The sequence below is a fragment of the Protopterus annectens genome, chromosome 2.part1, assembly GCF_019279795.1.
Source record: "Protopterus annectens isolate FY-2018-M chromosome 2.part1, PAN1.0, whole genome shotgun sequence".
In the NCBI taxonomy this organism is placed as follows: domain Eukaryota; kingdom Metazoa; phylum Chordata; order Ceratodontiformes; family Protopteridae; genus Protopterus; species Protopterus annectens.
Genome location: NC_056729.1, coordinates 588,015,080 through 588,087,168, shown reverse-complemented (window position 1 = coordinate 588,087,168; position 72,089 = coordinate 588,015,080).

Sequence of the window (72,089 nt, the reverse complement as noted above, 5' to 3'; positions counted from 1 at the left end):
ATATAATGCAAGTACAAGAAGTGTGGATCTGTAATCCTTATTCTGTGTTATGCCTGTAGGTCTACAACTGTATGTGGAGACATGTGGTACTGAATCACAAGGTTACGCATGAATGCCATTAAAGGATTATTATTTTTCAAAATTACTTTCTAATGTTTTGTTTTACAAAATATGAGAGTTAAACTCAGTGAGCTGACACATGCAAATGTTATAAGGTGGATAACTGCATATTCCATGATTATTCCATAGAGTTTTGCAACACTAAAGGAGGTGTGATGCCCAATAGTTCAAATGGTTAAGCAACAGGGTAATGTAAATATTTCATGACCATATGTGGGTTTGTGACTCTGTGTAGCCCAATTTGGATGATATCTTTGGTTTATTTTCTCCAAGTCATTTGGGTTTCTAATACCATAACAGGAGTGCACTCCATTCCTAAGTCAAAGTATGATTAAAGCTCATGAAATTAGTATTTCTAGTTTGTAGTGATATTATATAGTATTGATCTTTTTGCAGCTTGGCATTTCCGATTAAACAGCAGATATGGAAGACCTATTCTTAACTGGTAAGTTATGCAGCACAGATTTTTACACTTCTAGCAAGGCCGAGGTGCATTGATGCATATAGTGCTTAGTCCATGAATGGCTATGGTCTGTGGAGGACTACAGATACCTTCATTATCCACAAGGTTTCTAGAAACATATTTCTCTTAATAATGATCCACATGTAAATGCTGGGTAATATTTACATATGTTAACTATGCAGTTTGAATTATACAACATTATAATCCATTACTTTTTGATTGACTACCCTCCTACCAAAATTACATATGCATGCATGTATTAAATTCCACACATGAACAGTGATTCCTTTAATGGCTACTTATTATGTCAAGTGCAGTTAAAAGTTTTATTGCGAACTATGACAGTTGGAACTCTGAAGTGTTGTGGTTGTGGGTTATTGCTGTGAGAAATGTGATGACATAGAGACACAACTGCATAGTTTTGTTGATCAGATCCGCACCACATAGCAACACTTTTACTTTTCTTTCACTTGTCATGTAAAACTTCACATTTTACTATGTGTAATTCTTCCCTGTGTATTCATAGATGTAAGTTGTTTAAAGAAAAACTCCACCTTAGAACTAAAAAATCTATTTTTTCACTATGTCTCTGTTTTCTGAGTTATTTCAAAACTCAAAATCACTCCTACTGCTTCTTATAGAATTTTAATATGTTTTTGCAAAATGGCTGTCAGTGGGGCCGGATGTATCAACATGATCTTATTATTTTTCGTCAAGCCTTTCTCTTTCCCATAATCCATTTCAAGTCTGCTTTATATGAGTCATGCTAGACATAAAGAAGTAGTGATATATTCCCATTCCATTGATATATTATGGGGTTAGTGTTAGTCACTGTCATCTCATATACTATCTGTAACAGGACTACTTCTTTTATTTCTTGAATGGCCCTCATTTGTGTGTGTCTCAGGGCTTATTTTATAGTATACTAAGGAATTATACAGCTGCAACCAAAACAGTTGCTAAATTGCAGGCCTTTGTTCAAAGTATATTTTTAAGATGAATTGACAGCCCCTCCCCTAGACTTTGGTAAATGTGCTGATACTTTACAAAAATTGGAAGAATAAATATTTTCTGACTTTTCTCTAAATGTCACAGACGTCTTTGATACTACAAGTCATCTTAAAATGTAAAGTAATATAAACAACAAACATTTAAAGTTTAAAGCTTAGCATTTCAATACTGTAATGGTGCTTATGTAAATTTGTCAAAAGAGGTGACAACTACCTTTGAACCACTGACTGATCTAATTGCTCGATTTTGCTATGAGAGACATGGCTATATTGGAAGCAGCTGTGAATCAGTTTAAGTTTTTTTTTTTTTGTCTGCAGTAAAGAGAATGGAAAACAGTTTCACACCTCTCTGTCTTGTTTGAGCTCCTGTCTACACATTTCTCTGTGGTATGTCATGCAGGTGTAGAGAAATTCGTCTTTCCCTTCTTTCGATACCAAACCTCTCAACTGTACAGATTTTCGCAGAATGTCCAGATTTTTGCCTTATATTTTTAGTCCATTGATAATAAAATTGTGGCTTTCTGGCAAATCATTAAAGACTGAAGTTAGAAAATAATGACAGACATTTGAGTTTCAGACTTCATACCCTTCAGAAGATTAATGCTAATGCAAAACCTGTTATTCTATCAACTTTCTAAGTCTGTAAGAGCAATATATCAAAATTGTCCCTATTTGTACCACTTTTTTTAGGGCTTTGTCCAGATTTCTTATTCTAAGAGGTTGAGAGGTATGTTCGATACCAAAGTGAGGAAATGAACATTTTATAAAGTGCAAACAGGATTCAGGTACCTACACAGCTCTGGAATCATACTGTAGGGAGAAAAGCAACTTAAGAGTTGAATTAAACTGTAGGAGAAGGTGGAGCTTTCCTTTAACTTCCATCAATACATACAAGTGCTATCTACGCTGATTTGCTAGGCTAGGTAAGTAGGATTCAGGTTTATAGTGCAAAGATACACCTGTTGGTTTGAATCTGAGTTTTTCTGGTTTGTCTACAATAATTCTTAAGTGTGTGTGCAGTACGGAGAGTGACACAGCAATGATCGAATGTGTATAATGTGATACTGTATTTTATGTCAAGGCTAGATGACATTTAATACTCAGTATTTTTTCACTGTTTTGCTGTTGTGCATAGCAGTCATTATATATTGACCTGAAGCAATCCTTCCATTACTGTAAGACATCCTGTGTTCCTGTTTGTAGGTGATGAAGACTCTGCCCTAAAATTATGACTAGTGTGTTGAGCATGTGCACAGGCTTGAAAAGCAGCAGAGGGAGAGAGGTATGGGCTATCACTGTACACCTTTATGTCTCCATAATACTCCTAACATAGTTAAAACTCCAGGTTTAAATGTGAATTCTTAGGGCCTTCAGGCCTGCTAATGTTTATGTCAGACTTCCCACAATGCATCTGCAAGGTAATAGTAATACTCATTGATTTATTGTGAATAACATTAATGTGTATATAAATTTAAGTTCAGTATTGCCTTATTAGTTATACTTCCGCGGTGGTGCAGCGGTGGGTTGGCTCACAGCAAGAGGTTCTTCCGTTCAATTCTCGGCTTGGGTTGGGAGTGCCTTCTGTGTGTAGTCTGCATGTCCTCCCCGTGGTTGAGTGGGCGTTCGAAAGACATGCGTTGAATGAGTGTGCCTTTGTTGAAGGCTGGGCGTCAGGCTGGCAACTCGACACCATAAAAACTAACTGCCAATCATTAGTGGATCGGAGTTCCGCTGTGGCGACCCCTAACCGGGAAAAGCCGAAAGACAAACAACAACATTGCCTTATTAGTTATCAACAGGATTTTGTGGCTAACTTGAGTTTATGTTTTTGTTGGCACAACCTAAGTGAAAGACATCTATGTTTAACTGTCCTATTGATGGTGTCTTGACAATTTTAATTATAGTTTGTTTATAAAATTATTGCTTTTGTCTAGTACTCAATGACAAATATGTGGTAGTGGCTCTCCGTGAATGATATGATGTGCATAGTCTGTCTCTTCTATTACTGAATGTGTTGTTTGCTATTTCAACTTTTTTAATGCTGTTAGCAAACAGTTGCAGCATATGCTTGAGTTCCACATCTTTTGCAAGGTTGTACAACTACACTGTGATGGTTTGTTAAACACCAAATTGCATTCTGTCATTGTACTGCCACAAGTCTTTTGTGTTTTTCTGGAACATTTGAAGTGTTATATAGTATATTCATGATCATCAGTTTTTGGATTACCTGTGTAGGTACATATATAAGCAGGGCCGGTGCTAGTATTTTGGGGGCCCCCAGCAAGTTTCAAGTTGGGGGCCCTACTCAGGAGAATATAAAAAGTGTGACCATATTGTCATCACACCTCCTTCCCTATCAAGCTCATGAAGCACCATTTAACAATCACCGTGTAGTATTATTACATTCAGACCATTAAAAAGACTTGAAATGTCAAGGTACACACTGGCTGGCATTTAGTACCAATGTTATATTATGACAAGCCCCTGTACCACAGTAAGGTAGCCACTCACAATGGTACACACACACACATACTCTGACTGGGACTGCGCAGTGGTGCAGCAGTTAACTTTGTTGCCCCCCCCAGCAAGAGGTTCTCTGGTTCGATTCTCAGCTGGGGTGCCTTCTGTGTGGAGCCTGCATGTCCTCCCTGCGTTTGTGTGGTTTCCTCCCACATTCCAGAGACATACTTCTGCAGCATTTCTCCCTGGGCCTCTGCTAAAAATAGGCTCTGTCCTAGTCGGACTTTCACAATCAACAAATGTTAAATAAATAACATTTAGTACCAATAAATTATGACAAGCCACTGTACCACAGCAAGGTAGCCACACACAGAGGTTCACACACTGACTGGCATTTAATACTAATATTACATTACGACAAGCCTCTGTAACACAGCAAGGTAGCCACTCACAAATACACACACACTGACTGGCATTTAGTAGTAATGTTGTTACATTATGGCAAGCCTCTATACAGCATCAAGGTAGCCAGTCCCGCAGAGATACACAAAGACACCCACACAGACTCCCTCACACAGGACAAAGACATGAGGCAGACAGTTACACATACTCACAGACAGAACATAGACACCCACACATGATGGACAGCACTACAGTAAGACTGAACATTAAGAATTTAAAATACTGGGCTTATGAACTAATAATGATGCTAGAATAAGATTTTGCAGTAGCATGCATTGTGTAACCCCACATTTTTGAAGAACAGACCAAAACTAACAAACATCTGGACATTGTGCAACATTCTCACAGCCCCTACCAACCTCCTAACCTCTCAGCATAATTCCAAAGCTGAAAATAACTGCAAAACAAAGGTGTAACATCAAGGATATTTACAAACATTGCTATGATAAACTTTGAAAGATATTAGAATAACAGGGATTGCATTAGCATTCATTACACTAATCAGTACATTCTGCAGAACTCTCATAGTCCCCCCAAAAGTCTCAGCACAATTCTAGAGGAGGTACAAACAAAACAAAAAAAAAGCAAGACAAGGAAGTAACATTGGGGGATTTAAAACATTGTGTTTATGAACTAATAAAGATGGTAGGATAGTAGAATAACAGATTTTTCCAGTAGCATGCATTGTGTGAATTCACATTTTTGATGACTAACAGACCAAAAATACACGTCAAACATCTAAACATTGTGCAACATTCTCACGGCCCCTACCCCTCTCGTCTAACCTCACAGTTTAACAATTCCAGACAAAGCACAAAAAAAAAAAAAAAAAAAAAAAAACGAAAATGCAGAACAAAGGCATAACATCAGGGATAGTTTGAAACTTTGCTATGATCAACTTCGATAGTAGAACAGGGGTTGCACTGGCATGCATTAAGACATCAGTACATTCTGCAGAATTGTCACAGCCCTTACCCCCCAGTATCTCAGCACAATAAATCTGGATTAAGTGAAAGTAAAATAAAAACACAAAGGCATAACATAAAAAACAATGTGCTTATCAGCAAATATAGATGCTGGAATAACAGATTATGAAGTAAAATGCATTGCGTACCCCACACGTTTTAATGAAAATAGATAAATACCAGGCAAACATCTGAATATTGCACAACATTCTCACAGACTGTAACCCCCGCCCCCCACCAACTTGTCAGCACAATAACTCTAAACAAAGCAAAAAATTATTATAGAACAAAGGCGTACCATCAGGGATAGTTGTAAACGCTGCCGGTGTACACAATGCTAGTATAACAGGGTTTGCATTAGTATACATTAAAACAGCAGCTGTACATTCTGCAACATTCTCACAGCCACTAACTCCCCTCCCAACCTCTCAGCACAATAATTCTGGACAGAGCAAAAAATGATCATAGAACAAAGGTCTAGCATCAGGCATAGTTGTAGACATTGCCGGTATACATAAAACAAACGAGCAGAACAGGGTTTGCATTAGCATGCATTAAAACATCTGTATATTCTGCAGCATTCTCAAAGCCACTCTCCCCCCACTACCAATATTTCAGCCCAATTGTACACAAAAAAATGCAATATTGAATATTCTTATGCAAGACTAGATAAAAAAACGACATCAAATCTGGACATTAATTACAAACAAACCTTCCTTCCTCAGTCTCTTAGCAGAAGAATTCTGGACAAAGATAAAATAAAACTGTTACAACCACAGCCCCCCACACACACACACAAATCATCTTAGTGTAACAACTCTGCAGAAAGAAAAGGTATACAATCCTCTCCCTAGGATCCCCCCCCAGCAAAAAATAAAGTTAAAAATAAACCCAGCAACTTACCTTTTCTGCAGTTGATAGAAGGCTGCTACTAATCCTCTGCTTGCTTCTACTACACACAGACCAGACCTTTTCAGCCCTTTTAAATTGCCCTCAAAAGGACAGTTTTTCAGGTCTTTTAGAAATTGCCCTTACAAGGGCAGTTAAAATAGAACTGCTTTGCTGGTCCCAATGTCGTTGCAGCAAAACCTGCATCCTCCCTCCATCCTCACAGCATACCTCTCAACATCTTAGCATGAGAAATCTGGACAAAGCCAAAAATAATAGGGATACAAAGGCTTAAAAATAGGGACACTTTTTAAATATTGCTTATATAAACTTACAAACTTGCTTTCAGACTTTGCTTTAGCATACATTTTTCTGAAGGATATAAAGTTTAAAACTTAAATGTATCTGCTATTTTTTAGTGACTTCAGTATAAGAAAACCACAAATTTTATGAAGAACAAACCAAAAATATAAAGCAAAAATCTGGATATTCTTAAAAATCAGGGCAGTTCAGATATTTGCCTAACGTCGACAATCAAAAGAACTGACCCAACAGACCACATATTAAGGTAAACCCAATCAGGAAGCTAGAACTTGCTTCTTGATTTCTACAGCCAATGAGGAGCCAGGCAACAAGGATGAAAGGTGAAGGGATATAGCCAATTTGCATCACTCTGGGGTGGGGGTCCGCACACTTGGAGAGCACATAACCATACTGTTTTCTCCAGTGGAAACTGGGGAAACTACCTGCCATGTTTTGAGGTTGGTGAGCAGGGTTGCTTGCAGGTATATGTCCCTTGCAGAATGGAGGGGCCACCCAGTGCTAACACCAATTGCATATCCCACCTTCTCTAGTGGTGTGCTGGGATATGGAGCTAAAGAAAAACTCACATCACAAAGGACGGTTACCCAAATGATGGCTTTTCCTGGCTGACTCCCCACTGGGGATGAAGGAATGAATGGGTCAGTAGGCCACGAGAGGGCTGATGGTTGTCAGGCTGTGGAGAAAAAAAACAGCCAAAAAATACAGATCTCAGCCTTCACAGCATAAATAGTTCCATCAGAGATAAACCTATCGTCATCTAAGAGGTAATGCTTAGCTAAAAATAACTGGGGCAGTTTGGTTTCTTTAATCTTCCCTTTCCGTTTTTTTTTTTTTTTTTTTATCCTTTCCTTCAAAGTCTGTGCAGCCCCCTTCTTCCTGGTCACTGGCTGATGCATGAAACACTACAGTAATTAGATGTAAATTCCATATGTCATCATAAGTTTGCAAACTCCAGAACAGCAAAACAAGATCCATTATCAAACACTAGCATTTCTAGCAAACAGTATGTGAGAAAACTTTGTAGCTAGTGATGAGAAGCAAAAATCCAAAGACCTACTTTATCCTTCCTTGCCAGACTAGTTAGTCTTTAACTATGTCTAGCTCCAGTTTTCTACCATCCAGGTCCTTCTTGTCCCACAGACCCCATTTCAATTCATCCTAAAGTTCCATGAGATAGACATCTGTTCCACATCCTAAGGACTTCACAAATCTCATTCCCTCTCCATCTCCCACTCTTCTTCTTTGACTAGCTTATGCTATTCCTTTCATGCTCCATTCTTGCATCCTTCACTTTCTTTTATATTTTATTTTTTTTTCTGTTTATTTATCCTTTTAATTCTTCTAGGCCTTTCAAGTTTTACCACGGACTTGCAAAGCAAATGCCAGAGAAGTGACAAGCTAAAAGATAGTCAAAATAAGACAGACTATTATTACTTAACTTATAATAACATTTCTTACTTGGGAATGAATAATAATTTATGCCCATAATTACATTCTGATTAAGCTGTTTCAGGAATCTTTCAAAAGCAATCACCTTTTGTAATGTTCAGATATCAGAGCAGCTCAAAAATGCACAGGTCTTTCAGAAACAAATAATCACCTTGCTGTATAGCAGTGAAACAAACTAAGAATGGTTGCTTTTCTACTTTATCTATCCACAACATTAAAATCTATGAGAGAGAGTCTTATAATACTATGCCTTATTCCAGAATGCTAACATAACTATAAATTGGAAAAAATGCATCAAATATTAACTAAAAAAACTTGCTTCTTGATTTCTACAGCCAATTAGGTCCCTTGCTTCACTGAAGCGGTCCTGATTGAGAGCAGCTAATAAGTAAAGCAAGGGACCTGATTGGCTGCAGCCATCAAGGAAGCAAGTTCTTTCGGGGGGGGCGGAATCGCGTGACAGCACTGCCGAAATGAACGAGGCACCAAGCAAGGAGTGGAAGCAATTTTGAAACCCGCGGCTGCTTCATATAGGGGCCCTCATACATGGGGAGATAATGGGGGGCTCCCCGCGGCCACGGGTTTGGCGGGTGCCTAACGCCGGCTATGTATATAAGCATAATACCAATGTAGATAGGTACAGTTATGTATGAGTGTCACTCACATAATTTCTGTCATGTGATGTCACTGTGCTTGTTACTGTGTAGTTGTTATAAGTGTTTTAATTCCATTCCAATTAGATCATTTGTGATGTCACCCACTTACCATGCTGCATTGTTCATCTCATTTGCATATACCTTTTAAGTATACCAATGATTGTAGTTCTTGCACTGCATTTTGAACAAAAATATTTTAATATTTTTCTCATGGGATGTCAACATGACACATTACTTGCATATAATGATATGTTATAGTGGAAATGTAAATGTCATATTGGCACCTCAACATAAATATGTGAGACCCACATTGTGTAACGAACAATGGTCCATGTTACTGAAGAAATTTTTTTCTCCCACCCCCCCCAAGATCGTTATTGTCACTGGTATAAGGCATGTGTAGTAGCTAGCTTATTCTGGGGGCCATGTTCCTAAAGTATACTGTCAGTATTATTGTTAGTTTGTACTGTACAAAGGCTTTTAAGACAGATCCCAGTGTTAGTGTTGTATACCAAGTTATTTTTTAAAACAGACCCAAGTCACTGTTATATTTCAGAGTTGCATGTCATAATTGTCTTGAGACGTAATAGCATATCTGAAGTTGTAAATCCTTATTTATTCTTTACAGTTAGGACCTCGGTTCCATTCTCGGAACTGATACGGCCATTTCCCAGCTCGTACAAGCCAAAAACTCTCAGCTAAGAACCTACCCACAATGCCCCTCTCCTAGATACTCCAGATCTCATTTGCCACATTCCTAGTCAGATGTGTTAGCCATCTCTCTCAAGCTAAGTAGTAATTTGTTGTTTTTATGACAGTTTTTCTTCTGAATTTCAAAATTTTTAGTCAAGTTAGTCTCTTACTGTCACCTATAACCTAGGCCTATTTCCTACCATTTTTCTTGGTAATTAAATTTTTTACCTTTTTTGACTGTCCCTCTCTCCTGTCTTTGACAGGCTCTTTTTACTAGTGGTATTCCTTAACATAACTCCACTGCTATTTCTTCCTTAATTTTTTTCTACAGGATAGTATTGTTTCATTTACCATGTCAGACAAAGTTAAGTTGGGTTTTAAACAGTGTGAGAAGTGTGTACGTAAAATGTCTAACTCAGATACACATGTTCATTGTGTCTACTGTTTGGGTGTGGATCATTTGAAAGCTGATTGTGACATTTGTGCTGGATTTTCTAACCAGACACTAGCAGAACGTAAGAATAAACTTATTTTAAAAGGTTTACTCAAGACACCTTTCTCGGAGGATCTATCTGGGTTGGAGGTCTCACCCCCTCCTAAGACCAAAAAATATAAGGAAAAATGGAGTCACTCAGTTCCTGCATCTCCATCAGTTATGGAACCAAGTTGGCTCTGTGCTTCACCGTGTCTTCTGTGTCCTCTCCCTCGGTGCCGACCATGGTATTCACTCCTATCTTGGTTCCAAACACAGCACCACTGACTTTGGTGCCATCTTTGGCTTCTACATTGGCTCCGATTACTTTTCTTCCCTGTCCATGGTGCCGACAGACTCCTTAACTCCATGGGCTCCAATGACTGTACATAACTCAGCACCATCCCTGTCCACAGTGCCATCAGTTTCCTCGGCTCCATGGGCTCCAGTGACTGTACATGCCTTGACACCATCCCAGTTCATGGTGCTGACAGCTTCTTTGGCTCCATAGGCTCTAATGACTGTACATGCCTTGGCACCATCCCCAGCCATGGTGCAGACAGTTTATTTGGCTCCATCGGCTCCAAAATCCGATTACCTGCCAAGGACAAGATATTCTCCTACTTACGACCCTTTCTTGGGGCAGAGGTTTAGTCCCTTTCTAGAAAGACCTGATTCCCCTTCTGCAGCCTCTTTTAGATCCACTAGGAGTTTTTCTGAGTTAGACCTAGTGCGGGTTGTAGACCAGCTTCTGGAAGATAGGGGATTGCCCATTCCAGCTAGACCTTCCATCCCTCCTGGCTCGGAATCTTCTATCTCATCTTCCCCCGCTTATCCTCCCCCAGCACCCGCTTTGGTACATACTGTCTCGGCTCCGACAGCAGTGCCTCCCCTGTTGGCACCCATCACTTAGCCCCCCACCCAGTACAGTTTAATATTGTCTAGTATTGTTTTATATTAAGCAGTCCCTATTAAAAGGGTACGTAAGTAGTTCATAACCTGAGTAGGTGGGGGGCTACACCCCCCTACTTTAATATTCTCACTCTGAGATTGCACTACAGTGGGGAAAAGGGCAGATACACTGTCAGTAACATTTTCGGCGAAATGGATTTTTGGCGATTTGGACCCTATGTTAGCAATTTTCTGCAAAATGGATTTTCGGCGAAATGTTCTACACCCGTATAAACATATAACAAATATCACAAGACATAACAGGCACAAATATACATAAAAGAGAGGTAAGGTATGCATATCACAAGACATGACAGACAGAAAAATACATATAGGAGAGGTAAGGTATACAGACAACCAGACCTCCCAACCGTTCCGAATTACTCGGTTTTTACCGAGTTTTGGGGTCCAAATGAAGGGGTGCCACGATTCCCGATTGGCACCCCTTCATTTCTTTTCTTTTTTTAGAATTTCGCGCTGTCGGAGCTGACGTCATCACGTGCGCGATGACGTCAGCACCGTCAGGCTACCAGCCAGTCGGAATTGAGCTCACGGAGCTCGCATCATCATTTCCGGCTGGCGGTTTTAACGGCGGGAATGCGAGCCTATGGATTTCATGGCAGCAGCAAAGGGGCCAGCGATGCGAGCCCACGGATTTAATGGCAGCAGCAGCAGCAGCAAAGGGGCCGGGGATATAGCGAGCCGGGAATGCGAGAACCGGGATTTATGGCGGCAAGTCCGGAAACAGAAGAGGCCGAGCACTACTACTCAGGGTAGGAGAGTGTGTGTGTCTGTGTGTGTGTGTGTGTGTACATGTATGTGTGTGTGTACATGTGTGTGTGTAGCCTTTTCACCTGTTATTCTAGTGGTTAATTGGGATAATTTGCAGTCACTGTATTGTTATGGACACCAGGTTTTGTTTTTTTTTTTTTGCTTGTTTTAATAAACTGGGTGTTTTCAGAGAATTAGTGATGCTTGACTTTATTGTATAATGTATTATTAAAGACTTAAAAATAAAAAGTGGGCATTCAGGACATTCAGAAGTTAATTTGTTGGAATGCTTGCCTTCTTTCAAGGAAGTTTAAGTTATTATACAGTAGACACTGGTTTGACTGTGTTATCCTGTAGAAAACAAGTAATGTTTACTCATTTTTTAATTAATAATCGTTTTGTAAGTTGCAGTGATTTCAGAGAAAGTAAAATAAATTGGTATCTGAACCTCCCACATGGGGATAAGTTGCTAACCCTGTTATTTCACTTTATGGGTTGTGTATTTCTGAGAAAGAGAAATTTTGTAGAGCAATTCTGTATAATTTTGAGCAATTAATATCATCATCTCTATTAAAGGGGAAAACTTTAAGATGACCAGTAGAAGTTATTACCTTATAAAATAATGTTTTGGCTCTGAAATGCTCTGAGGGATGGGTGGTGCAGTGTAAACCTACAGAAGGGTATAGAGTGTATGTCATGAATTTAACACCAACCTATTACTAATAAATATTTGAAGCTAGTTGCCATGAAATATGAACTATAAAACTGCAAACGTTCATAAATGTGTGATTATACAAGGAGTATGACCTTAAATTCATATCTATTTTAAAGATTTCTCAGCTGTCTGCTTGGGTAATTACAAACACTGAATTGTGTCAGTGATAAAAACAGCTCTGCTTCATAAGGCTTCTTTAACATATGGTGTCATAATAATTCAAAGTGATAAACTTTAAGGAGGTAAAGCCAGCAAAGAGGGATAATGTTTTGACATAATTTTTGTACTAATTCTCTTGAATAGTGTAACTTTTATTACTTAATGAGTTATGCATGCTCTTTGCGTGTACATTTTTTATGAGATTCACAATGGATTTCATTGTAGAAGTAAAGCAGTATGCACAGTGTTTATGGTAAATTGGGTGAAATAGCCATGTAATGGGATATTGGAATGGCTGCAGGGGGACTCTGGTGCCATATTTTGGTTGTCTGTTCTTCAGTTTGCATTTGAAAGTTGGCATCTCACAATTCCATTGGAGTGGGCGGGGTTAATTATGTATGCATATTTTATGTTAATCAGCGTACAGATTTGTACCTATTTTTCATGGGCCTTGTCCAGATTTTTGATGTTTCCAGGTTGAGAGGTATGCAGACAACACACATGTAGTCTTTACAAGAGTGAAAGAAAATTCGTAAACAGGGTAGGAATGTATACCAGCCACTGTGCAATGCAAAAATACATATGTAATAATGTGCACATTTTTGCTGAGATGTTGCAATCTGTATGACAATCATACCAGAATGAGTATGACCAATGATTGGTGTGTGTCGGAACACACTAAATGAGGAGTGCCATCACTGTAGTACACAATGGATATAAAATATAATCACCCACTAGGCTGTAAGCAGTGCAAATGTAAACCAAGCAACAGCATGGATGAGAAACTGTGGGAACAGCCTAGAACCTGCAATTCTGCATATGAAAGGCAAACAAGTACAGTGACAAACATCAGTGCCCCAGAAAAACATTAATGCAGCTGTGTAATAAACAAATAAGTGTACACAACACAAACATAGGTACAATGGGATCCATATATCAAAGACATATGCCATGCCAGAGGCAATAGAGATGGGTTGTCAGGTATAGATGTATATGTGTGACATGCAATGGAATAATATGAGACAAACAGAAAGAAGGTTGGACACACATGCTCACATCAACGACATGGAATATAAAGTAAATGGTGATACATATATGATTAATGACAATTAAGGAATGCAAGCCTGTGCATAGGCAGGAAGCATAAAAATCAATGGATAATGCACAACACACCAGCACAGCATCAGCAATGATGGCGTCAAATCAATTGCCACCACTTGCATGTGTACAATACCCAACATGTTAACACAAGCTAATATTGTACCAGTACACCTACATGACATTAATAATAATATAGAGGAAGATAAATATAGGGTCTATATTATATACTCGAAGTTTTAAAACTTCAAACCTCATATGATCAACATCATATGAGTGAAGTTTGAAACATCGAATATATAATAAAAAATAAAAATAAAAAAAAAAAGAAGAAGAACTTACCTAAATGCTCTGAGCAGGGGGGCAAGCCCCCTACACCCCCCACACCCCTGCTACTTAAATATACTAACTCCGAGATCGCACTTCAGTGCAGAAAAGGGAAATCTTCCCATTCTGTGCCATACAGAGCCATTTGTTTTAATCTTCAGACTTGTAAAAGTTTGATCATATTGTGTCGACCATGTGACATTCGAACTTTTACAAGTTCGAGCTTATAACAGGAACCCTAAATATACTCATAACATATGCCATGTACATGTGAAACATAGGCCAAAGTTATAAGGGGGAAGGAGATGGACAACACAGGCCCACATCAGTGAGGAAGTGTCAGAAAAAGAAAGCAAGTGCAGAATAAAGCAGGGCAACTCTAGCTAAGGAGATACAGTGCATGCATATGTCCACAACACAGAATGGACTGCATGTCTTCACAAGGTACATTGAAGCAAATGGCCAACATGTGACACATGGGCATAGTGGATTGGTGATGGCTATAAACATGTTTGCTTACAAAACACACAAGCACAGTAATGTGCAACAGCTAAACAGCAAATGGCAGAGGTACACAACAAAAGTAGTTCTGAGTATTACATATGGTTTCACTTCATAAACGCAAATTGCTGAAATATCGAATTTCAGCAACTCATGCCCATGAAGCCAAAACTGCTAAATAATGAAAGTGCATAATCACTAATAGGGCTATGTCGAATTCGCGCTTATCCATTTTCGTTATCGTAAGGAAGTGTTTGGCTGGGATGGTGTCTGCAATTTAAGGTGAGTGAGAATGCATGAGTGTTTTTGTAACTTGCACAAGTGGGTCAGGGTAGGGAGGTGTGTGTGTTGGCTGTGTGTGATTTTTTTATTTTTTTTACTATTTGTGCGATCTGGGAGTTAGTATATATAAGTAGGGGGTGTGGGGGGTGCAGGGGGGCTTGCCCCCCTGCATATGGGTAATGTAGTTGTGTGTTCGATATTTTAGCATTTCGGCAATATGAAGTGAAACCTTACTTACACATATATATACTGCCATGCAAACATTATATAACAGGTGCTGCAATCACCGTTCTTGATATAAATAGCACTGTACATCTGTAGGACTGATCAAAGGACAGTTGTGTGTACAACACAGAAAAATAGAATAAGTGCATGTAACCAGTCATAATTTGCAAGGGCAGTTGTATGTTGATCATAATATGGCCATCACATGTACATCCATGCAAATCAGTGCATATGTACTACAAATGCAGACACACAGATATGTGCGCAAATCTGTGTTTGCATGTCATAATATAAGCCACTATCAAAAGACCACCTATTGACATATGCAAGATACAAATAAACAAGACAGTCATGAGTAATGCTAGGGAAAGTGTGATCTTCATATATTCATTAATGAACCAGTGAATGTTAACACAGTATGCAAAGGATACATGCTCATATATACCATTGACAGTACTGTAATACAACATGGCACAATAATTACTAGTACATGTTACACACAAGCAATTGTGCCAGTGTAACAGCATGACACAACAATGTTTCATAAATCACAAAAGCAAGGACATGTCATGTTGTTGAATAGACATAAGACAGCAACAACCAATACAGAAATGGATGCAAAGCATACAAACGTATAACACATGCAGATAAACACATCAGACCCACCTTCTTGTGTTATGTGAGAACAGTGGGAATAACATATGTGAGTTGCTGTCATCCACTAAGTATATACTGTTATAATACAAGCAAAACAATTGTGTCCCACTCACATTATGCTAACTGCAACAGTCATATACTGGGACAGAATATATTGGCTATATCAATATTATGTTGCACTGCATGCAGAGGAGTACACACACACACACACACACACACACACACACACACACACACACACACACACACACACACACACGCATGCACATTTAAGGAGTAGCACCCCTCCCCATGGGGGTAATGCAAGCAGTAATAACAGCATGATCATGTAAATAATAGTGGTTACCACGTGTCATTTAGTAATGTCTGTTATACTGCAATTTATATATGTATTTTCTAGTACATATAGTTGGGGCACTTTAAATTAATGATTGATGTTAATTGTAGGTATGAAGTGATTGGCTGTGTTTTGTATATAATGTGAGTAGTTTTTATGTTGTTTACCCTGAAGACGAGTTTTACTAAAAACTTTGTGGTTTATTCTTGTTTTAATAAACTACTACTGTAGTTATCGAATGGTGGACTTTGTTTTTTTTTTTTTTTGTTCTGTTCTCATACTGCAACAACAAGATAATGCCATATATGACATGATATGTGCAGTGTGCATTATGGCATATATCAGTAAAGTATGACAGCAATATGCAATGTCTGAACAGTTGTGCCTATACCTTAAGTAGTTTGTTATGTTAGATACCATGGTGATAGCATTACAAAATTGTATCACACAGACAATACCTAATGTTCTGTGGAGCCACCCTGCTGGGGTCAAACATCATGAAAGATCTCTTTAGTGATCTCCTAAAAGGAGTGACTCATTGCCTGTACCATGTCCTGAAAGAAGTTATCTATCTGGTTCCTCATCTGTGTTTGAAAGATGTCTGTCACTACATCTCAGATCTGGCCCTGAAAATCATCTCCCTAGCAGTGTGGTACATGTCTTCTATGATGGGTAGCATGAACAATGGTACATGTAGGGCCTGGTCTCTCATCATCATTATTGTCCCTATCATGGTCATCATCCTGATACCTGGAGTCCAAGTTGGCTGGCAATGGTCTAGCACATTGTCCGTGATGGGGTACAATTGGTGGGCTGACATGAGTGCCATGCTCTGTCAAAGTCCAATACAGAAGAAATATTATATATACATAAAAGATATGAGGTGAAAATGAATGATTGAATATCGTCATACAACCTTACACAGCCTACACGTGGTAACTATTATGTATGTGATACTACAACACTGTATGATCTTATCCAGCTGTAACACTGTATGTGATGTAAGTCATGAATTCAATACATACTGATATATAAAATTGTGTGTAACATACATTGCAGTCATGTGCCAAATGTGTCTGTAATAAAACACATTCAGATGTGCACCTACATAATTGTAAAGAGAGTGTATGATATGCAATTAGCATAATCAAACATGTGAGGCAGAGCATGTTTAATGTTTAATCAAGGTATATCACAATATAGTACATTTGTCATTACATTGTAATTTGTCAGCAGATATCACCCATAAGGTTTATTTACAGACTGTGTAACTAAAGACACAAAGTTGTGATAATAAGCATACTGTCATGATTATGAAACATTCTCAGTGTCAATACTGATGATATGAATAGAAGACTGTGTATGAGCCAGTGTGCCCATCATACATTGCCATTATGTTTCTCCTGTACATTATATGGCATGCAGTACACATTTTATCAAACATGTTTCTATTATTACTTACTAGCTTAATGATGTATTAGCCATCAGTATCCATGCTAAACAAACATGTGCAACACACAAACATACATGTCATTACATTGCTAGACAAGTATGCTATGCCACTCTGGCATGTAACACTGGCATGGGGCTTTATTCTAAAATAATTGGTACAGTGTAAATTAACACAAACACTGACAACATACTTTTGTGATTGTGTGATTGTGGTCCCTGGTATAATACAGTTGTTATATATTATATTATGTTATATGTTTTCACTTTAAATATCAATTAAGAAGGTTCAATTAGTGTAATTTGTGTGTGGAGTGTTATATAAATTGATTGTTTTGTGATGGGACATTTTATCTGAAGAAGTCAGTTATTCATACTGACGAAAACGTTGTGATTTTTAAGATATAAACGTTAATATTCTACATTTACTTTCCTGTGGTTGCGGTCTCTTCCTTATCTGGTTTTGGATTTGTGCGAGTTGTTATATATTCCTTAAACTAATGTGAGTCATAAATTCTGAGAGCATCTTTTTTGAAATACGGACCACTATTAGTTACTTGATCTGTGCATCACACTTTTATGTTGAGGTTTCAATATGGCATTTACATTTCCACTATAGCATATCATTATGTACAAGTAATGTGTCATGTTGACATCCCATGAGTAAAATATGTGTGTTAAAAATATATTGTAAGAATAACAAGAAATGACACACTTAAAAGGTGTATGCAAATGAGATGAACAATGTAACATGGTTAATGAGTGACATCACAACATCATACAACTGGAACTGAATTTAAAAGCTTACTGCACAATAACAAGAACAGAAAAAAGGAGGTGATAGCTAGAAATTATGTGTATGATATACAAGCATAACTGTCTCTCAACTAATGCATCACTGTCACAACATTTGTTGGTATTATACTTGTATATGTATCTGCACAGTTAAACCAATGTAATGATGATCAATAATCTAGTATGCAACACTTCAGACATATCAGCAAAGCATGAGTGACTTGTGACAGAACAATGACAGGAAATGGTATGGAATGTTTAGCCAAATTCAATAAAATTTATATGGTCCATTTACACCATGTGAGTGTCATGCCATGGCACATGCATGGTAGTGCACTGCTTTGGATTCAGTAAACAGCTCTGCTTGGTGTGTAAAGCCACATAAACAAGGTAAATACCGTGCCATGCTAATTACAGCATAAGCTGAATTGTATGCTAATCAACCAATCCAAGATGGAGGAGCTATTCAACAAGCTATAAAGCAACCCTGTAGACTCAGTGCTGGCTTTCCCTGTGAATTTTAAAACCTATTGCAATACAGCCATAGAAAGCAGTCTACATAGAAATTATGTTATGGGCTGCTGTTGCTTTAATTTATGTATATGTGCAACAGCTGAAATCTTTGCTGCTGCTGCTAATAGACAATGGTCAAGAAGGAGAAGAGATGTCAGACCCCATATAACTTATCACAATCTGCATGACACTGAAATTGTAGAATGCTACAGGATAAATAGAGACACACTACGTGGACTCTGCAACCTCTGTCGTCCTCAACTCAGAGCTAAGGCAAACTGAGGGGAACCCATACCAGTGGAGACAAAGGTATGCGTAGCACTTATAATTTTAGCTACAGGGACCTTTTAGAGACCAACAGAGGGCATTCTGGAGGTGTCATAAGCATCAGCATCCTGGATCCTCCATCAATTCTTGAATGCTATGCTACAACATGCCATTGACCATATACATTTTCCCCATACTTCTGAGAGCAGGGCCACAAATATGCAGAGTTCTACCCTGTAGCACACTACACCCAATACTGGGTGTCATAGATTGTACATATATAGAAATTAAGGTACCACCAGGGGAACAGGGAAGGCTCAACATAAATAGAAATGGCTTCCACTCTATTAACTGCCAAGTCATGTGTAATGCTAAAGGAATCATTTTGAATGTGTGCGCTGGCAACCCAGGCAGTTACCATGACTTACATATTTGGCACACTTCCTTCTTCTGTGTTTTCCACATAAACAAGTCTCCTCACCTTTAGGTTCCTTAGCTACACAGATACCTTTTTATGGTGTAGATTCAGGGCTGTGAGCATGAAAATGGAAGTCAGGTGTGAACTAATTAGAATTGCTGAATTCTTCATATTTGGCTCCATGGATCTGATGTAAACATAGTGCAGGTACTTCCTCAGTGTTTATTGCTAATGGATTGCAACTGTAAATAATTACTGGTAGGGAGAAGGAAAACACAACAGCAATGCAGATTGCCCTACCTCCAGTGAAGTAATTTTATTAAGGTTTGAAATGTAAGTAAGTAGCACACAATTCACAGCTTCTGTTCACTAACATCCAACCTCCCCTTCCCTCATTGACAACTGTATATTATTGCCATTTAATCACACATTTTGAGGACAGTGTAATAAAATGCCTTACAAACTGCATGTCTCAGATTATTGGTTAGATAAGACAAGAATGAGCAACAGAGATAAGACATAGCTGCATTTTGCCAAGCAATAGTCATAAATGGTTGCGTGATCACTCAGTGCACTACATCCAAAATTAATATATGTACAAATAACTGTCATATGGACTGTCAGTACTGTGGATGAAGTTGCAGTTGACTGTATGCAGAATGATTTCAGTTTCTTGTTGCAAAGGTGTTTGTATGGCAAAGAGGGATAAGACACCCTTACTGTGTTCTGAAGGTTCATTGGACTGTGAGTTCAAATCCAGACATATGTAAAAATATTTTGTGTGTACTGACAAACATTTTATAGTGTTTATTTCATAGACTGCTTTTCTTCATTTCAACTACTTTTCCCTTTTTTGCCAGTGTTTGCATTTTTTACAGCTTAGTGCAAACAAGGGAAATAGAGAAACACAATGAATGTCAGGTTTAGCTAAGCTTGTCTCATTTGCTTGATGCTTAGCAGTGCACAAACCCAGACTAGTAGCCAACACAGGAATCAGGCAGAACACCTGCAGACAGGGCATCTGTAAAAGTGCAAAGTTCAAAAAGAATATACTGTTGCAATTTTTGCTTTCTATCGTGCAATGCCACTAAGCGATATTGCGCTGCAGTTAGCAAGGTTCCCCAACACCTGCAGCCATTCAACACCTGCAGACAGGAGGATACATTCAATTAATTATGTGGGGCATCTCTCAAACACACTAAACAGCATGGCATGGCAGTTAACACACAGAACTTAAGAATGAGTAATAAATTATGGAACTGTCATGTAACTACTCCTGTGGCAGCAGGTGTAAGTGTAGGGCTGGAATACAGATAGTTCTGGGTTCTAGTACAGTGTGTGCAACATATTTTCACTGGTGTGATAGTCCAGTTTATAGCAATGAACTGAAAATTATACAAATGTTATTTCAACATTCTTCTGGCAACAGGTGTAAGTGTAGGGCTGCCATACACATGGTCCTTGGTTCTAATACAGGACATTCCAGACATTTTTTCTGTTGTTCCATTTCCCATTATATTCACTTTTACTTATAATACTTTATGGAGCTGGTATGAATTATATGCATGAGGGATGAGACACCCTTCCTGTGTTTTTAGATGTATGACTGAGAGTATATTGTCTGCTATATTTCTGTAAGTATAATGCTGCTATCTGGACTTGGAAGGCCTTAACAGTTAAATAAGGCACATACACAATTATATCTATATACAAGAACATTGTCAGGTAACACACATACATGTGTAGCACCTCAAACTGTTAGCTGTATTTATGAATGATTCATGATTACATGACTATGTCTGAGCAGCAGCACTTCTTTTGTGGTAAAGATGGAAAATCACCACTAGGTCCTTACGCCTAGGTTTGAATCCCACACTTTAAAAATCTATTTTATCAGTGTATAAAGCAAAACAATGTGTCAGGTCATGCAATTTATGCCCCAGTGCATATCTGCAAACTTAACTCACATAAGAGTTACCTTCCAATTTTCAAAATATATTTCCAAGTTACAAAAGCAGACACCCCTCAAACTAATGTCAAGTGTCAGATTAACTTTCCAGTTTCAAAAATTGCTTTCTACCCTGCTTTGCACTGCTGCTCTCTGCTTAACATCAGCCAAACATGGTTGGCATTGTTGCTCAGGTTTGCGTACTACCAGTAAATGTGGTAACAGGGATTGGTGGGTAATCATTAGTCGCCATTGCTGTAGTTCTGGTATTAGACATGATTGGCATTAGAGGGGAAGGTGCCCACTTGAGGTTCCAGAGGTGGTGTGATCAGGAGTCTAGGATATTTATTGGATTCCTAGTAAAGCACCACAGCCAAAGGCTTCTGCAGGGGGACTATTCTGGCTCCCAGTGCAAGTCTGAGGCTTGGCGTAGTTTGGCTTAGACTGTTTCCAGTGTGACTGGCATCTCATACACTGGAGAACAATATAGGCACCATTATAATGACCTACAAAGGCACAAGAGGAATGCACTCAACCAGTGGTTGACTGCGTTTCAAACAGGTGACATCCCATAGCTGTGTAAGTATGCTAATAAAAGAGTATTTTTAATACATAGAAAGCTAAATATAGGCAAGACTGGTATACATAATGCTCTTCTGTATCATTTCTGTTCTTTCCACAGCTAATGCCAAAATAGAGTTTAATCACCAGGATCATGCTGATCGAATGGAGAGACTGAGGGAAACAAGTGGTATGTATGCAGCACAAGAGAAGTATTATTGTAGCTTTAAAACTTAAAGATAGATTTTTGGGTTTCTATACAGCTGTAGCAAATTGAGCATGCATATCCTAACTGTAAAGGCAAATATGCATGCATTATTCTATAGCACAAACCAACTTTAGGAGTCAATTATAAGACTATAGGCAGAGGTTTGTAAGTTCAAATTCCATGAGTAACAACTATATAATACCGCATTTCTTTAATAATATTACATAAATTAAACTTTATACAAGTGGCATAAATACCCTGCTGTTTACTATTACCTGTATAACTGGACCAAGCACATGTGCAGTATATGCAGATTTCAAGGATTACTTTCTGCAATCTGTACCTATAGTGTATAGCTGTTAGGACGTATACTTAAATGTAATATTTCCGATAATATAGTTGTATAATTGTGTTAATGCATTGTATGTCACATATAATGGTATTAATTTTCTCTTTTTTTCTCTTACCCCAGCCCTTATCTCTTTTTTTATTTTCTATTATGTGTTGTCAAAATGTCTCCATGTCATCCATCTGTAACAAATCACTAAGTGCTTCACAACACAGTGCGGTAGGCCATCCCCAGTAGATCAGCCTGCCCCTGATCCACCGGCTCCAACACTGATGCCCAGCACATCTGGGACCAAACCTGGCAGCACTGCCTCTGCTGCTACTGCACTATCTGCACCCTCATGTTGTACTGTCCTGGCAGCTGGTGCTGTGTTATCCTATGAGCAGAGTGGCAGAGGTAAGGATTTCATCACCTATCAGAAGGCGCCAGAGTTGATGCACAGGGTTGTGCACTGCACCATGGGTGTAAGCCAAGATGGAGCGGCTGCTCTTCTTCATGGTACATAGGAGGACAATACATCAGGCACTCCAGCTTCCAGTGGAGTCAGGGGACACTGGACTATAATCACTGTCCCCTGACTCCACTGTCCCCTGCCAGTGGAGTCAGGGGACAGTGAGTATAGTCCAGTGGGTGAGGACTAGATTCTGTTTCCATGCTTGATGAGCATGAGCCTGGGTTATCCCCTCCCTCACCTTAATCATGGTGTCCCCCAACCTTTTGTGGTGTCCCTCACCACCCCTGTGTCTTGTCTTGTGTGTTTGCATTTGCTTCCTCATCTACCCAACTTACCTAACCCAGAAATGCCAACACCCTTTACCCAGCATTCCTCTCTTACTGAATTTAAAAAAATGGGCACCTGTTCCACACAAAAAAAATCATCCCTTGCATAGCTCTCTATTTTGCACACATGTCTTCTTCACACACTTGATTTGGTCCAATTGGCTATACAACATGATTACATTGTTGACATTCCTCTTTCTGGAGGTGACAGTCCAAATTCATCTAATATTCTGCACATATTATCAGTTTATACTGTTGAAGAAATGGATAGCTTTGATACTTTCTGATCTCGCTCCTGCACATTCCTGTATTGCCTTCCCTTTCTTTTTCCCACTGCTTGCTCCCCATTTCATCACTTTCCTATCTACCCCATTTTAACAACTATAACCTGGTCAAAAAATAAAATCAAACTCAACACACATAAGTACCAGAAAAATCAATAGATCCTTTCACTTTTTGACCTCTATGTTTGTATGGAGTTTGGCATCACACACCAATGCCAAGTGACAATGCTGCAGTTACCTCCAATGGCGGCTGGTGACTTCAAATCAAAGGGGAGCTGCAGGAGACAGCTGAATGGGTGGGGTCAATGGGAAGGGGTGTGGCCAACCAGAAAGGGGAGGAGCTATGCTCAAAACCACAAAAACTAACTAAATACACTGCCCTGGGTGCCAAACCGTCATTATCAGAGTCCAATCAAGACAAAATGAAGTGTAGAAGAATAAAAATATTTCAATGCATTGGCTGCATGACAGCTTACTTAATATCTAGATGGAAACAAAAAGGTTGTGAGGCATGAAAAAATAAATTACTTTTTAAATACATTAATGGAATGCCAGTCAAAATCAAGTATAAGAAAAACAAGCAGCACTCAACTCAAACCACTTCTTGCACTGCAGTTCTAATTATAATTTATATTCAGCTATATTAAAGTACCAAGTAACATGCTGAAAGTAGAAATCTCTGATGCCCCCACTTGTAAAAATGTTTCTTATCCAAAAAAAGACCTACTGCCTGACAACTATCTACTTGTTTCATGGGGAAAACATGATCAAAGTAAAAAATGAAAAGCAAACAAGAAACAAGCTCAAGATACATTGCTTAAAAGGATTACTGTACAGGTTATGGACCACATGATTGGCATTCTGTTTAGTTTATGGGTAAAGCCTGCAGAGATGACTGGAAGTCTCCAAGTGTAATGAGCTTCTTAAAATAATGTAATCCTGTCCTTTATTACAAATACTGTCATATGCATTTCAATACCCAAGGCTTATACATTATCTAGTTAAGTATTCTCTACATGGCAACAACAGAAAGGCTTTCAATGTTGGCAATTCTTTAACAGTATGCTTATTAAAGCTTACTTGCATCTTACGATCTCAGCCAAGCTTATCTGATGGTCATTAAAGTATTGCTACTTAAACACAGAGCAACAGGCACTTTGAGTAATAAGCATAAATCAACAGTACAAAAATATGACAGAAACCAGACCATTCTGCAAAAATCAAGGACAGATGAAAAGCCACTCTAGTACTTGTGTCTACCTTGGATGGGTGGGGGGGGGATACTCTGCACATTTACACTGCAGAACTACTCCTTGCCTTGCTTCGACACATCCAGAGTCACTACATGGGGGAGTGGGGTGCAACAAGTATGTCACAATTTGAAATGTCTCTGGCTGACTGTGATGGCCCTGACACATTTGTCATACCTCTCAACCTCAGAGCAAGAAATCTGGACAAAGCCATACAAAGAAGTGGGACAATGTCCCAAAAATAAGGACAATTTTTAAATATTGCTCTTATAAACTTAGAAAGATAATAGAATAGGTCTTGCGTTAGTATGAATTTTCTGAATGGTATGAAATCTGAAACTCAAATGTCTGTTATTATTTTCTAACTTCAGTCTTTAATGATTTGTCACTAATTTGCCAAAAAAAACAAAATTTTATGAAAAATTGACCAAAAATGTGATGTAAAAATTTAAAATAGCCACACAACACAGCTGGGAACCTGTCAAGGAAGGGATGCTTTAATATTAGTACTTTAATAACTTTAAGTGTACAACAATATAATCCACTTTTCGTTAACACAAATAGTTCAACTTCTTCAGAAAAATTCACAAACTGATGTTAGAACAGGTTGCTTAAATATACTATTAATTCAGTCACATGGTAAAATGAATTAGAGTGAATTAAAGTTTTAAAGCCATACAACATAAAATGCCATTGAATATATCCAACAAGTATGACTTAATATAAAAATGAATTTATAAAATCCATCATTCAGCACAGTTCATCAAAAACCACTCTCCAAGAGACACATATCAGTAAAAAACATCACATATTATACCCATTATTTTAAAATACTATAAATCTATACCTAAAAGTAATAGTATACATAAATATTAATAGATAATAAAAAATATATATACATATATATTATATACACATATATATATATATATACTAAGAAATCATTCTATATCAATTTAATAGAGAATTCATTCTATATCAATTAAATAAAGAAAAAAATACCCTAAAGTAGAAAATATATACAATATGTTACATATTAATATACATAATAAATAGAATAAATAAAGTAAACATACACATAATCTAATTATATATAAGATATATATAAATTAATCAAAATGTATATATATATATATATACCTACACCTACTTATGTGCATGTGGCGTATGTGTATATATGAATTCTACTAAAAAGAATGAATAAATTCGACCATAGAGACAATATTAGAATGACGAATATGTTCACATATACTTCCTAAACATCATATAAATAACAAATACACTAATAGTTAAAACATCAATATTAAGAAACAATCACTAAATATATAGTATTATATGAAATATAAAAATGTATGAACTATAATATTAATACTAATAAAAATAATTTATTCTGATATAGGTAATAGCTGATAATATTAATAATTAATAATTAATAAATAATAATAATTATCAATAAAACCATATATCAACTAATTGTACCTATCTAGTCAAGTTTTTTAATCTCAAAATACACATAATATTGCACATTTCATTAATTCCTGGGTATTGGCATGCGTTCAACCTTAATTGCCAAAGGAGTTCATTCCTTTCTAATTTCAATGACTCTGGGCCACCCCTTCCATCACTCCTCAATTGATCTATAACCCTAAAACTAAACTGGTGTCCCTCATTTTCATTAATATGTTTGGCCAATGCATTTTCTAATTTATTTTTACTAATACAATATATGTGTTCATAAATTCTCTCCCCCAGCTTCCTATCGGTTTTACCTATATAGAAAGCTGGGCATAAGGTACATTTGGCCAAATAGACAACCTGTCTACTGCTACAATTATATCTCCCATTGGAAAAATACTTCCTATCCCCAATAGTAAATTGATTACCAGTATCAATATACCGGCAAAAACGGCACATATTACATTTATACATGCCTTCTTTGTATGTCCATGGTTTTACCTTGGATTCGAGGATAGTTCGTAAATTAAATCCACGTCTATAAACCACTTTTGGTAATGGTGGAAAACTACTCCTAAATTTACTATCTCTCAACAAAATATCCCAATTTTTTACAATAATGTTTACTATCTTATGTGAATCCACATTAAAGGTGTAAACAAAGCTATAAGGGTTAAACAATTCATTCTCTCTCCTAGACAAATCCCTACTCAATCCACTATTATTCAAAATAGGGGTATACACTCCAATAGTTCTTTTATATTTTACTTCATTAAATATTTCCAAAACCAAATGTCTTGGATATCCTCTCTGCAAAAAATAGGAATACAGGAGTTCACATTCATCTTCGAATTCCATATCCCTAGTAACCATCCTTGCAGCTCTCACAACTTGGCCCTTCACTACTGATTTCTTCTGGAAGGTAGGGTGGCAACTAGAATAATGAAGGAACGAGGCAAGAATAGATAAAACTCTATATACATATATGTCCCAACCTGCACCTAGGATACCAATCCTCTTTGGTATCCCGAAACTACATAAAGAGTGGATTCACATAAGATAGTAAACATTATTGTAAAAAATTGGGATATTTTGTTGAGAGATAGTAAATTTAGGAGTAGTTTTCCACCATTACCAAAAGTGGTTTATAGACGTGGATTTAATTTACGAACTATCCTCGAATCCAAGGTAAAACCACGGACATACAAAGAAGGCATGTATAAATGTAATATGTGCCATTTTTGCCGGTATATTGATACTGGTAATCAATTTACTATTGGGGATAGGAAGTATTTTTCCAATGGGAGATATAATTGTAGCAGTAGACAGGTTGTCTATTTGGCCAAATGTACCTTATGCCCAGCTTTCTATATAGGTAAAACCGATAGGAAGCTGGGAAGAATATGAACACATATATTGTATTAGTAAAAATAAATTAGAAAATGCATTGGCCAAACATATTAATGAAAATGAGGGACACCAGTTTAGTTTTAGGGTTATAGATCAATTGAGGAGTGATGGAAGGGGTGGCCCAGAGTCATTGAAATTAGAAAGGAATGAACTCCTTTGGCAATTAAGGTTGAACGATGCCAATACCAGGAATTAATGAAATGTGCAATATTATGTGTATTTTGAGATTAAAAACTTGACTAGATAGGTATAATTAGTTGATATATGGTTTTATTGATAATTATTATTATTTATTAATTATTAATTATTAATATTATCAGCTATTACCTATATCAGAATAAATTATTTTTATTAGTATTAATATTATAGTTCATACATTTTATATTTCATATAATACTATATATTTAGTGATTGTTTCTTAATATTGATGTTTTAACTATTAGTGTATTTGTTATTTATATGATGTTTAGAAGCATATGTGAACATATTCATTCTAATATTGCCTCTATGGTTGCATTTATTCATTTTTAGTAGAATTCATAAATACACATATGCTACATGCACATATATGGGTGTAGGTATATATATATATACATTTTGATTAATTTATATATATCTTATATATAATTAGATTATGTGTATGTTTACTTTATTTATTCTATTTATTATGTATATTAATATATAACATATTGTATATATTTTCTACTTTAGGGTATTTTTTCCTTATTTAATTGATATAGAATGAATTCTTTATTTAATTGATATAGAATGATTTCTTAGTATATATATATATATATATATATATATATATATATATGTGTATATAATATATGTGTATATATATTTTTTATTATCTATTAATATTTATGTATACTATTACTTTTAGGTATAGATTTATAGTATTTTTAAAATGATGGGTATAATATATGATGTTTTTTACTGATATGTGTCTCTTGGAGAGTGTTTCTTGATGAACTGTGCTGAATGATGGTTTTTATAAATTCATTTTTTTATTAAGTCATACTTTTTGAATATATTCAATGGCATTTTATGTTGTATGGCTTTAAAACCTTAATTCACTCTAATTTATTTTACCATGTGACTAAATTAATAGTATATTTAAGCAACCTGTTCTAACATCAGTTTGTGAATTTTTCTCAAGAAGTTGAACTATTTGTGTTAACGAAAAGTGGATTATATTGTTGTACACTTAAAGTTATTAAAGTACACCTTTCACTTCCTTGAGTACTTTGCTTTGGGACTAGCGTGCTGTGTCAAGGATTCGTGGGTGTTGCTGTGCAGTTTTTGCGTTCTTATACAATTTGTCTTAATATTAGTACTGCTAACTTGAGCAGCTGACAAAATAAAAGAATCTACATGCATTTCTGAAATAAAAGTAATCTATAACTCTGATTATTACAGTTATTTCTTAATTGTAAACCCTCCATGTTTTCTTCCAAAATTGCTATTTTGCGGAGGGATTATTAGGGGGAAGAGCAACATTTTGAGCCAAAATCAGGGACAATTGAGAGGTTTGGCTATGCCTAATTCTATAAAGCAATTTATTTGCATGTACCTCTCAACCTGTTAATGCAATAAATCTGGACAAGGCCAAATATATTGGGGGAACATATAAACAGTACTAAAAATTGCTCTTGTATAATCTGAGACAGTTGATAGAACAACAGGTCTTACTTTAGCATGCATTTTTCTGAAGGTTATGAAGTCTGAAACTAGTGTGTCATTATTTACTGACTTAATTCCTAAATGATTTGCCAGAAAACCACAAATTTTATGAGGAACAAACCAAAAATAAGAAGCAAAAATCTATTAATTCTTTGAAAACCTGGACAGTTGGGAGGTATAGTTCAGCTGAGGCTGTCTTTAAGTTTGCCGCCCTTCCCCCTCACAAAATCATGGTCGAATGGAGCCTCCCCCTGCAGCCATTCCAATGATCCATTACTTGGCTATTTCACTCCATTTACCATAAACACTAATGAGCATACTGATTTACTTCTATGATGATTTGGACTTCATTTGAAGGTTTTATTTTGCATTTTACAGCACAAACACTAAGACATCTGCTAAACAAACTTAGCATTAAAACTTCTCTGCCCTGGAAACTCACATTCATTGAAACAGCATTGAAACCCACATTCAAAGATAATACATTTTACCAGTGGCAGATAAAGATTAATTCTGGGCTGTTTTCAAATCATAGGCCCCTTGCATATAAAACATACATGTGCTCTTTGATACACCTTCCTATTGTTTTGAACATTTTTCCAGTAAACAATGAAACAAAACGCATGCACCAATAATGACAAAACTGCCCAATTCAGAACATCTTTCCAGTAAACAATGAAACAAAATGCATGCACCCATAATGACAAAACTGCCCAGTTCAGAACATTTCCATCATGTCTACTCAAATTTCTAGTCCACCATTATCAGTAAATATGCACAATTCTACAGTCCACCATTATCAGCAAATATGCACACCATTATCAGTAAATATGCACAATCTCTGAAGAAGTAAAAAAGTCACCTAAATAATTCCTCATTAAATAAATCTATTACATTAAAAATAAGCTAGTAATATTGCAATAGGAAATGGATGGCAAACTGATAACAGGCTCATAATTAGCATCTTAACTTTTTCAGTACAGCAGCATTCACCTTGTGGGAGTAGAACCAACAACCTTCTGCATCAAATGCAAGTACACAACCTGTTGTGCTATTAACAATGCAAGCTGCCTTAGCATAAGCAGCACTAAACTTCTCTTCCCCTGCAGCTCTCAGCTCCTTGTAAAATCTACTCAATACTCAACTGCATCTCAACCCGGCCTTAAGAAATCTGGAAAAAGCCAAATTTATTGGGGTCAAAAGGCCAAAATCCAGGGACACATTAAACATTGCTTGTATAATCTTGGAAAGTTGCTAGAATAAAATGCTGTGTTACCACCATACATTTTACTGCAAAGGTCCCTGTGCAAAAGAGTCAGAGCAACATACCACTATGCCAAATCAGCTGCTTTGTGAAAGAAAAATGCTGTGTTACCACCATACATTTTACTACCAATGTCCCTGTGCAAAACAGTCAGAGCAACATACCACTACACCAAATCAGCTGCTTTGTGAAAGCGAGGAAGACTGAAACTTAAATGGCTATCATTTAATGAATTCAGTTCTCACCATAGCTGTCAACCGCTTAACACAAAACACCTGGACAAACCCAGTAATGAGGGAATACAGCCCTCAAAACATATTCAGTGAATTCAGTTCTTGCCATAGCTGTCAACCTTAGCACAAAAAACCTAGACAAAGCCAATAATGGGGTAATACAGTCCCAGAAAATAAGGACAAATTTCAAATATTCATCTTATAAACTTACAAAATTGCTAGAATAAAAAGGTTGTGTTACTATGTATTTTCTGAAGAATATGAAGTCTGAAATTCAAATGCCTGTGAATTTTACTTCTGACGGAACGGAACAAAAACAATTTTCAGCAGAGTCCCAGGGAGAAATACTGCAGACACATGTCTTTGTAAAATGGCAAGACACCAGAGCAAATCCACACAAACACAGGGATGAGATGCAGACTCCACACAGCAGGCACCCCAGCCAAGAATCAAACCAGAAAACCTATAGCTGTGAGGCAACAATGCTACCACTGCACCATCAAATATGTAAGGAATTACACATTCAGAAACCTGAAGTCTGAAATTCAAATGCCTGTCAATTTTATTTAACATTTGTTAATCAGGACAATCTGACTTGGAACAAAAAAACAATTTTCAGCAGAGGCTCAGGAAGAAATAATGCAGACATGTCTTTGTAAGTAACATAGGAAGACACAAAAGCAAACCCACGCAAACACAGGGAGAAGATGCAGACACCACACAGAAGGCACCCCAGCAAAGAATCAAACCTGAGAACCTTCAGCTGTGAGGCAACAATGCAACCACTGCACCATCAAATTTCAAGCATTGCAGCATTTAGAAACCACAGATATTATGAGGAACAGATCAGATCAACTATGAAGCAAAAATCTGCAATTTTATTTTATAAATGGTGGTGGGTAGGGAATTCAGGTCCTTAACACCTGCATACAAGGTACAGGGTTCAAGCCTGGGTATTTCTACCCACCACCATTTGTTCTCTCTAGCCACCAGTATATAGTAACTGGGGCATTACACACACACACGAAAACCTCGATTATGGTGATGAGAGGTTTTAAGCTAGGTGAGACAGGAGTGGGACAGGGGAGCCAAAGGTTCAATGGACTGTTGGAAAGGTTAGATGCTTCAGTTAGCATAGGCCAAAAATGTTCAGGCTAGGTTGGGTCAAAAGCATGTAGTCTGTGATTCCAGTTGTCCAGCGATGATTCACAGGGGTGTGCTGAGTCTGCATTCTGGATCATCACCCTTGCGGAATTAATTGCGATTGCTAGATGTTGAGAGAGCTAAGGAGGATAAAAGGATATGTTGCAATAACAGAATATGAACATTTCTATTGGTACAAGGTGAGTGCTGGGTGTGGGTAGGAGAACTGTCTTCAGCATATTGATTTTTTTTTTTTGGGACTTAAAGTAAGCATTTTGGTCAGATGTTTGTCTTCTGGAGCACTTTGTCTAACAGAGTGTGGTAAGGGTCTGTTAAATGTGCAGTCAGTGAGTTGGTTCCAATGACACAGAGGTTAAGCCTTGAGAATGGAACAGATGAGCCAGGACTGAGTACTGGACCCTGCACCAGAGTGGGTGGCCATATAATGTATGAGTGAATAACTGAATGCTGGCTCTCCTATTTTGGCAGGAAGGAAGAAATGGAATTTCCCAATGGGAAGAGGGGCCTCTAATGAAATCCAAGAAGTTAATCCTAGGTGGATACATTTTTGGCCAGCATAGGTCATAGCGACATGTCCACATAGGAGCATTTGGTTTGACATTACAGACACTGTATGTTCTGCATGCAATGACAACACACAAAATTATATACAAACCTTCATCATGTCCTGTCCTATCCTCCATTTTCACCAACTGCCTAAACAACAGACCGCTAAGATTAGAGCCTCGGGGGTCCCAGTGGACTATTCTGAAAGCATTCCAGTACACATTCTAATAGGTCCTTTGCAAGATAATCATGCATTTATTGTTGGAACTTCAGCATCTCTGAATTGTTTGAGTAGAGACCTGAAATATGGCATTTAATGTACTGTTGATGGCATTTTCTTAAACATTCCTAGTGAATGCATACATCCACATATACACTAGGATGAGGAAGGAGTTTTTGCTGCCTTAGAATTTGCAAAGGTTTCTAGCACCATAAATAAAGAGAAACTGCTGCAGTCTGTCTTAGCATAACTTCGGACTTGCCATGACAATGAAATTGTTGTGACAAAAGCTATCAAACCTGAAAATGTACTCTGGACCCCATGATCCCCTAACATAAGTAATGCAATACTCTTGTTGTTTGGAAATGGAAAATGGAATCAAACTTGTTTTATCAGCAGTGCTTCAGCAGTGTATGACACTGCCAAGCATGAATCTGTGTAATACACTTAGGCTACCAGTACAACACCAAGGTAAAGAAACCTACTGCTTTATGCAGTATTTGAGAGCTGGCAATATGACAGCCCTGCCCAATTTTCCATCAGTACAAAACTTTGCTTTAAACCTATGTTTGATTCCTGTAATTCAAGTATCTTTGCAGTCATTGATAATTCTTCCAGCTTTTTGCTTCATCTCGATTCATGCAGGTAGTAAGTACTTATTTATCTTTGCAAATAAAGGTCAGCAGTACACCTGGACTAGATTACCACAGGGCTGCATAGTCACTGACTCTATTTGCACAAGAAAAGAAATGACAACTGGACAAAATCCAACTCTGTTGTGGATCTATTTTGGTATAGTATATTAATGCTTCACTTCTAGCATCACATTTGGTTTTGCATTGTTAGCACAATACTTTTTTTTTCTTTTAACTGAACTATGAAATGGAGAGTTTAAAGTCAAAAAAATGCAGTTATCAAAACCACAGGTTCAATACCTGGGCCATCTTCTTTTTATAGGACCTCAACACATTTTACCTTTTTGTATTATTGCTATTTAATCCATGCCATATCCAGTAACCCTTAAACAACTCAGTCTTTCTTGGTTCAGCAGACTATTGTAGACAATGGATTTCTAACTTCACAGACACAGACATAATAAAACCTTTTTTAGAATAACTTAAGGATGCTCCAGAGCTGTTTATCCTAGTGAGATCATCACAAACATGCACTGACTCATTTAAAAAATATAACCAAACTGCTCTTCAGCTGATAATCTTCTCTAAATAATATTTTTTTGCTGTTTTGTTGTGAGTGCCTATATGTAGAGTAAGAGTTATTAGCACAACACAGAAATACTAACTTTATACCTGTAGCTTCCTTCAGCAGTAACACAGACCCCATAGCTGTTACACTCCCACATTGTCTTAGAGATGTGTCTGCCACATCATGACTCATTGGTATGATATCTGCCATCACACAAAAAAATTAAACTTTCATAGCAATCTTGCAGTCAGTAAAAGCTCTTCTGTTGAAAACCAAGACCCATTATTTCTCAGCTTTGGGTTTGTCCCAGTATGAACTCATGCTATTAAATAACCCATATTTAATAAGAATTATTATATGTCCTCCATTAAATCCTGCCACTCTTATCCCAACAGAGAAGGTTTTTATTGTTAACCCTGTGCTTTCTCCAAGGCTTGATGTAAAAGATGTTCTACCTCAGAATGCAAATCTAATCCTTATTGTGGATGGTTCATGTATTCAGAGACAGGATGGATCAGTTATGGCAGCATTTGCCGTGTGTACTGTTGATCAAGTCTTGTTGCTTGGAAAATTAAGTGGAAATGTGTCAGAAAAAGTTTCTGAATTAATAACAAATACTGAAGTACATAAAGTAGCCCAAGGAAAGACAGAAAGTACATATACAAATTCCGGATATGTTTTTGGAACAACACATGACTTCACGACATTGTGGAAAGAGTTGTACTCCTTATCATCATCAGATTTTCTGACAAAAGGTAATATTTTGTTAGTCAACTATTAGCTGCATTTTTTATTACTGAGAGGAAATAGCTGTGATAAAATGTGCTGCTTATAAAACTAATAGTTCCCATATGTTAAAGGGAAATACATTATGTGACATGGCAGCTAAAGAGATTGCATTTTACAATACTGCCCAGGCTTTTTATTTCTTGCAAGCCATAAAAAAACTGTACTGTTCAGGAAACTTTGACTTTTCAAAATCAAACTGATGAATCTGAAATGGTAAAGTGGATAAGTGCTGCTTGTTACCATTGTAGTGTGCAAGGAACAAAATCCAGACCAATTATAAATGGCAGCAAGACAACATCCAACTCCCATCTCACACCTCCTGGATATATGATGAAGTACACACACACACACACACACACACACACACACACACACACACACACACACACACACACACACACACACACACACCTCCCTTCAGCGACCTCCTACCAGCCCATGTAATCCAGTGATCAGCGACCTCCTACCAGCCAGCCCAAGTAATCCAGCGATCAGCGACCTCCTACCAGCCAGCCCAGGTAATCCATCGAACAAACACACCTGCCCGGTACTAAAATCCAGCGATCAGCTCCTTCAGCGACCTCCTACCAGCCCAAGTAATCCACTGAACGAAATCCAGTGATCAGTGACCCCTGCAACCGAACGAACACATGAAGCAATCCACACACACCCTTTGCTCCTTCACCTACCAGCCCAGCGACCGAAGCAACCTGTTTCCATCCATGAAGCCCGCACACCATGTACTGAAAATCTTGCAAGTCCCGCGAGAGCAGCTCAATCCTCTGATTGGTTCTGAGTCTTCTGACTGCGGCTGAAGCAGTCCGGAGTTCCTCTGTATGGTGTGGTCGTCACCGCACAGAATCCTGGTATCTCACAGCAATGATTGCTGGGTACCTGTTTGTCCCTATCCAGACTGCTGGTAAGGCAGTCTGGAGGAGGGGATCGGGGCTCGTGAATTTTTTGTTTTACAGATATTTTTTTGTTTTTTTTAGGTGGGAGGGCTGCAGTCCGGCAGTCCGATAGGACGAGCCGCCCCTGGTTACCTCTGTGAAATGCTTCTTAACCCTGCTGCGCTACATCAACACACAGTAACACATGCTGCATGTACTATAAAGAATAATTTCATTGCATTATCACTGTTCATTCAAACTCAGTATCATCTGGGCTAAAAAAGAAATGTGCCACTGCATTTACACCTGCCGCTACAGATTCAGCAAAGCAGTAGTTGTGTTTCAATACTGTCAGAATTTTAGCAATAAGGCCCGCATTTGCACACTGCTTAACTATGTGCAAACAGGGAAAGTAATGGAAATGTGTATCTTCCATGTGCAAACCCTTTGCTAACCATCGCGCACACCTGCTGTTCACCACTGCACTATGCAGAGTCAATATTAGCATGTACTAGTGCTGTTTACTGTCCATATACAATTCACGCCATAAAACTACATGTGGAAACATAACAAACTGAAGGTAATAATATGTCACATACTTACAATGCTGTCATGTGCCCCCCATGCACTGCAACTCTGGTATCCCAGTACTTGTTCACAAATATATCAGCTACACCACATAAATGAATACCAAATGTTGTGTGGTATGCAATGAAAATAAATCTGGTAACATGCAGAACTAGAACAATTTTCACAGTTGAACATGCCTACACATCTATTTCATGCACGCCTCCCAACATCTTCTCTCCAACAGTCACTGCTGATGTCATTTACTATAAGTTGTCCTGCAGCCTTGTAAATGTCAGCCTTGTGTTGTGGCACTTGCTTAAGGTACAGAGTTCTGAGTCTGTGTTCTTAGGTAAGGGGCCTGGTTCTCAGTGCAGTCAACTGGGAGGGTGTGTGTGTGTGTGTGTGTGTGTGTGTGTGTGTGTGTGTGTGTGTGTGTGTGTGTGTGTGTGTGTGTGTGTGTGTGTCTGTGTGTCTAATCTAGCCAGAAGACCATAAGTGTGTATCCTACAGTTACCACTCCAATCCCATGGATTAACACTATTTTGACACTTGTACATGCCTACTCATCCCTTTCCTTCAGGCTTCCCAATATCTTCTGTCCAACACCCACAGCTGATGTCATCCACAATAAATTGTCCTGCAGCCTTGTAAAGGTCAGACTTGTGGCACGGCACTTGTATAAAGTACTAAGCTCTGTAGTCTGTGTACTTAAATAGGTAGGGGGTTCTGTTTTCACTGCAGTCAACTGGGAGGTGTGTAGGTATGTGGGGGTGTGTGGGTGTGGGTGTGGGTGTGTGTGTGTGTGGGTGTGGGTGTGGGTGTGTGTGTGTGTGTGTGTGTCTATCTAGCCAGAAGAGTTTGTGTGTATCCTACAGTACAACTCCAGTCCCATGGGTTGACACCATTTTGACACTTGCACATGGCTGCACATCCATTTCATGCAGGCCTCCCAAAATCTTGTCTCCAACAGCCACTGTTGATGCCATCCACTATGAGTTCCTGCAGCCTTGTAAAAGTCAGACTTGTGTCATGGCACTTTTGTAATGTACTGCGCTTTGTATTTTGTGTACTTAGATATGGGGTTCTGTTCTCATTGCAGTGAAGGTGTGTGTGTGTGTGTGTGTGTGTGTGTGTGTGTGTGTGTGTGTGTGTGTGTGTGTGTGTGTGTGTGTGTGTGCTACACGCTCTAGGGACCTAAACCTTGTCACCACAATAAACAGGACATGCTGGAGGGATAGATTCCTGTCCCAGAGACTTCCCATACTCTGGAACAGGCTTCCCATCTATATCAAGAAAAGTTCTTCATTAGCACTCTTCAAGAAAAATCTTGATGAGTGGTTGGGAAATAGGAAATACACCCTGGGGATCACGTCTGTGTCTTTGGTCGACAGTGGCACAGCAGAATAACTTTCTTGGGTGGCGTAAGCCAGAGAACCTTGTTGGCTAGGCTTACATAGGCCCTTGGGCTGATAGCCTAGTACCTACCTGTGAACCTATGATGCTATACAATTTGCCTTTGGCTTACAATGCAGTTTTTATAATACTTGTAATTTCACAATTTATCCACTAGATAGAGTATCAAGTTCATTTAAAGTAAATATTTAAGTTGGTAATTTTAACCACTGAGTTCTATTAACATGATTTTAATAGTATTTTAACTTTATAATTTATTGTTTGTAGTCAAGTGTTTTAAGGATTTTTTTATTTAAAACACATTTTTATTAATACATATTTATTCATCAAACATTGTAATATTAAATGTGTTTTACTATGGCAACACAGATAGAACAAGAAAAGTTTTTGGTTTTAAACTAAATTAACCTTTTAATTAATTCATTAACCTAATCAATGTAATTAAGAGAATGGTATAAACGTACTAGTAGTTTGAACAGCCCACATCTGAGGAAGTGATTTTTAAAACAAAAACATATGGTGGAGCATTAATGTGCTGTGTTTTTGTGGAATAAAGTGAACTGAAGTGTACTGAGCCATCCGTGGGTTTTTTCACAATTTTCTAATCTTGCCCTGCTCAGGGCTTTATTGTTTTGCCTGAAAAGCTGTTTCATTATGTGGATTACAAGTTTTATTTGGAAGCTGCTCTGAAGTATATATGGTTATGGTACTGATGCATTTGTAAACAGGCAAGACTGTTTGTATGACATATACTATATGCTCATGTGTCACAGGCTGTCACTGTGTTTCTGATTGTACATTATTACTACTGTGTTGTGTTGCTTTCCAAACATTCATGATGGGTCAGCTAATGACCATGTTGCCTTGCTCAGCTCTTTTGCATATGGCTTTTATAGCTTCCACTGTATTGTCAGCTCATTATACCAATATATTGACTGGGGACTGATTATATGCCTCATTATGTGCATAAACACCAGGGTTACAGTTGACATATACACACTAACATAAATATTAAGTGCACACATGCAAGACAGCAAACATGGAAACAGTGATATTCTCTGTGATAGTCCACTGGCCAACTTACTGAGGCATACATCACAAGTGTATATCAGTGAAGGTCACAGTACTAGTGTTATATTATCATTTTCACAGTGTTGTTTTCCCAGGTAGGCTCATGCAAGTGTTGCATGATACAGCATCATGGCATGCTTCTCTTCAAATGTCAGGATATGTAAGTGTGCTGGCTTTGTGCATGTTGTCAGGATATGTAAGTGTGCTGGCTTTCTGCATGTTGTCAGGATATGTAAGTGTGCTGGCTTTGTGCATGTTGTCAGGATATGTAAGTGTGCTGGCTTTGTGCATGCTTGTCAGGCATAATGATGGCTGGTAAACAAGTGTTTAGGTAATGTCAGTACTTCAACGGGTAAGATGGGTTATGCATGTCATGACATGGTCTTGAGTAAGCTGCTCAAATTCTGTGATGGATTCAGTGGCCATGACATGGTCCGGTATTGAAAACATACATAAGTATAGATAATAATAGGACATAGGGAGTGTGTTGTGTGCATTATGAGCCATCCACTAGCAGCAAATATGCTTATTATACTCGTCTTATATAATCATTTTAGACTATTTAATCTGAGAATGTGTTTTTAATGACAAACGCAATGTGGGCTGATATACATTTATTCTCATATACAGACATCACATGTCGACGTGATGTTACTTAATGTATGTTAGATTGTAGATGTGTACATCAGTTTCAGTTTAATGTCATCTCTGCTTTTCACAGGAATGTGTGGCTTGATAGACATTTGGTTTTCATTGTTATGGTTTTAATTACTGACATACTTTGCATATGTTGATAGAGCTGACTTTGGCCATAACATATTCTAAGGCTTCTTAATGAATGTTTTCTGCATGCTTATTGTGTCACAGTGAGTATGTTATGTAGTCATATAGTAGGAAGTATGCATATGTACTCTCTGTCTTGTCTTGTGATTCACCTTGATAGAGCATGGGACCCATGGATGCTTACCCATCAGATGACAGAGAATAGTACATGCCAAACACTGCCAAAGTCTTTCAATAATAATGATGACCATGATGGAGATGATGATGACAATGAGGAAGATGCACCTGCATCTACCATCAGCCCTGCTGTACCTTGGAGGAGTTCATGTCTGTCACCCCAACAAGACAATTATCTGTAACAGATCCAGGGAGTGGTGGCTAATATCTTTCAGACACAGATGAGGGACATGATAGAGAATTTCTTTTCCAAGATATGGCATAGGTTGTGTGGGACTCATTCAGGGAATTAGCCTGGGAGATCATTCATGATGTCCATCCCTATCAGGCAGGTCCTCAGCACCGTAAGTATTGTCTGTGTAAGCCACTTGTATAATGCCATATCTGTGATTGGACTGTCTATTAACACTTGTGCATACATAACATTTTGCTGCCATGCTTATGTGATACATGTCCAAATGTACACTGCAGAAGTCATGTAACATTTACCATTATGTTTAGGTGGTTGCATGACACACATTACCATATTAGACTTTTAATCAACATGCAGCTGTCCATGAATTTGGCAGTTAACATGCTGCTACTGCTGCATCAATCCCATTGTATACATGTGTGGTACTGACAGCAGCTCACCAACAATATGTTGCCCATATTCCACAAATAAAACAGTGGTATGTATGCGATTTGTGGTTTGCCATATCATGTATGTTCAACAGAACGACATGTTCTTGCCCCTGTTTTTTAGATGATACTTGTTTTGCTATCGCACTGACATACTGCTATTGTGTGTGGCATGTGCCGGCAATGGTCATGCCATGTTGTTTCATATAAATGTGTCTGATACATATGAGCAGTTCTCCTTTACTGAACACTTAGACTGCTAATGTGACATTCATGTATACACCACGGTAATGATAATTTACTTAGTAACAGTGTAATATGCCTTCTTTGGCCTATGTCAAATTTCCACATCCATCCCTTATTCACATAAATTCAGACATTTTATCAAAAGCTGTACATATGCAATGATTTATGTACATGTCTCACCACATATTCAGATCAATAGAGAAATACCATCCACCTTCAAACAGTGAGAAGTCACTAACTTCATGTTAATGTGCAGTAATATTGCTTATAGGGCTGTCCTTTGCTCAGTCATTAATAGTGTCGGTGACATATAACTGTAGATGTTTAATCCATATGTTGTTTTACATTGGCATGACAGTACATATGTGTATGTGATACCAATTCTTAGCTTACTTACTTATGCCTGTTACTGTTATAATATTGCACAATACTGTGTGCATGATTTATACATGCCCATTTTTGTTGATGTCAGCAATGGAGTCTGCCCATGTGACATACATTTGCTTCAGTGTAGTTTGAGTTGACTTCAACACCACCCTATGCAGTGTACATATGTATTTGCAATGTGTCCCCTTACATATTGTTGTCCTGCTTTTTAATTTGCCTACAGAGCTTTAATGCCATGTCTTTCTTGATGTGGGCCCATGTAGTCCAGCTCCTTTCCACATTTGTAGGTATGCCATATATCTTGCACATATGCATAGCATATGTTCACCGTTGCTGAAATTCTCCTACATTTTCATATAATTTTTTTGCTAAAAGGTCAACTTGTGCCAGTTCTATGGCTATTATAGAGATGCAAGACATATGCACAGAAGTTGTTAGCTATTAGCTTTAATGTATACTTGTTCTTGTTATACTTGTGTGTTACATATTAAACAGTGTATGCTGTTGAAATATATGCACACAACCTGATATTGATTATTTAAGCAATAACCCACGCCTGGGTGTGGGAATGCTGGATTTACCCACAGTTGGTGCGGTTTAGTCTCGAGGGTGAAGCCCAAGTGACCAAACAAAGACAACCGTGGGTAAATCCAGCATTACCCACATCCAGAAATGGATTATTGCTATTATACAATGACGTTATTTAAGAAAAAAAATACTTTTCTTAAATAATGGCATTGTATAATGCCTCCATGCTGCCCTTCCGCAGATGTCTGGTATCTTGGGGCAGTTCTGATGTACTGCACATGCGTATGCTTACGCAGTACATCAGAGCTGTGTGTAGAGCAAGCAATGGAGAAAGGAAGATCTCTGTTGGTTTTTAAAGTTGTCTCGCTATGTTAAATGAGCTTTAAAAAGAGCCACGGAGAAAGGAAGATCTCCATTGTTTTTTTTTTTAAGATATCTCGCTATGTTAAACTCATTTAACATAGCGAGATTACAGCAACAGAGCTGTTCTGTTCTCAGTTGCTGCCTAACACACAAAAAAAAGTAAAGACTTATACTAATAAAAACAGTCTGGGCGACCGGACCTTTTTCCATTAGTATAAGTCGGATTTACAATGGGCATGCTGACCAATCAGCGTGTACGTATGGAATATTAATGGGAGGGGGGGGTCATTGTATAAATAGCATTAATCATAGATTTGTGACCATATACTACTATTATATGTTATTGGTGTGTGTATATGTGTATTGACATTGCTTTCAAATAATTTCCAGTTAGATTAATAAAGGTCATACATACATGCCATTCACATAACATATGTGTGTGACATATGCATTCCATTACATGTCTGCTTGGGCTGTGTACACCTACTTGTGTAGGTAGCAACCAGTTTGCTGCTTTGCTGCAGTACTGCTGTTTGGCATTGTGCTTGGTTATTTGCTTTTTCACATACATGGTTGGAGGTTCTATTCTGTCCTTTGCTGGTATTCTCCAACATTTCATTGCCTGCATTTGCTCATCTGTGCTGTTTCTTGGCTTACACTTGCACTGCTGACAGACTACTTGACTATTGGATTCAACATCCAATGTACACTGTGATCCCTATTTATTACTCTCTAACACACAACTGCCATCAGTCATACATATTCTGGTATGACTGCCACACAGTTTCCAACATGTCATAATGTAATAATGAATACAGTACATGTGTATTTCTGCATTTCACCAAGGCTGGTACGCATTCCCACCCTGTTTGTCAACTTTGGTTTGCCTATGTTGTACAGTGTGCCATCTGTGTACCTTATCTCTCCTTACTGTTTATTTCTGACCTTTGTCTGTCATGATGAGTGCAAATTAGGAGCTATCATTGAATCGCCCACCAACACAAACGTTCTCCAAGAAGGGCTGACACAGACAAAAAACTGATGCCAGAGCAATGGACAAAAACTAAATACCAAAAAATGCATAATAATATCCTTCGGGAAGTCATTCACCCCTGGTAACTATCATATTAACAGCACAACCCTAAGAGGTGACCCTGTAGTCAGGGACTTAGCCTTTGACTGTCACGTGTCTACAGTAGTGAGGAAATCATTCTATGTTGCACAACGTATAAACAAAGGTATGGCATCTAGGTCCAAGGAAGTCATTGTTCAGCTGTATTTGACATTTCTCTGACCCATCATTGAGTACAATGCTTCCTTTGGTATGTACTTAACCAGGCATATCCAACAACTGAAATATCCACAGAGGTTCCTCACTAAAAGAATACAGGGTGTAAGTAACATGTCCTATGCAGACCACCTCAAGGCCCTCTCACTATATTCTGTCTCCTACAGGCTGTTGAGGGGAGATTTATGTCTGGCATGCAAGGCATTGGCAGACCCCACTCTGATGGACCTACTGCATATCTGCAAAACAAACAGCACAAGAATTACTCATTCTAGAGACATAAACCTTGCCTGTGATATAAATAGAACCTGCTGGAGAAACAGATATGTATCCCAGAGACTACCCTTCTCTGGAACAGGCTCCCCATTCATGTGAAGCAGAGTTCCTCCTAATCCAATTCAAATGTCACTTGGACAGCTGAATGGAGAACAGGAAATTCATCCCTGGTTTGGCACCTATGCCTCTAATGGACATGGGCAGTCTGTAAATGGTTAATCTCCCTTCCCTCTGCTTGCAAATATTTCACCTCCCAAGCCCCCGCTTAATCTTATCAAGGGTACCAGAACTTGTCAGAGATCTGGGATGCATGGCTAGGCTTAAAAAGGCCCTGTGGTCATTAGCCTAGTAAACACCTATGAACCTATGTTTTGTGATAGCTGTTATATGAGTATATCTATTGTGTTTGTCTTCTCCTCTTTTCATGTCTTTGCCTTTTCTTCTATTCTCCAAAAGATGTGGCTTATTCCCACAAAAAATTGCCTATTCCCTTCTGACTGTCCCGTAGATTTTACTGTTCCAACATACCGCTTGTGTGTCCCTCTTCTTCACCCATACCCCACATATGATTTTCTATCTTCCCATTTTCTTGGATTTGTGCATTACCTATGTTCTCCACAAGTGTCCAACACCCATTGTTAGCTATTGTTAGCTTGGCAATGTGGCCATGATTGCTCTTCACTATTATTAATTGTTTTATTAGAAATTAGTGAAAGCAAGCATATTCTACTAATGAATGGCTCACGGAGATGTCCCGTAGTTGTCTCTAAACTTACAGGAGTGATTGTTGTAGATATGTATTTACAAAATGTCATGCAGCTTAGAGTGGGATACTATTTCTGTAATCTTGTTCATGTACCTCACATTTTATGAGACATTTTTCACAACTTACTGAGCAGCTGTGACTGATAAACTGTGCACCTTTGCTTCTGAAAAACTCTGTTATGCATCAAGATAGTCTAAGTTCACTGAAGTATATTTACATTTTACAGGCTTATCCATGAGATTTGCTCTGATAACTGTGGAATGTGCCAGATTCTGTGACATTTATGGAATCTGTCCCATAATTTTCCAAGAAATCTGGTGCTCAGTGTAGTTCTCCAAACAGGCACCCCACTCAACTCAAAGTTGAAAAGAGAGACAAAAAGTTCTTTGAAACTATAGCAAGCTGTTTGCTATAGTTAAACCACCACACACTCACTAAGTGTTTCATGTTTCAGCTATTACTGCAAATGTAATATCAGCATTAATTTATGAAGCTTCTGTGTTCTTGTGGCTTCATAAAGCAATGCCGGTACTGCATTCCAGCCCATCTTGCCTGCTAATGGATTGTGGCCAGGGCAGCCACCTCTTTTCCCACACAATTTAAGGCTCTGAATTTTCCAGCCATACATATGTAGGGTCAACAATATTCTTTAAAGACATAATGGTGATTTATGTTGCCGTTTTATAAAAATAGTCTGTAATGACATATGGTCTGCCTCAGCATAGACTTGTCTCCCACATGTATGTACATAGACCTTCTCCTATTTATACACTATAGCTAGAAACTCATTTTTGTCTTCAGCCATCAATAATCTCTACAACAGATGTCTGAAAGACATTAGGCAGTAAAGAAACACTGACATTCTCAAGTATCTTTTCTCTACTGGTGTACAGTGTGAATGTACACAACTATGTACAGTGTGAAGGTGCACAACTTTGAACTCTGTGGATCAACTTTGATTTGTCAAAAGCCATTGCTGGCAAGAAGCACTGGGAAGTATTTAAATCTTAGTATCAGCGACAAATCTTCCTCAACAGTCTTAAGAAGATAATATTCCCTTAAAATTGATCTCAGATTTTCTGGGTCTATGCAGATTCTAATCTTGTCTGATTACATTAACCATGCTGTTCACCAGTGGAGTAGGCTTTTTTAGTTTTAGTCACTCTCATCTGCTTAATACATTTCAGTTCCATTTCAATTACTTTGCCTTAATACAACTGGAAATCTCATTGGTGCATGTACAACCGATAAAATGTCTGGGTTTAATCTATTGCTATCTTGTTACTAAGATCAATGAACAAATCAGCATAACTCACAAAAAATATACACTTAAATTATTTTATTTGCATCAGTTTTTTACTGTAGCTCAGTGCACTGTTACTTCTTATTAAATCATTGCTAGTTTGCAATGACTTACTCTCTGACTGTTCTGCTCCTGCTGACTGTGAGAGCTGTTTACTTCATGAACTTCCAAATCGTCTGCTCTGGGAATATGTGAATTCTGATTTGCATGAATGAGAATATTTGCTTTCAGAAGCATGTCAATCAACTTAATATGCATGAGTGTGTGCTTGTCTGACTTTAGAGACATGCATATGTGTGCTTCATCGCTGCATAGTCTACCTTGGCATACTGAGACTGCATCTGCACACTGCATATTCATTTAATCATGTCCAGCAGTTAACAAGCAGCATTTTCCAATGTATCGGGTTATTGCAGAGACACAATTTGAAATAAACCTGTATCATTTTAAATACATTATAACTCTTTTTGCCCCTTTGGTGTGAGCTGTTGACTTGAATAAATCAATAATGTGGATGTGGCTATCAGGCCTTTTCTGTGTCTTGAAAACCGAAATATTTGCATGGACTTTCTATCAAGATATTACATTATGCACCAGAATCAGTATCTCACTACAGTGTTTAATTTTCTGATACTATATATATTCTTCTGCCCTGTCTATAATGACATTATCCACTGCTCATATAGCTATGGCATTCACAAACATATCTTGCCTTGCCCCTAATTTAGAGACTGAGTTAGATGATTTTCCACTTATTTCAGTGACTTGTGAAGCATTTCCCACTGTCTTTCTTTTACTTTAATTTATACATTTATCAGGAATGTTTTAATAAACCATATGTTCTGTGCTGTATATTATACATGTATAAGGACAAACCTTTTCTTTATATCTGAATTTCATGTTGAAACCACACCTTAAGGAACATGGTGTCTGTTCAACTGATTCTTTCCTGTTTTCAGCTGCACAATCATGGCTAGGCTTCCTGTTATGCGTTCTTTCTGCCATGTGTTTCCTGCACTGGCTCACATTATTATAAGCACTGAGAGTCTTATTAGTCACATTTTACTTTCTTTTCTTCAAGTTTAATTTTATGCTCTCCGATTTCCTCTGCAAGCTCTCTCATTTGTGTATTTGTTAGCTCATTGCTCTGCACACATTCACAGCTTTATTTAGTGTTAAATTTATTTCTGCAAAAGTTTTCTTTTTGGTTTATCATTTATGAGCCACAGATTGTTCTGTCTCTGCATAATGAATTATTCATCTTAACGTAGCTCTACATCTCATCTCATCTCAGTTACATATGTGTCAATCAATTCCTGCAGCTCTTGTTTTTTGGTAGAAAACAAATAAATATATGGCAGAGTTTTCTTAGGGTTAAAGTATTGCTTAACTCTGTTGTGACCATTAAGTCAATGTTTTGTGCAATTGTAAGATTAGTATGTATGAAATATCTTCATTGTGTTCCTTCCAGCTAAGTAAAGAAATGTGGTTAATTGTATGGCTTAGCTTTTTTCTGATATACCGGACACAGTTCACACACACACACACACACACACACACACACACACACACACACACACACACACACACACACACACACACACACACACACACACACACACACACGATCAAACTTTTTCAGACATTATGTCCAGTTCTGTCACATATCCTTGGAGGACCAAAGATGATGAACTCACTGATAAAATTCCTACATTAATGAAGAATCTATTGCTTTAAAGTGCAATGATGTAGCTTTAAGTATGTTTTGTTTGAATGCCCACTCTTTTTGCATCTGTATTTGAAGTGGGCAATGGCTTATTGCATGAGAGGTTTCTGGAAACTGTAGCACCGTTTTGAATACTTTTTTCACTACTGGTTTACTTTCTGTCTGTTTTCACATTTTAGAACAAAGTTATCTTTCTACGTTGCATGTCATCATTGCTTCTGCTTTCATATTTCACCTGGCTAGTGATTTTCTGACCTCTCATCAGACTCCTACTATTTAAAATTCCCTCCCTAAAACTGTTTGTCTGCTTGAAGTCTTACCTCTATCATCAAACAACTTAAGCTGCATCTGCAACAGCTAAGTGGATAGAACTGCAATGGATTTGTTAATTGCTACATCATTTTTCAAATACTTAGTTAAAATATAGGTATCAAGCTTTGTCTTTTACTCCCGTTTGCATGTTACTGCATTTTGTTTATAATATACTATTTTTCTCAATTTTTATAACTAGTTCACAACTGAAAATGGGTTATAGTAGTCTGTTTCATCTACCTGCTAATTAAAATAAATATTTTAATTCTAATAAATTCTTAAGTTTTATATTTTTGCCATTTGAAAATACTGGTAGCATTATCAGCAGATTCAATCATCTCTCCTTTTCTGTAACACTTTATATGAAGTACATCCATGCCAAAAAAGTGAAATGGAAAACAGTCTACATTTGAACAGTTTCGGCACACCAGCAATTATCCTTTTCTCTTACTATTGCTAACATAGAACAGGTATTGCAAACATGAGTGCTGAATGGATGCATCTGAATGAAGACTTTACCATAGGGGCACTAGTGCCTAAGGATAGCGGTGACATGCTATGCTGCATACACTACAATTATGGGTATTTAAAAAGGTCCTACCTATTCAGATATGCGAGCTGTCTCCACTTATCTAGATTCACAAATGACCATCTGGAATGGAACTTTTCTTAGCACTGGCGGTTTTGTGTATAGTATTAAAATAAACAAAATGAAAATCATATTCTGTGTTACAGTAGCTTACCCTTTAGTCCATCTAAACAGATTCCCATACAAGTCATTAGACTTAAAACATGGTTATGTGTGAATATAATGCATGCCTGTGCTAACTCCTGTTATGAAACAGCACTGTCACCACTCTTTCAGTTTGCAAAAATCTCACATAATAACGTATATAAGGTTCATAAAAAATGTCAAAATAGCTACCAGGGATCCCATAATTTCAGTGAATCCAATGTTTGTAATACATCACTGAAATCTTGCCATTCTTTAGTTTGTTCATGTAGTTCATAACCTTATATGTCATTTCTTATGCTATGGATTGCTTGCAGTTCGACAGGCTATTGCCTTCTGCTCTAATACACCACCAAATTTTTGTATGTAAAATTCTGCAAATGGCATAATTCCATTTTAATTTTTCCAGCATATATTTGTGTTATTATTAACCTGGTCAGCAAAGGAAAATAAATAAATAAAATAAAACCGTTAAAAGTAATGTAATCAACAGTGTTATCATCATTAACACCTCTTTGTTTACAAGACTGAAGAAGCATTATTTATCAAGACAATCCATTCATCTATCCATCCATCCATTTATCCATCCATCCATCTATCCATCTATCCATCTATCCATCCATCAATCTATCCATCCATCCATTTATCCATCCACAACCCCTTTTTCCCAGTTTTGCACATGGGGTCTGGGTGTCATTTTTGCAGTGACAGTTATCTAAAGCCAATGTTCACACTACTGAGTAGCTAGTGTAGGTGCTCTTAAATTCATTCCTTTATTCCTCTGCAGCCGTTTCCTTATTCCTCTAGCTAAAATGCTTTATTTCATCTGTAGCATGCCATCCATTTTCTTTTAAACATTGTTTTCTTGCTAAATTACCTTTTTGAATGTATATATATTATTCCTTTTTATCTCACCATATTTTCCCTATTAACCTTGTAAACTGTAATCATCATTTCAGCCCCTTTTACAGTTTCTTCATATCCCAATCCATATATTTCACCTTCCACAATGAGCCTCTAACAATTGTACTTGTCAGATAACAATTTTGGGATTTCTTATTTCCTACAACTTAAAATACAGCAAATGATGCACAAAATATTACATTCATTTTGAACATAGCAAAATAACCATTGGTGGTAAGTGCAATGCTTTCTACCACTTTGTTAACATAAACCAGGGTGCATGTTTTATCACCTAGCTACTCCTGAGTATTCCTGAAAGTCTTTATCAGAGCAGTATTTGGTTTCCAGTGTCCATTTAAACAATATCAGACTGAATAACGTTCCATGGCACATCAACGTTTTCATACTGTGCTGATCCATTGAAAAAGCATGGTAAGATATCAATTACTATGATTTTGAAGTTAGGCAACCTGTAAAAGCAGAGACACAAAACTAAATAGTCTCAATCTACAGCAGCACCTTTAGGCAGGATAAATTCATTTATTTAAGCTGTAGCTCTTCCCATGTGCTCTTATTCTAATCCTTATAAAGAGTAGCATAGCTCTACCTTCAGCTTTACACTTGAGACTTGATGTCAGATTATATTTCCTTTCATCAGTGATATGCTCCATTCAAACTTTTTTCAGTCATACATTGATCAGTAAGAACACATATGCATTAGCACATTCTCAAAAGTTATAACTAAGTGCTTAAACTCTATATATTTTAATAGCCTTCAGTTTTTTTTTATTTCGGCTAATTAAGTTGTTGCCTTTTAATTTCTTTCACTGTTTTTTTGTTTTATGCACATTCTCACATATTATATATATATACATATAAATCATCATAATCATCAACCCCATTTTTCCCGTTTTCTACCTTGGTTAAGAGTGTTGTGCCACTATTGCCATCTCTCTGAGTTCAATACCACTCTCCTACCTTCTTCTACAGACATGCCTGACTGTTGCAGGTCTTCTCTCACACAATCAATCGAACCATCTATCTTTTAAAGGATGCCCCAGCTTTCTCCAGTACTCTTCCTGTCTGTCCCAAATCCACTTCACCAGATTGTCTTCTGATTTTCTGCAAATGTACCCAAACCACCGTAATCTGTTCTCTTTGACTTACTCTGTAATTGCAGATACTTTGGATTCTGCTCTGATGTCATCATTTCTTCATCTCTTCCCTCAGTGTGCATCCTACCACCTGTCTCAAGCATTTCATCTCTATCACCTCTAGCTTCCTGAACTATTCTGCATTTACTGCCCAGGTTTCTTTATCATGCAGTTATATTGGTCACACCACTGTTTTTTACATCTTATGTTTCAGTTTCTTTGGTGTTGTTCTGTTATACACTACTCCTGACACTCTTTGCCAGTTGGATACAGCCCACTGATTCTAGCTTTGACCTCCTCATTCAGATTTCCCTTTACCTCAACCACCTCTCCCAGATACTTGAAGCTGTTAACCTGTTTCACTATTTACCCTTCTATCTCATTTCTCAACTTCATCTGATTTCCCCCTTTTGCTGACACTACAACTGTCTTATTTGAGCTCAGTTTTATCCTACATACTTTCAGTTTTGCATTCCATTCTCCTATACTTTGCTGAAGTTCTTCCTCAACGTCTGCCTGTAATGCCACATCATCTGCATGCAGCAGCTTTGTTGATTTGTCCCCTCCAGTCTGTTGCTAATGCAGTCCATCACCAGTATGAACTGCAGTGATCTTAGAGCTGAACCCTGATGCATACCCATTCCCACTAGGAACCCCTCTGTGAGATTAAATACTGTTTGTACTTGAGTCATTGGTTCCTTGTATATAGCCTGCACTAATTCCACCAATGTTTCTGAGACTTCAAACCACCATGTGACTTCTAAAATTATCTTTCTTGCGACCTTGCCATATGCTTTCTCCAAGTCTAGAAATGCCCCAGTTGGACTCTTTCCTTATCTCTAGCTTCTTCTCCGCATTGTGTTGGTTGTACTGCATCCAGATCTGAATTAGAACTGTTCATCTCCCATCTTACTTTCTAGTTCTCTGCATATTCATTTATCAGTTACCCTCTTCTGAACTTTCTGCAGGAAACCACAAGCATTAAAATGAGGGATCATGGACATTATTATTGACTGAACAAGCATATTAGATATGCTAATGATTCAGACATTGGCAGGAAAAATACTGAAGAATGTATAATGTTCCACAGTTGTTGAATATAGTGGCTTCTAGAATCTACAGCCTATTGCACACTTTCATAGTGCCAACAAAACCATTCACAGAGTAATTTGTAAAAGTCTAATGACCTTCAGAAGTATTTGAAACCAAATCTTGTGATAACTGCTTGGTATGTTATAGTTCAGGAATGAAATCAACTGCAACATGGAAGTATTTTACAGTATTTGGCAGAGATGCATATAATAGCTGAGATGTACAAGACTGGACAAAGACTCAGAGATGTACTAAGACAACTCTGAGTATGACTTATTTTGTCAAAGCAAACTAAAGAAATTGCTTTGTAAGGAAGTTCTGACACTTAACTCAGTGTTAAACCCATCAGTGCCAATGGAAATAACAACTTAAAAAGTAACAAAAAATAAATTGAATTGCAGTTGTAGGATGCAGACTGGCAAATATAAATGACACAGTGTATATAAAATGGTGGATACAGGAAGTTATGAATTCTTGGGCAAAATGGCAGTAAATATAGGAAATTAAAATTATGATGTGATGTGTTTAGTGTTGTAGTTCATAAATCAAACTAAAAATATTTATTTATTTAGTTAGTTAGTTACCATGATGGTCTGACTGGACAAAAATGTAATCCCATTTCAGTGGAGGTCTGGAGAGAAAAGTTCCAATATACATACAGCATACATTACTTGAAAATTTTAAGTTATAGGTCATAAACTACAGAGGAATAACACTGCATACATATTTAAATTTCAGCATCATAGACTTCATCAATTAGGGTTGGCCACGGTGGTGCAGCAGTTAACATTGTCACCTCACAGCAAGAAGTTCTCCGGTTCAATTCTTGGCTGGGGCGCCTTCTGTGCAGAGTCTGCATGTCCTCCCTGTGGTCATGTGGGTTTCCTCCCAAAGACATGCTGTAGGTGGATTTGACAGTAAATTGGCCCTAGGTGTGTGTGTGTGTGTGTGTGTGTGTGTGTGTGTGTGTGTGTGTGTGTGTGTGTGTGTGTGTGTGTGTGTGTGTGTGTGTGTATGCCTTCTGTGGAAGGTTGGGTGCTGGGCTGGCAACTTGACACTGTAAAACTATACTGTCAATCATGAGCGGACAGGTGATCCACTGTGGCAACCCCTAACTGAGAAAAGCTGAAAGAAGAGGACTTTATCAATTACTTAGAATTATTTAAAGGTTACTAGTGCACATGGTGGATAATTTGGTACATTCATGTATGCCTTCCCTTTGTTTGTATGGGTTTTCTCCAGGTGCTCCGGTTTCCCCCCACATTCCAAAGACATGCAGTAGGTGGACTGCACACTCTAAATTGGCCAGGTGTGAGTGTGCATGTGAGTGTGTGGTGTGGAAGAACAGCTGTGGCAGGGCTAGCTATCTGCTGGTGTAAACCTTTGCTCTAACTAATTATCAATGTTGAAGTGACACCCTGGCCCATGTGTAAAAATGGGAAAGGGGTTGTGCATGGATGGATGGATTAGGTGAGACAGTTTAGTCAGAGGATTAAGAGTTAGTGCAGCATAGTGAAGGAGGTAGACTTATAAGAATTCAATAATAAGCTGATAGAGACATTATTTTAATAAATCCATAAACAGTAAATAGAAGGAGTGGCGTTTATACCTGATTTGGATAATGAAGATGCTTTAGAAATTACTTTCTTGCTACAAACATTCTAAAGAATTGTTAAATTGTTTCTACATCCCTGATGACATTGTTTACTGCTTTGCACTTGTCTCATTCAAGCCTACATCACCTGAGAGGTGGATAATGTACAGTAATATTTCAATGTAATATTTAATTTATGAATTAACTAGATAAGCCCACTAGACACAAGTCCCCGTTTTTCAGGGTGAAAATAGAGCACTACTTGTTTAAGTAACTTGTTCAGAGTTACACACTTTAAAAGTGGAAGTTTAGGGAGTCAGAACCAAGACTAAAACAGAAAGCGCCTTGAGCAGTTGTAGTCTTAAACCACTAAGCTAAACTGCCAGGAATATCATCACTATCGTCATTTCATAGTATTCAAAGCTACAAGTAAGCAGTTTAAATGTTTGAAAAATATTTTAACTGAAGAAGTAACACAATGACTTAATTAAAGTCAGCATCTCTCACCAACCTGATAATACTGTGTATATGGAAGCCTTACCATCAAACTATATGCACATGTGAATAGACACACAAATGCATGTCTCCCTTCAAAGCAAATGCAATGCCAAATTTAAAAAGCAATCCCATGGTGGAACCCAAATCTAAACAGGGTCTACAATAAAAGGAGGAAAAAAACTAAACACACTCAATGGTAAATGTAACTATTAAGATGTCAATAACACTGTTGCTAAACTTAACAAGGAACTCCAGACCCTGATCAAATCAAACAAAGCTGGATATGAGGCAAAAATAGCCAACAAGGCAAAAGACAACCACAAAGACTTCTTTAAATATGTTAGAAACATCAGAAAGAATTCTCAGCACTACACAAAGCTAATAGTACATTATATCAGATACTCAGACCCTAAGGACATAGCCAGCCTACTGGCAGACAAACTTAACTTTAACTTCACCTCCCTTTCTCCCCTTACATTCCCAAATCCCATACCCAAATCTACATCCCCCTTAAATCTCCCAAGAACAAATCCTTAAAGCACTTTCCAAAGCCAACAATAGTGCTTCTATCGGATCAGATAACATACCAGGCTGCCTATTGACCAGTATGAAACAGGACCTGTCAGACCCCCTACATAGGCTATTCAATATCAGTCTCTAAACAGGCTCTTTGCCTGATAAATGGACAATAGCAACAGTCACCCCCCTTGCACAAAAGTGGAGTATCAACGGACCAGGGTCATTATAGACCTATAAGTCTGACCAGTCTCATCTGTAAAGCTATGGAGAGAATTGTTATGGAGTTAATAAATAAGGAGATAGGTAACTTACAAACTTTGACCAGTTCAGTTTTATCACTGGCAGATACTGTCTGCTTAACCTCATTGACTTCTTTGAGAATGTTATTGAAGTAATGGATGATGGAAAAGTGGTACACACCACATATCTAGACCTTGCAAAGGCATTCAACACCATCCTGCAGTCAAGTACTGTTGATAAAGTCTCCCAACTAAATGTTAATCCTATGTAACTCATTGGATAGCAAGTTGTCTCACAAATGGATCCCAGGAAATTTGAGTATGTGGCTCAACCTTCTCCAAAAGACTAGTCGCTAGTCATGTACCTGAGTGTTCACTCCTTGAGGCTCTCCTCATTGTCATTACCTTCTCAGAGGTCAAAGCTAAAATAAAGGGTTTGTGGTTGACCAAGTTTGCAAATGACTGTAAATATGGTGTCATCATAAACTCTCCACATGACACCAAGACCCTACAAGAGGGCCTTTTCCAAAAAAATAGCTGGTATGATAACCATGTAGTAATACTAAATGTCAAAAATGTACAATAGTCTCCTTTGGCAAGCATGACGTGCTGTAGCTATCACATTGTCACACACCCTTGAAAACAGATTCGATACTAGGGACCTGGCAACCTATGTGGACAACAAACTGTTCTTCGATCTCCATGTACCCATTATTATAATAAGGTCCTTTTTCACTGTGCAGTTTAGTAGTAAGGGTAAGGTGTCTAAGTCTAGGAATGTGATCAGTCCACTGTATTTGGCACTTATGGGCCAATCATTGAGTATAATGCCCCCTTCAGTATGTACTTGTCCAAATACCTAATACAACTTGAACAACTACAACACTTTCTCACCAAGAAAATCAAGAGTCTAAATCATAAAAACTACACTGACTATCTCAAAGCCTTGTCCCTCTTCTAGAAACTTAATGGGAGTGCAGGGCTAGGCATGCAAAGATCGTCAAGGATCAATAGCCTGCTAAGCACCTGAGAACCCGTGGATCTATTTAAACTCTGCTTTACATGTTCAGTTTAGAACATTTTTATTGGATTTCTAGTATGGTGATTGGAGCTTTGACCTGTCTCCTGAGTCACTCCCTCCATATTAAAATAGCTTAATAACTTTAAGCCACAAATTATTACATTGCATTATCAAACTGAACATAAAGACATCTGTTGCTTAAATTATGTCCCATCTGGTTGAGAAGCATGATAAGAAAGGCTGCTTGAAAAGAGTTTCACCTTGAGAAGGGGGCCTGATTACTGACCCCAAGGCAAGCCTTACTATGGAGAAACCCTATTCTGCATGAGCTGTGGGGCAAGTACAAGCACAGGAGGTCCTCAATGCTTCCTTGGATATAAAATATGAAAGGTTAACAGTAAGTTAACTAACTTAATCTAATGTCATGGTAAAAATCGTGCTGAAAAATTTTGAAGCAGGTAAAGGGTTTAACTGAGCACTCAGATGCATTTCTATCTCTGAAGCAAGAAAATAAAAGCCTAAAAGAACAAGTTTCAGCTCTGATGGCTAGAGTGAAGCTTTTACATGATAAACACATTGATCAAGAGGATCAGTTATGAATAAAATAAAGATAATTGCGGTGCAAGAGAGAGTGGAGGCTCAAATAAGATAGAATGGGAGCATAGATTCTTTATGCCAGGGGCTAATACAACACTAAATCATCCAAGGTGTACTTTCCTTCATTTAGAAGGAGTCAGACCATTTAGAAGCTGAAGAAACTTTGTACGTTGCATAAACAATGTGTCTTCAGAGAAAGTAATTACTCAGCAGCAACATGGCAAATTACAGTCCATTTTGGGGGACTATGAGAGAATGCAGAGCAAGGCAATTATTATTTAGGTTATTATGCCAGCATTTTTCAAGATTTTATTAGTAGATAGAAGTAAAAACCTTTACAGAAGTGACTTGTCACAGTGATTGTCTTGAATGGTTTATCCCCCAAAAAGACTGAAGGTCTGGTGCAGCATATAGGTTCATAGGTAAGTACTAGGCTATCTGCCTGAGGGCATCTATAAGCCTAGCCAGAATGTGTTGACTTTTGCCACCCCCTTATATTAGTTCCCTGTGCCTCTGTCCAGCAGAGCCATTAGTTCCCTGTGCCTCTGTCCAGCAGAGCCACTGCAGTGATACCCGGGGTAAATGTTCTGTTTCCCATCCACTCATCAAGGTTTCTCTTAAAGAGTGTTAGTGATGGGCTCTGCCTAATGTAGGTTGGAATTCTGTTCCAAAGCATGGGGAGTCTCTGGGACAGGAATCTATCCCTCCAGCATGTCCTATTTATCATTATGGTGAGGTTTAGATCCCTAGAGCATGTGGCTCTCTGAGATTTGTTTTTTTTTAGGTGGAGCATGTCCATCAATTCTGGGTTGGACATGGCCTTGTATATCAGGCAGAGATCACCTCTGAGTAGGCGATATGCAACCAAGTACAGCTGGAGTTTCTTCAGTCAGGCTGCATAGGGCATCTGTTTGAGGCCAGTAGTCCTCTTGGTGAGGTACTTCTGTGGTCTTTCCAGCTGTTGCAGGTGTCTTGTAAGGTACAACCCAAATGGGGCGTTGTACTCTATGATAGGTCTGATGAGTGATAAGTAGAGGGGCACAATAACCTCTTTTGTTCTAGATGCGAACCCTTTTGGGATTAGGTGGGCCACTTAGAAGGATTTTCTAACCACCTTGGCAATACGATTATCAAAGGAGGGATTACTATCTACTTGGGTCCCCAGATCACTTGTTACATTTTCTATATTTAGGGGACTACCACCTATGTGGTAGTTCACGGGTACTTTGTTTTTTCCAAAGGGGATGACTATGCACTTTTTGGCATTTAGCTTGAGGCCATGATTTTGACACCAGGTGTCTGTTTCAGTGAGACCCTTCTGGAGGATGTCTGTATCAGATGGAGAGTCAGTTATGGCCCCCAGTATGCAGTCATCTGTGAACTTGGTCAGCCATAGTCCTGTGCTTGCCTGTACCTCTGGGAAGTATATACCGAACAGGAGGGGTCCCAGGACTGAGCCCTGGGGGATGCCACTTGTAACCGGTTTAGAGTCAGACCTAGAGCCTGCAATTCTCACCGTGTGGGTTCTATCCGTGAGCCAATTGGCAACCCATCTCATGACGTAGGGGTTTATGTTCAGGCTGGTGAGATTGTCTATAATACCAGAATGGGGAATGGTGTCAAAAGCCTTTGTGGGTCTAGTTAGGCTGTGTGGACCTCCTTTCCCTCATCGAAAGCCTTGGTCTAATCCAAGGACAACTCCATGTGCGGAGGCATGTTTCCCCTTGGGAGACAGGATTGGTGGAGCTTCGAGGAGCTACTAGGGGAGGAGGGGTGCTCCTAAGGGGAGAGAGTAGACTGCCCCTGAGGACCAGCAGACCAGATCACACCCTACTACCTGACTCTTGATGGGAAATGAAGGACTAATCAGGATTCCTGGGCAGGGACAAATGAGCGGTGTGATTCTCACCTAGTCCGGCAGTGCCTGGCACACATGCCACTGGAACAAATGGGGCAAATTGTGTCAGTAGTGGAGCCACTGAGTTAGGTTGTGAGTGAAGGAGCAGTTAATAAATAAACAAATAAACTGAATAGGATATTCAAAGAAGGTAATTCAATAGAAAACAGCCTTAGCAGTTAGCAAATATCTTAAATGACTTAATAACTGATTGTGTTTTTAAATGAGCTTGTATACTTTATGATTATTTTCTCTCTATCTAATTGATTTTAACTCATGTTTACATGTATGGGAGGTTATCTGTATTTTTTATTATGTTGAGAAAGTATATATTTGATTAGATCAAAATTGTAAGAGCTGGCTATTTTAAGATGAATGCGAGACTTTTTTTATTCCACTTCTCCTTTGGGAATGCTGTGTTTAGGATTAAACTAAGATCATGTGACCTGGCTCAGGCAGTCAGATTGCAAGTGCTTTTCTAAATGACTAATATAACAAGTTGTTTTACCTGTTTTGTTTGAGTGGTTCTTGTTACTATTCCCATTTAACTGTTGAGCTTGATCCATGTTTTTGCTCAAGGTAAATGATGTCAATTAAGGTTCTATACTTGTACAAAGGAAGTAAGAATTATAGTCATGCATGATAAGTTTCCAGTGCTTTGGACTTTACTGCTTCCCTAAAGGAACCTCCTAATAATAACATGGACTTTACCTGAAATTGCCAGACATGATTAAACAGATGCAGGCATGTAATGATTACTCTGATAATTTTAGGTAAAGGCTATTGTATGTACAATTAATCTTGCAGGTTTATGTTTCATACAATGTTAAGATTTTTTGCTACCCTGGATGCCCCAATTAAAAAAGAAATACACCCATTTGTCCCAAATAAGAAAGATTTAGTAGTTTGGGAGAGCTGTGATTTTTGCAATATAGAAAACTAATCTCTGTTTAAACATGTCACCCTATTATTTTCCGGGAGGAGGGAGAGGCAGAGTGGGATTGCACAAAGACTGCGTTTCTGATACTGGAGGGTAACTAACAATTCATGTATAAAAATGTTTGCTACCTGGTTCTTGCTTGGCAGGCTGAATTTTTGCATTGGTAGAAAAAAGGAAAGAGAGAAAGATTTCATGACTTGTCTAGTATTAATAGTTTCATCTTTCTGTTCTGTATATGCAACAGTGTTTAACTGAGTTTTTAGATTGGTTTGCAAGACTAATATTTGTAATTACATTATAAGATAAATGCACTTTCCTTTTTTTGGATTACATTGTTATGAACAAACATATTTTAGCCTAGTAAATATTTAGTTGTTTGACAATTACAACATTTATTAATGGTGACAATGTATACCGGAAGGATGAACTTGCTTCAGTTATACAGCATGAAGACAATCTAATGAAAACATTCCCAAGTAGTATCTGTGGATGAGAGGAATATGATAAGTTGGAACATTAATGGTTTAACACATTCTTTCAAAAACTGGAGTACTTTAATATCCTAAACTGCATAACTTGGAAGTGGTGGCATTACAAAATACTCATGTAGGCAAGGAGGAACATCAAAAGCCATACAGAGGCCGTACAGAGAGAGAGAGAGAGAGAGATAGAGACAGTGAAAGCGATGGTTTCATCACATCAAGGAGGCAGCAAAAAGATAGGTAGCAATATTGATTACTAGGCTCTGCCCCTTTAAGATTAAAGTTACATTGGCTGAAATACAGTGGTATGATGCAAGAGTAAGATTATTTTATTTTGGGATAAACTGTACTGTACTTAGTACATTTTTGCTCCTGGCCTTTAACTAGAGAGCGTTCAGAAGTTTTATGGCCACAGTGCTGCATTTTCAAGATAGAATCACTTTGTTTACAGGGATTGAAACACAATACACAAGGTGCCCAAGGAGGCTGAGTGGTGAAGCACTATGTTGCAATTTATATACAGGCTTTAGGTCTGGCTGATGCTGTTGTTATACTAAGATATCACTACCCATACTTTTTAGTTAAATATATTTAACTCACTGCTCAGGTTGGATAAGAATGAATAAGGTCTATGTAAGTAAGAAACATGGGTACCGAGTTTAAAATATATTTATTTGTCCCATAGTAGAATGCCTTAACTGAGTTCATGGACTCTTTTCTGTCTAACCAGTCTCTAGAAACTTGCTATCTAAAACTGGATATATTTTGAAATGTCTTATTAGCAAAACATATAAAGGACTTAATATTACATGTTACTGAAAAGCTGAGGTCCTCATGAGCAGTATTGATGAAAAGAAAAATATCTGAAACAGCATGGCTGACTGTGTGCTTCCTAAGAAGATATGCAAAAAATTCCAAAATATTTGGCTAGTCTGGTGTAAACAGATACATTCATCATTATGGTACTGGCAACCAAAGTTTAGTAAGCAGCTTTCATGTCTAATGGAGCTAGCAAGAAGGACTGGCATACCCAGGCCAATGTGAGCAGATTATTTTAACCCTATGGGGAAGATGCATCCTCGGAAGCCATGCTTCATTGCCTTCTCAGTTTTTACATTTAATGTTGGCACATTGGGACACGGGCCTTGGAATATAATGGCATGAGCAACATATAAATGATGATGTAGGCACCCAATATACTCCATCTGCAGCAGTAAATTTCTACTTCCCCTTCCCACTTTGCTATGTGGTTCCCCCAAGGTAAGTACCTGGACTGATGTTGCTCTCCACTTCTCCTTTCCTTACTGCTATCAGCCCCACTGAATCAACAGTATCAAGATAGGAAGCTCAGGGCAATTAAATATGATGCCTAGTAAATTGATAGTCAAGCTGCAGCATCAGAGGCAAAATAAGAGCCTCAAGAGTGCAAGTATTGTCCCCTAGCTCCAGATAATAATAATAATGACACCATTTTTGTTAGGTGTTTTTATCAATTTCAAAATGTTGTGTTGTTTTGCTGTTGAAATAATTCCCCAGATTTGATCATCCAAACATCTCTCAAGTTATATTTACTTCTTGCTGCACTCCAGTTGATCCAGTTATTTATCAGTCTACTGTGCTCCCAAAAGCATATCCCTGGGATTCATGAAAAATCATGTAGGCTTACGCATTTCTGAGCACTATTTTGTGGCTAGCAATGGTGCTGGTAGTTATGAAATGGTGCTGGGAGTCATAGGCACAAAATATAAACAAACTCCTTGCCTGTAGGCAAACATATTGTACAAGCAGATGCAGACATCTTATATGAAGTAAGGGAAAGTAAATTATAAGAATGCAGATGCAGGGGACATGAAAGTGAGAGACTGTACACAGAATACAATGTTAATAGTGCAGAGATAAGTATGAGTGGAGCGTAAATGGAAAAAATTTACTCAGTTAATGCATTCAAATGTGATGCTGTCACAAAGAAATGTTTTCAACAAAAAGACATCTATATTGATGGTAGTAATAAATAATCCTGTTTCTATGTTTTCCCCTATACATAACTTAAAAATGGACGTGCTAACAATGGATGTGAGAGGAACACAATGCAGCATTTCAAGAAAGGGGAGTAAATGTGATATTAATGCTGATAACATGCAGACTGGAGATAACCAGTTAGCAAGGACAGTGGATGTATTAAGGGTTATTTATGTACAGTGCATTAATTGAATATGACATGTATATACAGGAAATGTATGTGTGCTAACTGACTGTAGTGCTATATCTTCCACTTCATCTTGTATAAGCAAGGCATGAGCCATGCATCTGTGTCATGTGCAGCAGAAAGGGACTTGTCTTACCATGTATTGTCATTGAACAACCATAGCTAAGAGGTATATTACCTTGACATGCCATAGGCAAGCATGTGTTTTATATGCATGTGCATCTGAGACAGTAATACGATAGCAATCAAAATGCACAAGTGACAAGCATAACACAGATTTGATAACACTGCAGTAGTTCATGGTCTCCATTTGTAAATGGAATGCATATAATATAGGATTACACTAGGCATGCTCACAAGACATTACAACAGACACTGTAATAACAGCACGTAAACGACACAAACACACTAGGAATGTCCAAACACATGCCCAATCACACTTTGTGATGATGTGGCATCATGCTATACAGGAAGACATGTTATGGAAGTACTCATGTTCAATGAAGTTATACAGTGTGAAGAAAATAATTACAATAATACATAAATATTTTGAGGAAGATATGCAATACAGTGCATTCTTATCTGGAAATTAAGTAATGCCTTTGAACAATAAATTGCCCGGGTGTCTTCTGAAATGATGTACTCAACATTTCCATCTTGCCAGACTCGAACATTTTCCGGGGCAGATATCAAAAAGATGAGTATAAATATGTGATGTCAGAGAAATAGGCACACTTGAAAGGCTTATATCACTTCCCTATAGTAATGGGTATGGATCCCGTACTCTGGAGGATGAAGCCTTACAAATGTTGTTGTCTGACTGTGCAATAATTACTTCCTTTGCCTAAGCCACTCCTGTTTAACAAAGTTATGTGACAGACAGATGTTACCATATTCAAACCCCTGCCAATCATACTACACACTCTACACAGATATGTATTGACTTCATTTGCCTCACAACATAGCAATGGATCTTGTCACAAATAAATTAAATTAATGTGTGAAGTAACAAAGGACATTTGAGGATAATGTGTACAATATGATTTGATCAGAATGATAATAAGGAGGTAAATATGTTAATATTCACACAACTGTGAACAGTGTAATATTAGTGTTTTTGGCCAAGGAAACTGTTTCTTTTGTGTTATACAACACTGGCCCAGATTTGAAACAAACTGTTTGTGAGTAGATATGCTACAAAAGACATTACTGAATGCATGTGATGCAGGAGCATTCATGCTATGACATTCGACGAACAACTGTTTCACTGGCAGGATATTATAAAATGACTTTACATTTCTTTCTCTAAAGTAAAAATTGATAATAAAAATCTCATGCAATGTTGTTTCTGTAATGCCAGTACATTCAGAGACTGTTACCCCATGCTGAAATTAAACAAAAAGCTTTGTAAGTTCACCGACTACAAACATGTATACAAATCACATGAGCCACAGTGGAAGTCTTAGCAAATCTGTGAGATTCCACCTATTACATCATATTATTTTCTTGCAATCTATATGAGATAAAAGAGCTTGAAGAGGTTTCTCCAACTGTAATTGTGCACATTATAACACTTGTGGATGTCATTCATATGTAAAAGCATTAGGATATGCAAGGCTTACATTCAGGCAATATGGGTTTTGAACAACTGACTATGTGACAACAGAAGCTACATGATATTGGGAAGAATGAATGCACCATGGTGCCATGGTGCTTTGGCCTTTAAACCCGTGACATCATATTATTGCCGCAAGGGATATGTTTGCCTGTAATTTGTTTGGAAAACTGCTGCTACGTGTGTCTTTCTAACACAACATTGCCTGTTGCTAGTTTTACTCAAACACATGTGATGCATAATGCAGTTGTCACTGTGCTGAAAGAATGGCAATCATGCACAATGTGTGGATAATCATGGTTTCCAAAGAAATACTTCACTAAGGCAACAGCATACAGAACATTGTCTCATGTCCTCACACTACAGGAAAAGCATTAATAGTTCTCATGGAAAAGCCAAATGTCATCCCATGACATTATTGTTATCCAATAAAGTATTTTGTGTGAAAAATGGGCATACATAATTGAAATACAAATCCCCAGACATACACGTGTATAGCAGATACATGGCTGCGAGCATTGTTACCTATCTACACTTTCACAAACATACTGATGCAAGTCAGTCTAAGTAGTAATGGCTATGTTTGAACAGACTATCTAAGATCACAAGGCACATAACACTGCCTGAATCAGATGTACCACACAAAATGTTGTTTTATAATTGTGATGGCACACATTTGAATGGATGGCATCACCATTCTTTCATATGCTAATGTTCTTCTAAAAATGTATGAAGGTGATTGAATTGCACAGTAGCACTACACAGCTACATATACTACATGCATTAGAACCCTTCTCTATACAGTAGAAAAGACAATTCACAGTCACAGTAGTCAAGTCATTGCCGGATTCAAACCTCCTTCTTTTGTACTTAGGTACTTATGCAGTTAGGAGAACACAGCATCATAGGACAATGCCCACCCTGACATAGTTTATTTTTGGTAGCATGACGTAAGCATTGTGTGTCTAAAATGCCTGGAGCAATACAAATTTATAATGTAATCCTCTACCAGTGAAAATACATCTCCTAAGTGAAAGTTTACATAAGGGGTGTTGTCACATGCATAATTGAACATAACCATATATACAATGATATTAGTTAACCAGTGTTAGATTCCAACCCCCTACATGTCTATTTACACAATCTTTAAAACACAGAATTAGCTACAAGTGCCACAACAGAAGTCTGAGTTGCAAAGGCACAGTGTGCACTTTTGATGGCCTCATCAGTGGGATGCACAGAAAAATGTTTATGGTAAAAGTGGGATAAGATGATGGGGGATCCTATCTTTTGTTAAATTCTCTCCCGGACTGGAAGTTGATACAACATGTCTGTTTAAAAAACTACATGTACCTGACATTAAAGCCACACACACAAGTTCCCAGATGAGTAATCCTACCTATCTACTTATACAATCCAGACAATACAGAATTAGTTGCAAGTGCCATAGGAGAAATCTGACTCTTAATGCAAGACAGTGCACTTTTGACATAGTGACCTCATCAGTGTGTTGCACAAATGATGTTTCCTGTTAAAATGGGATAAAGTGCAGAGGGAGCTGTGTCCAAAGGTAAATGCATTCTCCTCAGTGAAAGTGGACATAGCATATTTGACATTGAGGGTTTGTTTTCCTATCATTAAGGACTCCCCCAACACACACACACACACACACACACACACACACACACACACACACACACACACACACACACACACACACACACACACACACACACACACACAAGTTCCTCATGGTGAGAATTGCATCTTCTACTTTTCTAGATACACAATCTACAGAAAGTAGTGTTAGTTGCAAGCACTGCAAGAGAAGTCTAACTTCAGTGATGTGGAAATGTACATTTTTACTTAGTAAAACTTTACCTTTTTAGAACAGTTGGTACTGTACATCACAGGTTTTTGAGACAAATACATATCAGCACTGTGGTTGTCTCATGTAATGACATACTTTTCAGCTAAGATGTCAAAACTATCTGTGAAGATTGGGTAGAGATGGGTGGAGAAATGTGAAGACTGGTAGAGATGGGTGAAGGCTGCCAGCCTAGTCAAATAAAATTTGGTACATAATTCTATTATTTGTAAATACTGTGAATGTTGAACTTAAAACAATGTGGCAACATTGTCATCTGCTGTAAAGAAAGCTAAGTCAAGCAATTCTTGTTGGTCCTTTGAAATTAAAATTATTTCATCACTACCTTTGATGTTTTATAAGCTGCCTCTAGTCTGGATGGATGGAGGCTTCCTGTCTATTGTTTTAAGGTTAAAGTTAATGACCAGAATTTACATGTGGAATGTCCTTTATTGCTCTAAGTGTACAAGAATGTAAATGCAGTTAATGTTTAGCCTGTGAACTCCAGGAAGGGTGAAAAAGATGATGTAATGTTTATCAGAACTGGAGTTTCAATTTAAACAGTGAGAACCAGAGATTGTTAAGCATTTTTGTCTTGATATCCAACTTATCAGCACTCTGCCTGTGTCTTAAGTAAGTTATCTTAGAAGTGTGTTTTCTTGTAGAAATAGCTAGGACTATAAAGATTAGACTAGGTGTTTTTCTGTTATGTCAGAACTGTACTACTGAATTATTTTAAGTTTCTGTGTGATCTCTGAACTCTTGAATAGAACTGTGGTGTAGTAGTATTGTCTTGTGGTTTTAGTATTTATTATTAAATATTTTTAAACCCTTTTCCACTACAGCTGGTTTATGTAGAGATAAATTAAGCTCCAGAGTACATTGTATGCTTATAAGTGATCCTGCAATAAGCCCTTCCAATAAGCCTTGATTGCTTAGTTACACTACTATTGGATAATAATATTGCACAGTAATAATTGTACACCCTTTTAAGGGCCTTTGGGTAGCTGATAATTATTAGCTGGTGGTGGCAGGAATTACTATAGGGGGACAGCTGGAGAATATGTGTCAGCCTTTCCCAGGAGTGTATGTGAAGTTGTATAAATACTTATCTCAAAGTGAGTGTGTATGTGTGTGTCAGCTACTTGGGCAGGGACACAAAGCACTGGTTGGACAGAGAGGGCACTGGAAGTATTAGCTTGCCAGCTAGGCTGAGATCTGGATCCTTTAGCTGTGCCATTGTGGAGTCTTATTGGGGACCCGGGAAGCAAAGGAGCAACCAGCCCCAGACTGACTGTGAGCTTTGTGTGCTCTTACGGGAAATTGCACTTTACTGTGTGTATCTGTATCCTTTCCTCTCATATGAGACACCCTCTCTGGTGTTAGTGGTGAGGATTGAGGCTCTTTGATTGCTGGGCTAGGGCACGGGCATCACCTGTGGTTTGCAGTGATTGGAATATCTACATTACATATTAAGTAGTTGGCAAATACTAATTGGCTTGTAGTGGTGTGGGTACAGTGAATCCTGTAGCTTATGTACAGTGATCTTTGAAGGTGTTTTGTACTCTAAATCAGCCATGCAGTGAATACTCAACAATTGTTTTATTTCTTTTGTTAGCTTAATTAGTCAGGGTGAGCAGACAGCATGTCAGCAGAGGAGTATGGAAAGCTGACAAGGAAGCCAGCTGGTGGAGATGTGCCAGGCTAGGGGACTGGTGCATGGAAACCTGACTAAAGCAGACCTGATTGCAGCCTTGGTTACAGCTGCATCAGAAAACAGCATCCAGGAGGACAATCAGACTGGCAGTGGAGATACAATATCCTCGGAGAATGGACAGCTCAACCTTTCTGCAGTGGATTTAAAAATCCAGCTGGAGCTAAAGAGACTTGAGTTGGAGGCCAGGTGTTTGGAGATAAAAGCTGAAGAAAAGGAGCATCAGAGGAGGCATTAGAGGGAAATAATGACTCTTTGCCAAAGTCATGGAGGTAATGAAGAAGGGAGTAAGTAGTCCCCAGAAGCACAACAGGTCAGTAAATTTCTTCCGCAATTTAAAGAGGGGGATCATTTTGATAGTTTCTTTCATATGTTTGAGAGGGTATGCAAACAGTATAGTGTTGACCAAAGGCTCTGGGTACAGTTCCTGACCCCCTTACTCCATGGTAAAGCTGTAAATGCATTGCTAAAATGTCTGACATTGCATGTTTTGATTATACTGCTGTAAAAAAATGTCTTTTAGAATGTTTTAAGCTAACACATGAAATGTATAGGAAAATGTTTTGTGAGCATAGATGCAAGGCAGATGAAAGTGTGTGTGAATATGTTGCTGAACTGAGCACTTATTTTCATAGCTGGGTGAGTGGATGTCAGGTCACCACTTTTGAAGGGCTGGCAGACCGTTTGGTGAGGGAACAAGCCCTTAGCACTTTGCCTGAGGACATGAGGATCTGGTTAGCTGATAGACAATGTGCTACTTCAGATGAGTTGAGGAAGAAGGGAGACCTATACCTAGCAAGCAGGGCAGCCCTGCACAGGAAGATGACCCCAGTACTGCTCATGGCTCTAAAGGAACCCATAGTGGGCAGCACAGACTGCCACAACAGAATCTGCCAGTATCAGGGGGAGCCACTAGTACATGTACATGTCCAGGAGCTAGGGTTAAATGTTTTGAATGCAACCAGTGGGGCCATGTGGCATACAGGTGTCCATGGAAGCAGGGTGGGGAACCAAAGTTGAGGGAGCCAGTAAGTGGGAAAGACAAAATGCCAATAGTAGGTTGTCTTGAGACCACAGGTGTACTAAACTACCATCCTGCAGATGTCCTGAGAGGGAAGGATTTGGATGAGGCAGTATCATGTGCTTATGCAGTTGCACGTGGTCAGACTAGGGGACAAGCATATGGGTCTGGTAGCCTGGGGGTGACCCAGACAGACTGCATACTTGCAGCCAGGACTGGTGAAGTGGTTACTTCAAGGAGTGAGTTACGCTGAAGCAGTGCAACTGAAGGTGAGCTGCTTGTGGGTACTGATGTTCCCTTGGACAGGGTAACTGCAAAGGTAGAGGTGAGTAGTAGTACCCAGGCTGACAGTGAGGCACCACTGTCAGAGGATGCCAGACTTCCTGTGGAAGGGGAGCTGGGAAGGGTTACACGGAGAGAGTTGAGACAGGCTCAGCTCTCAGACCCTACATTGCAAGGCCTGAGGCAGGTAGCTAAGGAGGCACCTGATTCTCAAGGAAAGAGGGAATCTGTATACTGTGACAAAGGGTTACTATATAGAGAGTGGACCCCTGAGGGAGGGCTAGAAGGTGAGAGAGTACAGCAGTTGGTAGTGCCTAGAGCCTACCATCTGGTGCTTCTAGCCATAGCCCATGATATTCCCGTTGCAGGTCATATGGGCATAAAACATATAAAAAGGCATATTATGCAAGACTTCTATTGTTCTGGAATTTCCAGAGATGTAACAGGGTACTGCAGGACCTGTGAGCAGTGGCAAAAGGTAGGCAAGGCAGGAGACAAGGTGAGACCTCCTTTGATGCCTCTGCCTGTGATTGAGGAGCCATTTCAGAGGGTAGCTATGGATATTGTGGGTCCTCTGAGTACCCCAAGTTCCACAGGGAAAAAGTATATCCTAGTGGTAGTGGATTATGCTACACGATACCCTGAGGCAGTGGCTTTGTCCTCCATTGAGGCAGAGAAGGTGGCAAATGCTTTCTTAGAGAGTTTCAGCAGGGTAGGTTTCTCAAAAGAAATACTGTCTGACAGAGGTGCCGATTTCATGTCAGACCTGCTGGCTTGTCTGTGAAAGTCCTGTGGGGTGAAGCACATGAAGACCACCCCTACCATCCCCAGACTAATGGTCTTGTTGAGAGGTTAAACTCTACAATCAAGTCCATGCTACGGGCATTTGCAGATCCATTTAAGAGGGAGTGGGACAAATATTTGCCCCATCTGTTGTTTGCTTACAGAGAGGTTCCCCAGGAATCCACAAGTTTTTCACCCTTTGAGTTGCTGTATGGGCATAGGGTGAGGGGACCTCTAAATTTAATTCGAGATGAGTGGGAAGGGGAGTGTGAACCTCACAAGGAGTCAGTTGTGGCATACTTCCTAAACCTCAGGACAAAGCTCAGGGAACTCATGGGCTTGGCCCAGGAGAACCTGGCAGAAGCCCAACAACAGAAAAAGGTGTGGTTTGCCAGGAATGCTCGAGCTAGAGAGTATGCTATGGGGCAGTAGGTAATGGTTGTCATTCCTGTCAGACACAACAAGCTGCAAGCAGCTTGGGAGGGTCCCTACAAGGTGGTAAGAAAGGTAAGTGATGTTAACTACATGGTGGAATTGCTAGGCAGATGGCAGGGGCACAAATTGTACCATGTTAACATAATGAAACCTTACCATGATAGGGAGGCCCTTGTGCTGAGCATTTGCAGTGGATTGCAGGAGGAGTCTGAGGAAGATCTGGTGACTGATCTCCTCAGTGAAGCTCGGGCTGGCACCTAAGTGGAAGGGGTAGCAATGTCCCAGCAGCTATTTCCTACCCAGGGTTGAGAAATCCAAGCAGTATTGCAGGAATTTGGGGACATCTTCACTGGGAAACCAGGGTGCACCCACCTGGTGCAGCACCAGGTGGATACAGGACCCCAAAGGCCTATTAGGCAGGCCCCTTATAGGGTGCCTGAGAGAGTCAGACAGACTCTGAGGGAAGAGGTACAGGGAATGTTGGAACTAGGGGTGATTCAAGAGTCCAACACTCCCTGGGCCTCCCCAGTGGTGCTGATGCCAAAGAAGGATGGCAGCACCAGGTTCTGTGTGGACTACAGAAAATTAAATAGTCACATAGAGTTGGATGCTTACCCCATGCCTAGAACAGATGAGGCCCTAGAGCAGCTGGGTGGGGCTAAGTATCTTACAACCATTGATCTTACCAAGGGTTACGGGAAGGTGCCATTTCCTCCCAGTGCCAGAGAGAAGTCAGCCTTTGTGACTCCTTTTGGCTTGTATGAGTTCACAAAGGTGCCCTTTGGGATGAAGAATGCCCCAGTGACTTTCCAGAGGCTGGTAGATAATATCCTAGCAGGAGCAGGAGGGTTTGCCCTTGCTTACCTAGATGATATTGCCATCTACAGCCATTCCTGGCCAGAGCACCTTCAGCATGTCGGGGCAGACTACAGAGGGCAGGGTTGACCATTAAGCCGAGTAAATGTCATGGGGGTATGGCAGAGGTCTCCTACCTAGGACATAGAGTGGGGAGTGGTAAGATATGGCCAAAACCTGCCAAAGTGGAAGCCATTCAGGCATGGCCTGCACCTGTTACTAAAAAGCAGGTGAGGGCATTTTTAGGGACAGCAGAGTACTACAGAAAGTTTGTTCCAAGTTATAGTACCATAGCTGCTCCCCCCACAGACCTGACAAGGAAGAACAGGCCAGATAAGGTAGTGTGGACCCCAGCATGTGAGCAGGCATTCCAGAAGCTTAAAGAAGCTTTGGGAGGACCCCCTGTGTTAGCCAGTCCAGATTACAGCAAATAATTTGTTGCTCAAGTGGATACTTCGAACTATGGGATGGGGGCTGTACTTAGCCAGATTTTTTCAGAGGGGGAAGAGCACCCAGTGGTTTATCTCAGTTGTAGGCTCCAACCCAGGGAAGAATGCTATGCAGCTGTAGAAAAGGAATGTATAGCCATAGTGTGGGCACTGCAAAAACTTCAGCCTTATCTGTATGGAAGAAAATTCACTGTAATGACAGATCGCAACCCCCTAATATGGTTACACAGAGCCAGCCAGCAAAATGCCAAGTTGCTAAGATGGATCTTGGGGTTGCAAGCATATGATATGTCAGTGCAGCACCGCAGTGGAAGTAGCAATGCCAATGAAGATGGGCTCTCAAGACATGGAATGGGGTGAGGTATACTCAGACTTAACCCTCTCAAGTGGCGTTTCTCAAGGGTCACTTGAAAAACTATCTTGAGTTCTCCGGGAGGGGGGAGATGTGAAGATTGGGTAGAGATGGGTAGAGAAATGTGAAGACTGGTAGAGATGGGTGAAGACTGCCAGCCTAGTCAAATAGAACTCGGTACATAATTCTATTATTTGTAAATACTGTGAATGTTGAACTTAAAACAATGTGGCAACATTGTCATCTGCTGTAAAGAAAGCTAAGTCAAACAATTCTTGTTGGTCCTTTGAAATTAAAATTATTTCATCACTACCTTTGATGTTTTACAAGCCGGCTCCAGTCCGGCTGGATGGGGGTTTCCTACTTATTGTTTTAAGGCTAAAGTTAATGACCAGAATTTACATGTGGAATGTCCTTTATTGCTCTAAGTGTAAAAGAATGTAAATGTAGTTAATGTGTAGTCTGGGAACTCCAGGAAGGGTGAAAAAGATGATGTAATATTTATCAGAACTGGAGTTTCAATTTAAACAGTGTGAACCAGAGATTGCTAAGCATTTTGTCTTGATATCCAACTTATCAGCACTCTGCCTGTGTCTTAAGTAAGTTATCTTAGAAGTGTGTTTTCTTGTATAAATAGCTAGGACTATAAAGTTTAGACTAGGTGTTTTTCTGTTATGCCAGAACTGTACTACTGAATTATTTTAAGTTTCTGTGTGATCTCTGAACTCTTGAATAGCACTGTGGTGTAGTAGTATTATCTTGTGTTTTTAGTATTTATTATTAAATATTTTTAATCCCTTTTCAACTGTGACTGGTTTATGTAGAGATAAATTAAGCTCTAGAGTACATTGTATACTTATAAGTGATCCTGCAATAAGCCCTTCCAATAAGCCTTGATCGCTTAGTTACACTACTATTGGGTAATAATATTGCACAGTAATAATTGTACACCCTTTTAAGGGCCTTTGGGTAGCTGATAATTATTACCTAGTGTTGGCAGGAATTAATACCGTATAGTCTGGGTATAGGGGCACAGCTGGAGAATCTGTGTCAGCCTTTCCCAGGAGTGTCTGTGAAGTTGTATAAATACTTATCTCCAAGTGTGTGTGAGTCAGCTACTTGGGCAGGGACATGAAGCACTGGTTGGACTGAGAGGGTACTGGAGGTTTTAGCTTGCCAGGTAGGCTGAGATCTGGACCCTATAGCTGTGCCAGTGGAGAGTCTTATTTGGAACCTGGAAAGCAAGGGAGCAACCAGCCCCGGACTGACTGTGATCTCTGTATGCTCTTAAGGGAAATTGCACTTTACTGTGTGTATCTGTTATCCTTTCCTCTCATATGAGAC